Source organism: Oreochromis aureus, linkage group 13 (genome assembly GCF_013358895.1).
Source record: "Oreochromis aureus strain Israel breed Guangdong linkage group 13, ZZ_aureus, whole genome shotgun sequence".
NCBI classification, from domain to species: Eukaryota; Metazoa; Chordata; class Actinopteri; order Cichliformes; family Cichlidae; genus Oreochromis; species Oreochromis aureus.
In genome coordinates, this window is record NC_052954.1 from 9,348,595 (window position 1) to 9,420,683 (window position 72,089).

Consider the following 72,089-nt stretch of genomic DNA (forward strand, 5'->3'; position numbering starts at 1 on the left):
AGAAATTAGCTCAGAAAGGATTGTCTGGAGGCCTGTAATAATGGCTCGCGCCTCAGAAACTCTAGTATGTGTCAAAAGGAGGCAGAGAGGGAGCTGATGTGGGGGCTGCACAAATGCCAGGGATACCTCAGCCTTTATTGTATTCAGAGCCAGTGAGCGTGTGCAGAAGGTTTGAGACACCGAGCGTGTGCAGTCAAACTGAGCGTGTGCCAACAGCCATGACACAGAGGCCAGAAAAGAGCTGGAAGGGCATTTGATCATTTGGATACAGGAACGTGTGTGGTATCAACTGAGACCATCAAAGAGGACTCTGATTGGAAGGTGCGCTGATAATTAACTCACAATTGCATCTTTCCAGTTAACAAATTAGTAGTTTCTGACCCATTTGACTGATCTAATTATGATCTAATGTTGCCTGTAAGCATCCAATATTCTCGATTAAAGGTTTAGTTAATGAATGTCCTAGAATGATCTGAGTGCTCAGAGCCAGAAGAATACCTAAACATAAAGTCAGTTCTTGTAGTAATGAAATAAAGGACCTTATGTTGCTGTAATTTAGCAATGATCACAGCAGAACAGCACATTTCAGTGAAAAGCTGCTAATAATAACTGAATTGTTTGATTTTTTTGAAGGGTTGATGTAACTGAACTAATCAAGATTAAACTTTAGTATCCAAAAAAACCAAACTGTGTACTTTGGCAAATGTGCTAAAGATCTGCCTGTTAGCACTGAAACATTAGCATTTAGCTTCTACATCTGAGTACAACAGCAGTTTGTGCTGGTAGCATCTGTTTTCAAAACAAATCAGATGAGGTTAGAGGTTGACAGTTCTCAGTAAACTTGCCATCAGAGCAGATTTCTTTTCCCTCTTTAAACCACATGACTCTCAGCTGAAAATAGTTTACCTTTTGGAATAATGTCAGAGGAGAAAAGTTGGAAAAGATAAGGGTTTTTGCAACATAGTAACAAGCACTGGATAAAAACACTCATTGGGCCTTAAAATGCAACAAACCTGATGGAACCAACTAGCAGAGACATGGCAGTGACATTCAGTGACTTCAAGTGACAGTGGGTGAATTAGTGGTGATATAAAGTTGGTGAGTCCCCAGTTTTTCTCAACTTTGAAGTAAGTGATTGAAACAACTGCCAATGAGAGTGAAGGATAGGAGATGGGTAGCCCCCAGCCACACAGACTGGTTGGTAACCACCTGACAACTACCAGTATTTAGGTAAAAATGAGTATTACCTGACTGCTTGTAAGTTGTTGCTTGAGGTTACTGGTCGTGTGAAATCTATTGCTAAAGCTCTAGTTTTACAGGCCTAGAGACCAGTCAGCATCCTGCTAGTAATCACTGGTCACTAGAGAAAAATGTATATTCCCCAACTGGTTGGCGAGTCGTTGCTGGCTATTGGTAAGTGAAACTAGTTGCGATTGCTTTGGTCACTGGTAGATTTCTGGAGTTGCCTATAGTTTGTCGCCAGCTACTACAGCTGTAGTGAAACTGAAAAGAGTATAACATAAACTGAAAATAGAGACCATTTGCCTTCAAAATAAAAGTTGCAAATTTTTGGATTCATGGTAAGGGACAATTTTTACATTGATGTCAAATTCCTTGGAATTTTTCAGCTTTCAGTACTGCTTAGCAGTCAGTTAGCAAGTGTTTGCAAGACAAGTCGGTGTTCTGACCAGTTTCACCCAGCAACAGCTTGTAACCTCCTGTAGTCGGTTAACCGGCCAGAGAATACACATTTGTCCCTGGCAATCCGAGGTTCCCAGTGTTGCTGTAGGATCGAAGCCTTATAAAGGCAACTGCTGTCTGGACTGTCCACCAATGAGCTGCCATCAGCTACAAATCAATGCGTGATGAGCAGCTTGTTTTACAACAGTTATGCATATATCCTCATTCAACGGGAACTATGACGTGCCTTTGATGTATAATCCTGACCTTAGTCATGTAAAGCACTTACTGACTCATTTACTTACTTCTAAGTTTGTCTTTGGCGATAAATTGCACGTATTTTTCCTCTTTGGTACTTTTCCCACCTTTGAGCAACTCACACATTAAAACGACTCATAATCACTTCAAACTGTAATAGTAGTTTACAGGATGTTTGGCATGAACACCTTAAAGACTAATTAGGCTGAAAGCTACTGGGGAAGTAAAGACTTCTGTTCTGTTATAGAGCTTTTGAGATAGACATGATAGATGAGTGAGGCTTATCTGTAAGGCTTATGCAATATACTGTACTACAGCATGTGCCTTATTCAATGTTGCTTTGATTTAGAAGGCAATAAATTATAGTGATATTAGAGATAGCTGTATACAGTACAGTCTGGGATTTCTTTTATCAAATCAGAATCCAGTCTTCTGTCTCTGGACAGACAGTGACTTTGTATCTATTACAGTTTATTGCAAAATAATGGATGATGATGAAGTAACCTTTTATTCAGCCAGGGCAGAGAGGAACATTTTTTTCACATGGATCTGTTACCATTGCTCAGCCACTCTTTATGTTCTTCTGCTATGATTAGCAGGGATTTTTCATCCTGCTTTGTTCCACTGCAGCACCTTCCTAACCTTATAAGTCATATCCGTCATGGAAAACCAAACTCTAAAAGGATGAGAGTCAGGCTCAAGTCCAAGCCAACAGCTTTCTTCTGCCCATGGTAGCTGGGTCATACAAAGGCCGAAGACAGAGAAACACCCCATCCCCATCTGGAAATCAAATCCCCCCACAGGGCTGATCAAACGGATATCTACACTTCTCCCATGTGGTATGTATTTGACATGGGATTTTTGGGGGGGGGGGGCAAGGTCAGTGTTGGTCCCCGCCATCCCAATATCAGGGCTGAATCATGTGGGAAGAAATATCTGACCTCCCCCATCTGTGCCTGGTTATCACCAAGTTTCTGGAGCCAGGGCTTGTCATCAAATCCAAACCTACGGCCACTGATATACAGAAGTGTCTGAACTGACCATGTGTTTCTCTCAGTGAAAATCAATTTTGGCGGCTCTGTATGTCACTAAAAATGGAAATCTTTTTGTGACTACAAGTCAGTCAAAATGTTTGGCCCATTTAAACAAAAATTGTCCAAAAACAATCCAAAAAAGTGTTGCTATTTTCTAAATGCTATTTAGAAAATAAAATATTGATTTAAACATAGTTTTGGAGAGCATGTTGGAAAAATTCAAAAGCTCAAACAAATAAATGTTGCCTTGTATGTTGCTCACATCCAACATCTTTCTGAAAATATCATTCTTTTAGAATCAATTCATTTTTATTTATATAGCGCCAAATCATAAAAAGAGTTGCCTTAAGCATTTTATATTGTCAGATAAAGACCTTACAATAATACAAAGAAAACAGAGAGCCCCAACATTCATATAACCCCCTAAAGCAAGTGCTTTGGTGACAGTGGGAAGGAAAAACTACCTTTTAACAGGAAGAAACCTCCTCAGGGAGGGGCAGTCACAACAAAGACATGCTGTGGAAGAGAGCCAGAGGTTAAACATCATTAATAAATAATTGCAAAGTGGTGATTAAATACATAATAAATGCTTGCTCTCAGTTAAATCTGAATCTATCAAACAGCTCGATGACTTTATTTTGTGTCATCCTCAGTTTTTAAGGCAACTCAAGGCTTTTCCAATGTTTGTTGAAGATTCTCTTTTACATTGGTTGTAAGGCCCTAACTACCATAAAAGATCTCCCAGCTGGTCTCTGGTCAGCATGTTCAGCTTCCCTCTAAACAAGAAGAATCTCACAGTCCTTTGGTCTTTTTTTTCTTTGGCAGCCTCTTCTCCCCACATTAAAGAGGCAATGAGGCGATTATGGATGAGTTCTTGGCAAAAGCACTATAAGGGATAAAACTATGTTCTGCGATTGCTTGGGTTCAACTCAGTGTCGTATGTTTCTCTTTTTGTTCTGCTACCTGTGAAAAGTCTCTGCTGTTGCTGCAAGCTGATGACTTTCTGGGATGACAGTTTTCATTTGTACAGCAGCACAGAGAGCCGGCAGCTAATCCTAGAAGTCTCTGTGATATTGGTTTCCCAAAAACTCCTCCTTTGACTCTTCCCAGAGCTTTGCAACAAGACTACATTTTTTGCATGGCAGTCAGTTTAGACTCTGTTCAGTGCCCACCCCAGTTTTCTAGAGAACAGAGAATATTTTATTGCACATGTTTTTGTTATTACTATTTCACTGTATTACATGATCAGCCAGTATTTCAGTCTTGGCCTCACTTGGCCTTCAAAGGATCCTACTCCAAGGACATTCTTACGTGCACAAGTATGTGAGTTAACAGTTGGTTGTTTTTTTGTCTTTGTGTGCTTTTTGCAGAAAAAAAAAGGAAAAGAAAAGCATTCTCAAAGTTGCACATTTATACATGAAAATATAAAATGAGTGTCTGTGTGAGATGTGAGGGCATGGCATTGGTGCCTGACATTCAGTTGTTCTCTGACAGGATTTCTTTTCATTTCTTTGTTGAAATGTGTTGGGTTTGACAGCAGGGACAATTCAGGTTACTAACCCACAATGAGTGGGCCTCTACGGTCTGTCTGTCATGCCTGTAATGCACTCTTTCAGAAATACGGTGGGCCCGGCTGGCGTGCATCCAGACCAGTAAAATACAGTAAGCCTGTGTATACATTTGTGAATAGAGAGGATGACAGAGGGAGTGAGAGTGTTTGAGTGGGAGATATAGCAGCAATTAAAGTTCTGTGGAGGTTTTCAGTCGACACGTTCTTCTGTGTCGAGTATGTGTGTGTATTTCTGCTTCACCAGGTGTCTGGAATGCATCTGAACAAACAGGCAATATTTCACTCGTATGGTCTTTTGTGTCGCTGAACGGTGCACATTTAGGTCTGCAAAGAAAGCCGGAGAGTAACAAATGTTAACTTAAGGCCTCCCTGAAACAATGCCTCTCTCTGTACGCATGAAATTCCCCAGCAGCCTGCCATTACATTGTTTAGAATTTATATTTCCCAGAGGCTCACTTTGCCGACACATTCGGATACCAAACAAAAAGGAATGGTTTGCATTTCTCTATTGCTGCCCTGAGGTAGCTAAACATTCATTAGTCACTGAATTAGACTTAATCAGCTCCACATCACTGCGTGATCAGCTGCAGTAACGCCCCAGGAATGTCGGTGTTATCGTTAACTCTGATGACTGACGCTGTGATTAACGGCACTACGGGGTGTGTTTATCCTTTTTCCCCGTAGCACTTACTGTTTTTTTAACATCCAGAAATAGCATTGTGCATTTAACTCGGTGACTATATTTTTCTTCCATTTAAATTTAAGTGTTTCCCTCTACTGAGCATTTTACAACAGGAGGAGGAAAAAATAGATAAATATTCCTGTGTCACTGGTGTTATATTACAGCACAGCTGCCAAAAATAAGATGTGGCTGGTTGAAAACAGAGAGTATGTGGAATAAATGAGCCAAATAACTTTGGCAGAAAGTTATTTAGCTCATAATAAATTATAAAATAGGAACAGGAAAATATATATTTATTTCTGTTCAGGCTGACACAAAATCAAGTGGAAATTAGGGTAGAGGGCAAAGTCAATCTAGTTATTTTCCTCCGACTCTATTTTCCTCCTACCTTTCATCCCCGTGCATGCTTCCAGTGCATTTTTACATATTTTAAAAGCCTTAAAGGAAGAAACGGAAGAAAAGAAAGAGGAGGTAAGTCTGTGAAAAAAGAGTAAGAGAGGAGGACAGAAATAGTTGAGGGTGTGTAGGCCCGGCTCTGACCACTGGCATGCATGAGGAAGCAGCCTCCATTCCACAGGCCAGCGGATGGTTTAGAGACACTACAGAGCACACAGCTCAGCAGCCCACATGCAAGTCCACTGGCCTTCCCCACCCTCGGCTATTCTGGGCCTCTTTGCCACTGTGGTGGCTTTCACTCAGCAACCACACAAATAAAGCCTGAGCAAGAAAAACATGAGAAACTGGAGGTAGAGGAGAGGAGGGGGAGGAGATGCATTGTTTACTGTTTATCTTGTTTTTTCTTTTAATTCCCACTTGCCAACATATGGTTAGGGAGCTGATTTATGGGACTGCGGCATCGCTAAAACAAAGTCATCTGGATGGAGTTTACAATAAGCTGGCACGAGCATCTCCCAAAGGTTTAAAGGATAAATCTGACACAACTTGATGTTGTTCTCAGTAGGTGAGAAGGTAAGTACGGGAGGTCAAAGTTAAACTCAAGGTTAGATGATAATCAGTGATTGACAATCATGAGCTTGGGCCCTTGCTTTCTTTTTAGATACTGTTGCCTAACCGGATGGTTATTTTTTGAACCCATGCAATCGTGTTTCATGTCACTCGTGCTTCTTGCTCACAGTATCACCACATTCCCAGTGTCAGCTATCAACTTGGCGAGTACGGTGTCATTAAAGCTTTTACGAAGGATGGAAGATAAGACTCGGAATGATCCTTTAAAAAGGAAGCACCGCCCAAGTTACAGTTAAATTATGCGAGTCTTATTTTCATTACTCTGCTGTTAAAATACTGATAACATAGCTAAAATTCTAGGATGTGGTGTGGTCACTTGTCTGCCCACAGGAAATGAGCAAATCAGATGCTATCACAAGTCAATAGTAGTGGGTGAGCAGTAAAAACTGACTACTTTACTATAAGTAGATTCACTGAGCATAGAGTTTATTTTTTTAAGATTCTTTTATAAACTTTATTACTAATTCCTACTAAACTTAAAGGACTGAATTTGATAAAAGAGTATAAAAAGTCACATCAGAATATTTGTCATGCAATAAAAATACACTCATCATTTCACAATAGTCTCTTAAGTCATCGTACTGTGATATAAGAACCTGTGGCCAATGAATCAGTGTCACCAAGAGCACGAACTGTTCGAACTCCCAGTGAGAGGCGGTGCCAGAGATTCTTCTCATTCGTGTTTAATGATTTATCCGTGGGGATGTGGAATTAGTAGTAAATACATGAGTAAATCTGGATGCGGATGTGTGGGATTCGAAAATGACGCACAACACAAGCATTTGTTTTAACGTTTACCCAAGGAGGAAGTGAAGTCCTTGGGATTAAAACTGTCTCGGGCCAAGATATGGTCATGTCTAATGTTTCAAAAGTAAAATAAACAAACATAAAAAGTAATATTTCACAGAAGTGAGCTGCGAGTGGCAGAATATACAGCTAAGCCCGGAGTTATTCATACCCTGCTTGTTTGTTTTTTGTGAAGCAGTGTCTATCATTTACCTAATTAATCTGCCAAAGGGCTCAAATACATAATGGTAGAATAGTACGATTTAATGCTTTTTAACTTTTAACATGGACAGTTAAGAATAATGCAAAATGTCAGCTTATAATTACACATACCCGTCATAGCAATCAATAGAATATTCTTTTTGCTTAATCGCATCTTCTACTTTGTTATTGTAGTTCATAACCATGATCCTGCATTTAACTTCTTGTATCCTAAATCACTCCTTCTTGCCGTAGACCTCCGGCTGAGTTGGGTTGAAGGCCTTGGATTTCAGCTCCTTCAGCAAATTTTCATTGGCGCTGAGGTCGGGACTTTGAAATGCCCACTTCTAAACCTTCACACCATTATTGGTGAACTTACTGCTGTGAAGTTACGGCATAAACCCAGATTAGAGGTTGAATATCTTGCACTTTCTTCAAGGGTCATGATCATGATCCATTCGACCTTGACCACAGTTCCCACCATCATGCTTCCTTGCTTTTGTCCTCCATATAAAGGCTGTGCCCATGTGTCCAGAAAGCTCAAGTTTTGTTTCTCAGACCAGGGCCGTGCAGAGACGTTTATAGGGGCGGGTGCTCAAAGCTAAAAAGGGGCACATTGAACCAGGCTGAATAACAACAACACACACAATATGGGATCGCATCATACTATATCACTGTTGTGAGGCAAAGCAAACGTAGCCTATGTTTTACCTGATGGGTACAATGTTGCTGTTGAGGGGTTGCTGCTGCTCCTGCTGCTGATAGTGCTGGAGGGCAGGGCTGTGTTGATCTGAGACTGTAGACATTAAAAAGTCCATAGGAGAGATGGTAGCTGATTAAACAAGTGTCATGAGATAATAACAAAATGCAAAGATTGGTGACAGCGCTTGGAACCATAAGGCAACAAAAAACTGAGAAATAAACAAGGCTCTGCCTGTGAATCACTCTTTGCCTCTCTTCCTCCTTCATCCCCTCATTTCATCTATCACTCTCCACTTGCTGTCCATCTGAGAACAAGGCACAACTTGCTATTGCAATAAACTATTATTTAATTATCCACACTTAACAACTCTTACACTTAATCTATAATAAAATGATGACAGAAAAATGTTATAGAAGCAAAACATTTCAGTTGTGCTTATTATTATTTTTATACTGGAATACCTCTCCAACAACTGGTACATGTGTTAATGTTACCTGTGCTCTTTGTAATCCAGCTGCTGAGAGATTCACTGCCTTTAGTAGCCTCACACAGCTGCTACTGTTTCCTCCTCATCTCCTTACCAGCCATGTCTGGACAATGTTATATTATGAGTAATAATTCAAAAATCCATACACATAAAACAAACACATGCACACGCAGTGACATTTTAGACCTTCTTCAGAATACTGTATATACTGTGGGCACAAGTTTCCATCATGGTGCTGATCCAGAATCCTTCCCTTATTATTTATTGCTAGAGCTACAATAATAAAGCAATGAGGGGAAAAAAGTAATAAATTTATAATAATGTATTTATGATGATTCCATTTGTTTCACTATCCACTCTGTGCAGGCAGAAAGCTTATTACATTTTTAAACTGTAGAGATACAATAATTTTGCTGCTGTAAAATCTGCATTTTGTCTTATTTAAAATATAAATCTAATATAATCTGTTTCTTAATGTATGTTCTTTAAAATACAGTGTGTTTTTTTAAAAAAATATTATAATTATAATAATCCATTATTATGTGGACATGCATATTAGATCGTTTTAAGTGAAATATAAGCCCTCCAGAAAGGCAGGAAAAGCCCTGTAACTTACTTTAAAACTAAATATGTTCCCTAAAACGGTGACAGAGCTACAGACCCATGACAGCCTTACCCAGTGAGCCAGCAGCTATGACCAGCACTACTTGTGCAGTTAATAAAAGGACAGGTAAAGTTTGTCGCGCTGTTGCACACACAGCACGCTCATTTGTTTCAGTTCGTCAGTTGCCACAAGACAGCTTAAAAACGTGTACGTAATAAGCTAATACTGCTGTGTGCTTTAGACTACAGTGTGCGCTGTACACCTACTTACTGTTTTTGTCGCATCAGTCTGTGTCTCTGAGTTAATTTGTGTTTCTCCTACAGCTCCGGACCGCAAAAAATGCGCGTGCACTTTGTGAGCTCGTTCCCGGCTCGTAACCAGCGCGTTCTGCCGTCAAGGGCGATCATTGGTTAATGGTGATCATGTGACTGATGCAAGCCAGATCCTTTTATTTAGCAAAAATGTGATTAATAGTTAAATATTATTGTTGAGGGGCACAGACAGGACTCCACACGCACACACACATTTAAAAAAAAATAATTAAAATTTTTTAAAAAAATTGCCTCAACAAAAGGGCACTTTGGGCACCCATCAGGAAAGGGGCAGGTGCTCAAGCCCCTTCCGCCCCCCCCTCTGCACGTGCCTGTCTCAGACCACAAAATAAATAAACAGAAAGCTTCTCCCTTCTCCAAGTGCTGTTTTGTAAATGCCAAATATGCTTTCAGAAGCATGGGCTTGAGCACAAACATAATGAAGTTTCACTGAAGTGTAACCCTTGAAACTTGTATCCAGGAGTTTGACAGATTCTTCTGGATGGCCTTGAAAGTGGTTATTGGATTGCTAATGACTTCCATGCCAAGACTGGGGGCACTTTGAGCTTCCGATGTGGAACTTTCAAAGTGTCTGAGTGTTCTTGAGCGTCCTATGATGGATTGTACAGTAGCCTTGTGAACTTCGTTTTGCAGCCGTGTTGGAGCTTTGAACCTCTTTATGGGCAGCCACAAGGTTCAGGTTACTTACTTTAGTCCACAGGAATATTTGGTCTGCAGTAAATAAGTCATCCATCCTCACACATTTTCAAAACAAACACAGACAACCAAAAACAGACCAACATAACACAACACATAAATAAATAATTATAAAAGAGAATCCACGTAGCATCATGGGGGGTAGCAAAATCATGATAACTTGACCTCAAGTCAACACTGAGCTCCTCAGTCTTTATCACAGTAACATTTGATATATTGGCAACATGTGATTTTAGAATCATGGTGCAGAAAATTTAGATTTTTAATCAAAACTAAAATGTTTTGAAATTGTGACGTTTATAAGAATTTTTGTATTTCACCTTAAAATTAGAGGATAACTATCTACAGTGGCTTGCAAAAGTATTTGGCCCCCTTGAACTTTTCCACATTTTGTCACATTACAGCCACAAACATGAATCAATTTTATTGGAATTCCACGTGAAAGACCAATACAAAGTGGTGTACACGTGAGAAGTGGAACGAAAATCATACATGATTCCAAACATTTTTTACAAATAAATAACTGAAGAGTGGTGCGTGCGTAATTATTCAGCCCCCTGAGTCAATACTTTGTAGAACCACCTTTTGCTGCAATTACAGCTGCCAGTCTTTTAGGGTATGTCTCTACCAGCTTTGCACATCTAGAGACTGAAACTCTTGCCCATTCTTCTTTGCAAAACAGCTCCACAGCTGCTCTGTGACGGCCTCAGAGGTTGTCTAAGAGAATGTTGGGAGCAACAACACCATGAAGTCCAAAGAACACACCAGACAGGTCAGGGATAAAGTTATTGAGAAATTTAAAGCAGGCTTAGGCTACAAATAGATTTCCCAAGCCTTGAACATCCCACGGAGCACTGTTCAAGCCATCATTCAGAAATGGAAGGAATATGGCACAACTGTAAACCTACCAAGACAAGGCCGTCCACCTAAACTCACAGGCCGAACAAGGAGAGCGCTGATCAGAAATGCAGCCAAGAGGCCCATGGTGACTCTGGACGAGCTGCAGAGATCTACAGCTCAGGTGGGGGAATCTGTCCATAGGACAACTATTAGTCGTGCACTGCACAAAGTTGGCCTTTATGGAAGAGTGACAAGAAGAAAGCCATTGTTAACAGAAAACCATAAGAAGTCCTGTTTGCAGTTTGCCACAAGCCATGTGGGGGACACAGCAAACATGTGGAAGAAGGTGCTCTGGTCAGATGAGACCAAAATTGAACTTTCTGGCCAAAATGCAAAACGCTATGTGTGGCGGAAAACTAACACTGCACATCACTCTGAACACACCATCCTCACTGTCAAATATGGTGGTGGCAGCATCATGCTCTGGGGGTGCTTCTCTTCAGCAGGGACAGGGAAGCTGGTCAGAGTTGATGGGAAGATGGATGGAGCCAAATACAGGGAATTTTGGAAGAAAACCTCTTGGAGTCTGCAAAAGATTTGAGACTGGGGCGGAGGTTCACCTTCCAGCAGGACAACGACCCTAAACATAAAGCCAGGGCAACAATGGAATGGTTTAAAACAAAACATATCCATGTGTTAGAATGGCCCAGTCAAAGTCCAGATCTAAATCCAATCGAGAATCTGTGGCAAGATCTGAAAACTGCTGTTCACAAACGCTGTCCATCTAATCTGACTGAGCTGGAGCTGTTTTGCAAAGAAGAATGGGCAGGAATTTCAGTCTGTAGATGTGCAAAGCTGGTAGAGACATACCCTAAAAGACTGGCAGCTGTAATTGCAGCAAAAGGTGGTTCTACAAAGTATTGACTCAGGGGGCTGAATAATTACGCACACCCCACTTTGCAGTTATTTATTTGTAAAAAATGTTTGGAATCATGTATGATTTTCGTTCCACTTCTCACGTGTACACCACTTTGTATTGGTCTTTCACGTGGAATTCCAATAAAATTGATTCATGTTTGTGGCTGTAATGTGACAAAATGTGGAAAAGTTCAAGGGGGCCAAATACTTTTGCAAGCCACTGTATGTCAATAAAGGTTTTTTTTAAAAAGTGTTTATACTTATTGTATCACCATTACTTATATATATTTGCAGATAAACATAAAGGATGGACATAGTTTCACAATACATACAAACAGGGAGGGCGTATGAATAATTGCCGGATAACCCTCAGCTTAGTATATGTGACAAAGAGCAGGCAGAAGCACAGCTAGCATTTCAATAAACAAGCAACACTGTGACTGAGTATTCCAGCGAGGGTCCAGCTTATCCTGACTCCGACTGAAGTGTCTTTGCTTGTTGTGGAATTTTTGTTGGGGGGGACCTTCCTCTGGCTGCTGGCTAACACTGTCAACACTGACTACAAGTACAGATAACCTCTGCTTCTCTTTCTGTCTATAGCCACTTTCTTATTTTCTCTAAGTCCTCTTGATAAGGTTAATTGAATTATTTGTATTTTTAAGTCTTTGTTCAAATCTCTAGTAAAATCTTCATAGTGCTATTTTAACTCTTGGTTGGACTACTGCCTCATAGGTGGACACCTGGGTGCCACTTTTCATGTATTTGATATCCTCTGGTTAAAAGTATGTCACTATGACCGGACATGAGCTCACAAGACAGAAGAATCAAAGTTTTTACTGATATGTCAAAATGTTGCATTGTCATGACGATCAATGTTGGAGAAAGTCTGACATGAATTTGGTCACTGCGAACTAGAATGTAACCCCTATGTCCTCTGATAGTAGCACTTTAGGAAAAAGAAGAAAACACAATGATTTAAAGATTTCAGACAAAGTGTCGGATGGTGCAGCAGTTCAATGTGAGATGAATAAAACATTTGCAGCTACATGAAGCAAGCTCTTTGTAGTTCCTTTCGTTCTTCTTACCTTTTATACTGTGTCTACATTTCCATCAGCATAAAAAGCACGATTTACACCGACTGAGGACGGACAACATTAATAGCTGCGAACTCTGTGACATTGTGTACGGCTCACCTCTTTCTCGGCGTGATCTCTCTCCTTGAAAGTGAATTCAGTAGATTGACCATTCCATTTTTTATGAAATCATTAAAGATTGATTAAAAGAAAACAAGGAAGCACTACAACTTCTGTTGCTCTTTGAAGCAACAGTCTCCTGAGACTACTGCACATGCTGAATTATTAGCTTCTCGCTGTATTTGGCTTCATTTCATTGTTCACACTCTATAGTACAGCCTGCAACTGAGGGCATAATTCCCATGTAATTAAATGTTATTTAAGTCAGGCTATAATATTAAATGTTACAGTTTCTTTTTTATTTTATTTTACTAGTTTTACCTGTTTTTTTTTTTCTTTTATTAAATTATGGGGGTAATTTTAGGGGCAAGATTTAAGAAGTTCAGCCCTGATATTGTAATAGAGACAAAACACTTTATGAGGCCAGCTGACTCATGGTAACATAGACATCACAGTCTCAATATGCTCTGGAAAATGTTGCCTGGTCTGAAGAGTCTTGATTTCAGCTGTGATATTCGGATCTTAGTTTAAGGATCTGATGTAAACAACCTAAAAGCTTGGATGCTTCGATTCATCCTGCCTCGCATCAGTGGTTAAAAAAAGATTGGGATTTATTATGAATCCCAAGTCAATGGATATTCCTATTCCTCCCCCCCCCAGCTGCGAATGCAATGTTATGTTCTCCGTTGGCATATAGTTAAAGTGTTTCACAAAAATGGTCACCAAAATTTAGATGATGGAATTATGTTTAAGTCACCACTAAATATGGAATTTGGAACTTCTTTTAAACGAAGTTGAAAACCTGGGTGGGTTTTTGCTAGTAATACAAACAAGGTTAGCAACTGGTAGCAGGCTAGTATTGACATTAGCTTAGCATAGCATACAGATATGCCTCCCAGAGATGCTAGTGTAACGTTTACTAGCAGCTAAGATGGTTATATAGCTACTTTCTACTCAACTGAATAAATGTGAGTCTTATTTACCCAAAGACTCACACATTCATACAGTGTTTTTACCTCTACCTAAGCACTTTTAACTAACATTCCCACTCTGTCACACAGAAGCACAGAGGCTAAAGTCTGGGCACGTTTGGGCAAGGTGCTAAACTCTAGGTTTAGCACCTTGCCCAAGGAGTTTTTGACACATGGACTGTAGGAACCGGGGCTCAATCTACTGACCTTCTGATTAGTCCCACTCTGATTGGCTCCACCTGATCCACAGCCGACACAAATGTTCAAGTTCTACACATCTTTTCAATTTTTTTTTTTATCATGTGGAGTTTGAAAATCCAGTTGATTTTATTAGACACTGAATTATTTTGGACTATTTGGTCGTCTGGGAGAGTGCTATTCTGTCATCTGTTCCTATATTGTCTACTATATTGGTAATGATAGGCGTAAAAGCTCAAAAAAGATATTTTAAAACACATAACAGATGTGCATTGCATTATGGCTTTGGTGTTTTGTACAGACAGTAAGTGGAGCTTGATTTGCACTTGATAATATCTAATTATCTTATTTTGGTCTACCTGAGCAGAGCAGACATAATGTAACCAGTTAGATATGACTCACACTGTCCTCACCTTGACATGCACAAATGCTGACTGGATAATGTGTCTGGAGCTGTCGACATCAAGTGTAGGCTGTGTTTAAGAGCAGATTATCTTGATCTTGGACTTATTCTCTTCTCAGCAACACAGGGCTGTTGTGTCTCAGTCAGCAGACTAGTGATGAAACTTAGTTTGTTCTATTAAAATAAAGACTTGCTGAGGATGCTGAGGATGAGCAATGTGTCCTCATTGCATTGCATCAAATATCCAGTCCTGACAGTGCTCCTCATCCACAGCTCGTCCATCTGGTGCATCTCAACACTAATTCTTTAGGCGCCACCTTCTGGCCACATCTTGCCTACATATAAAAAAGAAAAAAAAAGCACTTTCACTTTCATTTTACCACTGAATTTTAGCTTACTACATACATGCAGAGTAATTTCAATGAGATAAATAATTAACATCATATTTTTCCCCTTTACAGCACAGGATGACCTTTATACATAAATTTAAAATACTGACAGCTGAAATGTTGTTGATAGAGTGCATTAATCTCTCAGAAGATAAGTGTCATGACCTTGTGTGTTTACATAGTAAATGGAGAGGACAGGGAGGTTTGATCAAAGTTCAAGGACAGCTATGTGCTGGTGTTGTATTTGGCTGCGCTGTTAGGCAATCATGTAGTCTTACCAAGTACTCCATGTTTTGAGTAGATAAACATTTTTATTGTTGTGGACAAAAATCTCAAGAGAAATCTGGCCCACAAATTTGCGAGTGATGTGTATCTCCTTCTGGAGGAATGCTCAGTGTCCGATTGCATGACTGATTGTCACTTCAGGGGAGGATACAAGGAAGGAAGAAATCATTAAACTACGCAATCAAAAGTCACAGAGAGGTCTCTTGATGCAATCGGCCTGTCTTAGGTTTTCCTAGAATTCATAACTTGTTAACCCCCAAATCCCTCTTAAAGCTGCAGTTGGTTGAATTTTAAAACAATCAGATTAGAGGCCATTGGACCAAATAAATGGCCAGGATGGAAATCCGTGCAACGCAAGCTAATTCACTTCATAACCAATATGAAACGCTGCAAAACGTACATGAATTAGAAAATTAGTGTAGTTAATAAAACAACTGTAACACGTTTACCTTTTGGTCTCATATTGATGATTTATATAGTCTTTAAGCAACAATCTGACACATTATGGAGTGGTGAGTGCTATCGAAAGTGACTTCGCTTAATATAAGACATGCACAGCACAGACAAGTCAGGTAAGTAAAGACAGTGCCCTAACCTCTTAACGCCTAGTGTGTCATATTTGATACATACAGGTTTGTTTCAGTTGTTGAGACGTCTACATCAGCAGTGTGATTTTTTTCCCCCCTGAAAAAGCTGAATAAAGTGCATTTTAAGCAATTAAAACACAAGCCGCCAGATGTAGCAAATAAATTACAAATTAAAAGTCATGTATGTAAATTAAAAATTTAAACAATTTTGTCAGATGGCTCAATAAATTTTTAATTTTCAAAAAAACTAGAATTTTCTGGCAATTATTTCATATTTCAAGCTTTAACAGGCTAATCCTCTAACAGGGTCACCATTAACAAACTTGACCTGGGTGGATCTCACTTCTGAACCTGGAAGAGGATGCAAATATATTCTGGCTTCAGTAGAATATCTTTACAGTTTTAGGTTTGGTAATTATAATCGTTTTTGTTTCAGAACATAGAGTGTATTTATTTCTGTTTGCCACATCATGGTGCAGTGACCGTCAGAGAAGGGAACAGGATTTTGATTAGACAAGGAAGATGATGATGTTTCCTGTTGAACCTATGTTTCTACCAAGAAATATTTTTAGGAAAGAAAACAACAGGAAACAGCTGAAATACTCATTTTGTCTGAAGATAATTGAATATACAATGAATTAACATTTTTAAAACATTGTGTTTCTGTTGACTCTTGAGACTAAACACTGCTGCAGTCCTTTAATCTCCTCCAAGACTTTAAGTTAAAAAGAGCAGGTCAATTATCACTAACACAAAAAATTACTTTTAGTTACTTATTTTTGCTATCTTTTTGTTATTATTATCATTTTTATTTTCTTTTTACATTTGTTTTATTATAAGGTTTTGTGCTTGTCATGTCTTGTGTGGCAGTTTTACATATTTTATCAGCTTATGAGGGATCCAATCAAACAATAAAAGAAAAAACAGACTGGGGATTTTATGTTAATGTGCATACCACATCAACATAAAACTGCTGGGGTTATGGTTAACCTGCCATACAGAAAAAAAGAGAGCATAAAAAAATTAATGCAAGAAGAGATGATTAATTTGAAAATGATGAGGAGACAGAAGTTCAAGGCCACTTAATGTTCACTTAATCTCTATTACAGTCTATACTTTGACTGCATTCAGTTAGAAAAAATAGTTATTACTTGCGCATACTTTTACAGCTCAAGCCAAAATGATGTAGGAAACGGACACTGATTCATTTGGCAATGGGAAAAGGGAAGACAGCTCGCCATGCAAACATGCAGGAATGCTATTCATGCTGCTGATTAATGCCGCAGTTGGAAGCCACTATTGCAGACTGAATACTTTTAAACTGGGATCACTTCTTGGAAAAATATTCATAAGCATTAGGTCATAGTATGTTTCATCCACAGATGAAGTCTGAAAAACTAATTTGGGTTAACCCAGTTAACCTGCCGGACACCGTAGCATAAGCCCCCGCACAAGCAGGACCGTGACTTACAGACTTGTCTCTCAGCAGGATGAATTTCAGTTTAACTGCGATGCAACTATAGATCACTTAGAGGCAAACAGAGTTATCTCATCAGAGAAGATTTTTCAGTAAAAACTGCTGTGAGGGGACCTCTCATAGGTTTGTGTTGATTTTTGTTGGTCTTCTAACCTTGGGGGATGCACACATTAATTCAGTACAGCTGAGACTCTTGGCAGACCTGAGGATAAGAACACTGAGTGCTTGCAGCTGAGATAGTCATCAGGTAGTGCGAGTGCAGACCTATGAGTTAGACTTCCCCAGCTCCTCACGAACGCGATGTTGTGCATTCTGTTACACAACAGTAGCCACATCTTCATGGCTGAATGAGTCTTTAAACTATCTGTTAACACGGCACGCAACTGATACAGAAGTTTTTCCTCCCACTGAGGTAGGCATGTCATGCACATGAACACTCCTACTACAAGACCGACAGGGAACAATGAGGCTTCACACTCTGGTTTGTGTGTGCAGTTCTGATAGCGATGCCTTATTTCAGCAGGATTCTTCTCCCACATATTGTTTGACAGCTGTAATGGGCTTCTGTCTGTGCACAAAAGCAATTCTGGGGCTGTGCGATATGAACGTTTTGGCAGATGCGTGCTGAGTGGATAAAACAAAATTGTTGACAATATCTGCTCATCTCCAAGCTTTGACCCGACGGGAGCAAGGCCATAGCTGGGTGCGCCTCTCTTATCGCCATATCTTCATCTGTGGGGCCAACCCAGAGCTGCAGGCCAAGCTTTGTTTTTTTTTCTTCTCCTTTTTGCACCACCATGCCTCTGGGTTTCAGGTGGGCTTTTTGTTCCCTGTGGTAACTGAATGCAGGCTGTGGGCTAAGGAACAATACAGCGTTCAGAGAGCAAGGAAGAAACTGCACGTAGCGATTCCCACGGCATATTATGCAAGGGAACTCCTCATTACCCCTGTTTTCGAGAAAGTGTGCTTACCTCCCTCTCTATAGGGTAAAGGAAACATCCATTTAGAGATCTCATGTTCATCTTCCAAATCAAATAAACACAGTCATCTTAGAAAGAAGTCATTTATGTAACTCAGCCACTCGTAAGGTCATCAAGGACATTGTGGTTGTTGGTTGTTTTTTTTCCCCTCCCCTGAATGAAATGTTTTTCAAACCATTAATCATGAACTTGTCTTTATGTGCAGATTTAAAAAAGCATGAAGGAAGAAGAAGATCATCTAACAGTAATGTAAATAAACAGAAAAGGATGATTAAAAAAAATAGAAAACTCAATGATTTTTGGCCTTTGCCATTTTTAAAGTCACCTTTTTGGGGATTTATATTGGACATGATATATGTTGATAACTAGATAACTAGGGAAACTCTATCAGATAAAGCTTGATATGCTTGAAGATCATTTTTTTAATGCTTTAGTGCTTCTCTGTTTAATCAGACCCTGTAAGGACAGTTCCATGATTGCAGAGTGCAGGTCCAAGGTTTATGCTGTGATAATACGTGTGCTTAGCAGCTTTTTAAATCCTGGAGGACATTCTGCTCAGGCTCACTGCAGAGAGACACTTGTGTGAGTGAAGCATACACAGCGGTGAGTCATTGTTTGCGCTTATTATTTCAGAATAATTGCTACTAGTTTTACATAAAAGGATTTTTAAAAACTAGTTAGATGACAAAGTTTGCTTTGCACTTTCGTTAGAGACATAAGAAGAAAGATATGTACGGTAAAACATGGAAATGAGACTGGAAACAGTCGACCTGAGATGCAAATTGTAAAGAACATAACATTTTGAAGCAGCTATTATCTGTGTTTTCTAAATGCAGTTCTGGTACATTTGCTATTGTAGTGGACCTTGATCACTCGGTGCCTGATTATTAACTCGCATGTTGACGCCAAGTTGAGAAAAAATTTAAGCAAGGAATGTTTAAAAACTGAAAAATAAATTGACAGATGCAACAAGTAAAATTAAAAAAAGGTGATTGCAGTGCAAACATTGGAGTGCAACAAGAAGAAAAAAAATCTGAATGGCATATAAGGATGTTGTTTGTGCGTTATCCATTTCATATCAAAGCTCACTTTATCAACATGAAGGACATGTTTCACAGAGATAGTTGGAAGATAGGAAAAGCCATGTTCTTTGATTTGTTTTGTTCTGTTAGAGTGCAGGCCTGTACTGCCACATAGGGCATATGTGAGCACATATTCAGCTGAATATACAGCAATGTGCAAAAATCTTTAGTCAACCCTATTTTCTTTATACTTTATTGGGAAATTGTATGTAAGTCAGCACAGCCTGAACTCTGTTATGCAATCTTTCTGTTCATTTTGTTATTCTTCAGAAATAGTTTTCCAGGATTCTTGAAAGATGTCAAAGCTCTTCTTTACGTGTTTGCTGCCTTTTGTTCTGTACTCAGCCAATCCATGGTTGATAGTGTTCCATTATGTGAAAACTTTGAAAGCCCTTTAGAAAATCTGGAGAGCCTTCAAAACAATATAGTCTGTCTCTTGGGAAGAAAAATAAAAATAAGACAGGGCTAGATCAATGCTTTTGCACACTAGACAGTAAGCAGTATTAGAACTGTTAAAATTTGAGCTGGAGCCTGAGAAGTCTCTTCCATCAAAGTCACAGTGTGCTCTATGCATGTAAGCACAGTGTAGCACAGATAAGCATATTTGACAGCCAACAGGGTTTTAGTTGCATCAGTGGAGTAACTGAAATAGTCCACCCATATTCTGCCTGGTGAAATAGAAGCAGTGGCTCTTACACCCTTGCTTCTCCCAAATGAACATACTCAAAAGAAATCAGTAACTAACAAAATAAAGTTTCTTGTGCACTGAGGGTAGAGGGTAGAGAGGATTGTTTTTATGAATGGCTTAAATACAGACAGGCAAGCAGATCTAATGTAAATTTGATCTGTAAATTTGGAGTTTTCTTTCTACTAGACATGTCATTAGTGGCCCTGTGATGGATTAGTGACCTGTGCAGGGTGTATCTTGCTTATCACCCTATGACAGCTAGGCCATGAGAGCCTTCTGTCCCCTCAGAATAAGAGGTTAAGAAAATGGATGGATCAATAAATAAATAAATGAATTAATATCTCATTGAAATTTAAAATGGGATTTTCAAGAGAAATCTTGTGGCAGCAGAAATATCTTAACAACTATACATTAAATATCTGAAGTGGCCAAAAAGGACTGGATACATTATAATATAGAACACAGATAAGGCAGAATAGCGCAGAGTGACAAAGATCATTGCAAAACGGGCTTTCTTTATTATTATTATTATTTTCATATATATATATATATATATATATATATATATATATATATATATATATATATATATATATATATATATATATATATATATATATATATATAAAAACCCATTCGTAAACCCGTCGACAGCATTCCATTTACCAGTATAACCAAATATATTAGACATAAGTACACAGAACCATCAGCAATCACTTTTTTTGGGCACATAACCGGAACTCTTCCTTTCGGCGCCTGAGCCGGCACGGAATGTTTTTGCTGTCGCACCAGACAGCTGTCAAGCCGACAAGTGCCTCCTTCCTTACCTTACAGTAAGGTGTATATTAATGTCACCTTTCATTACTTTTACATACATTTTCTTTATGTAAGACCTCGAGATGATTCTCTGTTACTGAAAGCGATCAGTTTATGTTTTTGTATCTGTGTGACGTTAGCGTGTTGCTCTGTTTTTAACGTTGGAACATCGTTTGGTAACTGGCGACTAGCAGCATAACTTCATTAAATTGTAAGCTAATTAACACTGATAGCTTCTTAGTGAAGCTGTGGTATCTCATAGGGTACTGCTAAGGAAAACCGTGATAGCTTTTACATTTCTCAATGTGCTCAGGCTGTAGTAGCTGCTGTTTGACTGCTGGCTGACACGCTCCCTTGAAGATTATGTGTTGATCCAATTATCTGAGGCTAGCCACTACTAGCATATGTCTTTGTAAACACTAGCTGACTAATGTCAGAAATTTTCAGTGCTGGCACAGTCTCGTTTTATGTGTTTTATATCGAGTGTTTCGTTAATCAAAAAGAATTCAAAAGCTGAAGTTGGTCGGAGGTGAAATGTGAATTTAAATGCCATGATCATTTGTCTTAAAGAAGCAAAGTCTAGCCTATTATCCAAACAGGAGAGTGGCTGTTTGGCTAAACTCTCGCTGTTGTGTCCTTGGTTCACTTTAAGTACACCCTGTGCAGGCAAATCTTTCTGCAAGAAGTAAGTACATATTGAAATCAGTGTTGACAATGCTCCTTTCAGACACTGATCATTCATGCAAGTCATGGGACACATGTGAGTGAAAGGGCTTTTTTTTTCTCTGTTAGCATGGTGGAAAAAAATAATATCATGGAAAATTTTCAATATTTTCCATCATTTTTATAAGGATGTGAAAATCAAATATATTTTAAACCCATTACATTGAAGCTATAGTATTTCAAGCACTTTAAAAGCTCAAAAAATGTAGCAAATTTATCACAACATATTAAACTCATTTTGAGTTTGAGGATATGCCTGTTCAAACAGTATAAATACAATATATCTCTGAGTTTAGTTCCGTTCACAAAACCACAGTCATGTGGAAAAATGCTGGCATGAGAGCTGCGCTTATGACAATTATAGACACCCTTCATGGGGAGGGTGAGCCACAGAAGGTCAATGCTGAAATGGTTGCTTGTTGGCAATAGTGTTGTATCAAAATGTACTAATGCAAAGCTGACTAGAATGGAGAAGTGTGGTAAGAAAAGGTGTGAAAGCAAAAGGGATAACTGCAGCCTCAAAAGAATTAGCAATTCATTAACTACAACCTTCCTTTCACAGCAAAGTTTCTGCAGTCAGTGACCCTCAGGTTGTTTTTTTTCTTTTCATATCTTCAGGTTTGCAGGATGGCCCAGACAGACAGCAAGGTACTGGTTTTGGGAGCGTTAGCTGGAGTGGCTGGTGTCAGCTTGGCTGTGGTGTGTTACCAAAGTTTTAGGTCTCGGCGAAGAGGCTCGTGCCCGGGGTTCCAACTTCACCGCACTAATGAGCAAGGGTATGGTCTCACGCTGGTGGATGGTCCTGGTCTGCCCAGCGGTCAGGCCGAAGTGCTGAATCGCCTTGAAGCCTTGATTCAGTGTGTGTCGGAGCTGAAGGATGAAATGAAGGCGTTGAAGAACGCTCTGCCATCGCTGCAAGACCAGGTCAGAGAGGAGTTCAGGGGACGTGAAGAGGCGCGGCGAACTGGCTCACTGCACAGGACTACGCCAACACGAAGGAAAAGAACTGCAGCCACTGTCGCTGAGGCCAGAGCTACAGGCCGGAGCTCAGAGGAAGCAGAGAGTGAAGGAGGGTGAGTACTTTAAAAGCTGAGAAATTCAGTTTTCCCTTTTTATTATCTGGTTAGAGATTTCTTAAAAATAGCTGAGCAAATGTACGACCACATCAGAATCTTTTCCATTAACAGATTCTATGACAATAATATGCTGTCCTGAATTGTCTGTTTCCGAGCAAGTCATAGAAGTCATTTGACTTCCTCTAATGCGCTCTTTTGCTCACATACACATAGATACATATAGATTTAAACTGAAAATATCAGATTAACAGGATTCACACACAAAATTATGCCCAACCTAAACAAATGCTACTTTTTACTTACAATTCCTTCCCATTAGACCAGCCTCACTAGCTGCAGCAGTTCTGAATTTGCTTGTGATTTTATGTGATGAAGAAGCCGCTAGATCGAATAAATCGATACATCTTTTCAGTTCTTTTATGTGCACCTCATGTGCTGTTAAGGAACACAAACACTGCATGTGGCCAATCTGCCAATATCACGGTACTAATGCCGGTAGACTGATGCAGGAAGTGCAATGGCTCAATAATAATGACATATTTGTAAAGCAAGACTGTAGTGTCGTTCACTGTTCTTCCTTTGTGAATTATGAAATAGGGATTAAGTGAGTAACACTTCTCCAAAACTACGGTTTTGGGCCTTAGTTAGTCTCCATAAGTCAGTTACAGACTTCTCTATTGCAGTTTCTGGCTTGGTTTCATAATTGTTACACCCTTAATAAATCTTAACATTATCGCAGAAGTCAATCTGTGGTGTAAGAAAAGCATGTGCTGTAATTAAAGTTAAACAAAAGTTAATGCATACTTGTGGTCTGTTTTAAGATGTGGGAACGAAAAGGCACTTAAGAAGAATTCTAATCTCACTTTTATTTCATATTCTGTGAAGGGAAAAGTATATGGTTTTCTGTGGTTTCCTGGGAGCCAAACAGCTAGTTAGATTAAAGTGACATGAAGTGAGTCACTGAGCAAAAAGGGAACCTGTGATCTGGCTAAAGCAAAAGCCCAAAATGAAACAGAAAGCACATGCAAAAAAATCAAGAGTTCCAATTTAATACAACAAAACAGACACTTTGATAAAGATGAAGAGGAAGATGGGACTGATTAGGGTTTAGGACCAGATGTGGAAATGGTGACTTGCTTGCAGTGATTTGCACTGTTTGCATGTAACACAACCATTGTGGTGACTAAAATGAGCTCTTAACACATAGATGAGACAGAGGAAGGGCAAATGGGAAAACACCTGGGGCATTAGAATTATGTTAAATAATAAAACGACTTTAAATGAGGAGCCAAAAAATTAGAAAAACTCGACAAAAACATAAGAATTCAAAACTCAACATCACTAAAATAACAGGAATTAAGATGGCAATAAAAACTCCATAAATTCAGAAGAACCAAAATTGAATAAGATCTCCAAAACCTCAGAACAGTGATGTTAAGGTTATGTCTGTTAGGCCAAGAAGAGGAAAGTACAGCTTCTTTCAGTTCTAATGTTTTACATATCGGGACATAAAAAAATCATCTGGTCTTTAGCAGACCTTAAAATTAGTTCAGAAGAACAACAACATGGCATATAATAGCTTGTCATTAATTTGTCATTTAACAAAAACTAAGGCAAACTATACCATATAGTTATCCAGAGGAGTTATCTACTGCTAATCAAATGCACTTGATTATCTGAGCATCAGCAAGTGTGAACATGCTGAACGCTGACGTTTTGTCAGTTTGCAGGTCTGGAGGCTTCAGGTGTGTTAGTAGAAAGCTGGGGAGGACAGATATCAGCTGTTTTTATTTAGGGAAGCAGTAGTTGCTGCTCATCAGTCTGGGAAGGGTTATATAGTTGTTTCCAAACAATTTCAAGTTCGTCATTCATACAATGAGAAGGATTATTCACAAGTGCAAAACCTTCAAAACGAATATCATTCTTCCCAGGAGTGGACATCCCAGAAAACTGACCACAAGGTCAGGCTCTGCTCAAAGAACCTGCAAAAAACATAAAAGCTACATCTCAGACTTGACTTCTCGGTTAGAATGTTAAATATTAGCCATGCTACCGGACAATGATCCCAAGCAAAGTAGCAAATCTGCAACAGAGTGACTGAAAAAATCGGTCCTGTCAAAGTCCAGATTTCAATCTGACTAAAATGCTGTGCATAAGTGAATGCCCACAAACCTCCCTGACCTGAAGCAAGAGTGGGCCAAAAGTCCTCCACACTGATAGTCGTACAGAAAACGATTAAGCCAGTTTATTGCTGCTAAAGGTGGTGCTACAAATGACTGAATCCTGGGGTGTCATTTGTTTCTCCATACACTGCTCCTGCATTTTCTTAGTTTTTATGAAAGAATGACAAAGTGCAAAAATATTTATCATGATATACATTTGAAAATTTGTGATAACGATATAACTGACGATATAATTGACACTAGACAAAATACTTTACAACTCCTCAACTTTATTAGTGCAAAAAAAAAAAAACATCAATGTATTTTCACTTAAACAAGCAGTTTTTTTTAAGTGCATTAAAGTTATATAAAAAATTAACAGCGCAAATGCAAATCCTTGCTGACAGTTTAACCAAAAGGCATTTCCAGTGGAAATTGGCCGACATATCCTCAGCATAACCATGTATAATATCCACAAAACTTAAAAAGAGGTTATACACACACAATACGGTAATATTATGTTGAAGCACAGTACGTATCACTCCGCGAGGCGCCTGCCTACGATAGCCGTAATACTCCGACAATCCATCAAGCGGTGCGGGTTCGTAGCTTAGCAAAGTCATACTAAAACATTTGACAGATTTTCGAGCGCCGTGTACCACATAAAATCGTTTCGAGGTCAGTAAACACAACCAGAATTCATACATAAGGCACACGGGATTATAAGGGACACTGTCGATTTTCAGAAAAATCAAAGGATTGATTTTAAGTGTGCCGTATTTTCCAAAAAACACGGTAATAACGACAGCCTGCTAGCATGCGCTACCAAAAATAGTGCTTTGTTATGTATCTGACGGATGAAAGCTAAACCAGTTCCACACCACTGAAGTCGCAGCATTTTTACAAACCAATTCTGGTTCATCCGTTTCATTTAACGATCCACTTTCGCTCTTCTCATTCTACGTCGCCGCCATGTGCGTATGTAAACAAAGGCACTGCGCACGCGCGTTTTACCCATATTCTATCGCGATATTTCATTTTCTTATCGTTGCCCAACATTATACCGGTATTACCGTGAACGGTATGATATAGCCCAGCCCTAATGTGCTGTTGATATGAGGTTGTATTTTATTTTGACTCATGAGAAATGCAGCTTTTTTATCTTCATAAAGTATAGAGTATGAATATGTTTTTAGATGGACACAAAGAATCGGTGACATTGTTACACCATTTGTCCAGCACACTTCACTCAGTTACACTCAATGAGCCTGTAGAATGTAACAGTTGAGTAAAAGGTTTGAAAATATCTGCCTCACTTTCTGGTTGAAGAGCATTAAATGTAATTATATTATAATCAGTTTTATGCTAATTATCTATATCCATACAATCATCAGGCTGTAGTCATTTCTTACTGAAAGCAATTCTAATCAGAAAGAAGCAAACAGAAAAATAAACTGCAGATAAATATCTTAACAGGTGGTGAGTGGTAAATTAGTTTCGGGTTAGTTTACACGTTAACAGCCGTATTTGTTGATCATTATCTGCTTTTAGAAGACTTTTGGCCCACCTACTTTACCAGTTAAACCCGCTTGCTGGTTTTTTGCACTAAATTATACATGTGACAGTATGTAGAAATGCCTCAGGTGCTGCAGATAACAGCAGACCAATCAAACACCGCATGCCCAGTCATCCACCTCCACCCCCTGCCAAGATGCCTTGAATCCATGCCAGCCATAGATAACATAAACAACAGATGTGTCTATTGTGAATGGACTACCAGCTAAAATCTCATCTTATCAAAACATTATCAACAGTTAAATAGGGACGATTAATCCGGGGCCTTAATATTTTCACTAGTTAGGTGCACTTAAGTTTTTGTTGGACCCAACTGGAGACAATCTGAACATGCAAACTCTGAAACTTGTATAAACTGTGAGCACCAAACCAGAAAGAGGATATTTTAGCGCACTGACATCTCTGCTTGGGTGTGGATAGACATTTCATCTGTTATCCAGCCACTTAACCTGGATTGACCCCCTGCTTCATTTATGGAGGAAGTGGAGCATGTCAAGTGCCAAATAGACATCACAACACTGGGTGCAGCTGTATTCACATCCTAACCGCGCTCTTTTTAAGTGTGCAGTGAGCCTTGGATCAGAGGTGTATGACTCCTCCCCATCTCTGTTACCATCCTCCCAGTGATTAATGTACTGCCTTGGAGCAGTTTTTTTTTTTTTTTTAACAACATAAAGTAGGCCAACTGAACATCCAGCGCGCTCGGAGTGTTTAATTAGTGGTGTGCTTGTTGCTTGTGCCAGTAGCGCATGAATTACTTTAGTTGGATCTTATTTAGAAGACACCACCTCTTAGGAGCCCTCTTTCATGATGTATAAACTTTTCAGGTCGCTGCCACTGCCCTCCTGATTGGCTAAAGAAACAGTTGGGAGGTGTCAGACTGCCCTCTAGCAAATGTGGTTCACAGGTTTTGAGTGACAGCCATCGGCCGCATCAAATGCTCCTAATTACAGTTGGGGTTATTATGCTTTAAAAGACATCACATCACGCACACACCTCCTATAATTAAAGAGCCTTTCCTGCCGCTCTGTTATTTGTAAGAGCAGAGGGTGTGGGGGTTAGCTGGGAACAGTGGAGTGAAGAAATTCCAGCCCCTTAGGGAGTGAGCGGCGTCCCCCTCCTAGTTAAGATTTCTAATCCTCACATCAATTTCAAAAGCCTCTTCGTGTCTTTTCAGCCATCTCGAAGCACAATATCTTCACAAATTATCCCCGTAAAACCCACACTCTGAGCATTAGGTGGAAGATATTATGAGTTTGCTGAAATCCAAATCCTTAAGATTAGCAAGATTAGTGCATTTTTTTTCACATAAACATTTCAGGTTAACATTTTACTGCCCCTCCAGAAAAAGCGGGTTTCAGTTTTATCAGCTGTTAGTCATAATCAGCTACTCTTTTGATGAATAAAAAAAGAAAAAAATATCTTAAACTTTATCATTTACTTCTATAAACAGCACAGAGGAGAAAGAAGCAGGTATCCAATAGGGGGCATCGTGCAAGTGTAAACAGGATCTTCAACAAATCCGAAAGCAAGCTGCAAAACGTGATATGTACGACCAGGCAAAGGCACTTTTTTCTACTTTTCTGGAGGTCATTCCTTCAAGTGTAATGCTTTTCTGTTTGCATAATTGCAAAGATTATTTTTATGAATCAACTTTGTCCTCTGTTTACAGAGAGACTTCAGGTGTGACCAGTGTTGGCAGTACAGCCTGCCTCCAACCTGAGTGCAATAATGTGTTTTACTCAAACAAGAGAACAATTAGTGTGACATAACGGCAGAGTTACAGAGAGGCATAGTGTCGATCAAAAGTGGGTACAGGGTCAAAAGTTCCAGCTGTTTACTCCATTCACTGCTCATGTGTCACGGCGACTTCCTCAAAGCTACCTTTCTGCAGGTAAGCAGACCCATCAATCACACTGTCTTTGTGCCAAGCTGTCAGAGACCTCATTTAAAGGTGTCTTGTAGGAACTTGTAAATCCTTGAACAGTTCCCACTGAGTTTATTCACATCACGTCGCTGTAGCTCAAGGACATTACCACTTCTTTTTTTCCTTTTCCAAAAAAACAAGCATTTATGACATCGGATAGTTGTTGATTTAAGCAGATTTAAGCAGGAGTTTTGTTTAGCGGCGGGCAAGCCTGATCAACACACAGAAATGTTTAGAAAAAGAAAAAGAAGTTCATTGTCTGCTTTGTGATTAAAAGATTTAGTCTAACTTCCCTGTGACGTCATGCAGGTGTTGCTTCGCAGCTGTCCGTATCCACTACATTCACGTCTCTATCCTCAGATTCATTCTTCAATGAAAGGCTATTAGCCAAACAAACACATCTGTTAACTCGAGGAAAATGGTTTATACTATGCATCCATTTCAGCTGTCTGATGAGTTCCTCGTCAAGTTTGCTGGTCTCTGACCTATATCTGTTAAGTTTGACCACCCACAACTCCCTTTTAGGTTGCTTCTTTACAGACCTGATCTTATAAACGTCGTGCAAAAAAGGCATTTTATCATTAGCATTTTAATCCGTTAGCCAGCTTCAGTCAAACATTGTCCAATCAAGTTTTCGCAGTACAGTATGTAATCCGTATTTATATTCAGATGATGTGGTATAAAGAGTAAATGTTGATGCTCACTTTTCTTAATGAGACCGGTTATTCTGCAGGTGGCCATTAGCAACAACACTTTTGACCAACAATTGCTCCTCCAAATGTATATCAGAACTCTTGCTAATTGGCCCATTCATCTTTCAGGACTTTCTAGAATATAATGAATTTTACTGTCATCATGAAAAAATGTATAAAGTTAAGAAAAAAAATCGAAATAATTAATAAATTCCATTTTGGTTCTGTTACTAATATAACGAGGTCTTTATAATCATCCCTAAACAGATGGCCTGTTCTGCTTTTAGTGTAATGTCACTTTTTGCGTTGCTGTTACTGTTTCCACAGCAGAACTAAGACAAACTTCATTTCAGCTTTGTCTTCTAAACTTTGCAGCGCAGCTGTTAGTAGCTGCTAGCTAGCATTACCTCTCTTGCATTTGGTGGTGTCTTTTTTTTTTTTTTTTTTGGTCTTATAAATAGTCAATTTATCAGTAGGTTGATTATATTGGCTTTTATTAGCTACTTGATAACCTATTGGTGTCAGAATTTACAACGGATGAAAAATGACAGAAACACCCTTCAACTATGTAAAGAGTGTTAACGTTGCATAGTTTGCCCAACAGAGGGCAGTACCGTTATCAGCATTAAAAATCCTGTATTAATCAGGCTCTAGTGACAAATGATTTATGTTGCTTTGTTTTCTCTTTTAGAGTGAAGTGTTTGCTATTAATAAGTGTTGTGTCATATAATTAGAACCTCCGAGTTCGCTCCATGCTATCGCTCCATGACGCTCCTGGTAGTCGGTAATTTGGTATGTTGAAACCTTTGAAAAGCCACAGTGGGTGTTTTGTCTATTTTCCTGTTCATCGGTATAGTAGTATTTATAAAATTCATGTCAAGCTTGAAAAACTGGAATACCGATACTGTTCCAGTTTGGTTCCCAGTACTAATTTTAGTCTGCTTCAGTATTAATAATGCAGACAGAGGTCGATTAGGACAATGATTTAGCTATTACAACTAATCAGACCAAGGTGCACAGAGTCTGTGGGTCAGTCATCATTTCAAGTCACCAATTATGTATATAATCATAGTGTGAATATATCTAAAAATGCCAAATCTAGTCGTTTACTGACCTCCAGTTCGCTCTGTGGGCTTTATGGGCCTACATGTCTTTCATTGGAAAGCTCTTTGAGCTGTGTTCTTTACTCTTTGCTGTTCTTATTTGTTATGCTACAAGAACAAAGCAACATTTGGTATTTTCAAGAAATGTGCTGCTGCCACCCTGCTGTCAAATCCTTTGTCACTAGAGTTATGATGCTTCCTAGCTGATTAAAAACCGTTCCAGGTGATGGAAGCAATCCATCACAACACGTCAAACTCAGGAAGTTGTGTAATAAAACACATAAAAAGAGTAACCTGTTGGATAAATTGCTTATTCTATACTCGGTTTCTTCCTTACTGCCTATTGCCAAACACTGCTGTAATATACCAACTTTTGTTATAAATTAAGTACTGTAGCTTTTATCTTAAATATCTTTGTGACCTTCTAACAGGTTTATTGGTCACGTTGATGACTCTCTTACACGTGTTTCGTTCCTGTTTACTTTTGGCGACATTGCAGCTAAATGTCAAATGTGCAGCTGCGTACATCCCCACTTTATTCGTCTGCTATTTCAGGAACATTTTATCACATCCTAATAGAAGTGCTATTTATGGATACACAGTAGAGATAAAAATAACGTAGCTGGAATGAATGGCTCTATTCTTTATTAATGTGCAGTGTCATCGTGTGACTGTGAGAAATGAATGATGCGTTGTTTATCGCCTACATTTTTTTCCAGCACAACGCAGGGGGTCATGTTGACAAAGTCTGTGACGCTGTCAGCGGGCTTGTAGATCGGTAGGGAAAGTGAAAGTTGACATCAGCGTTTTTAGGGGGCGGGATGGAGAATAAATAACTGGATTCGCTCCAGTCAGTCGGGCATTGTTTCACAGCAGGCTTTCATTGGACCTGTCACCAGACTCTGAATAAGCTGAGCTGCATGTTCTCAGGCCCGGTGATGTTGGGATGGTAACTGGGGTTTTGTTTTGAAGGCGGTAACCGTGGAAAGTGCCATTACTAAGCTCTATTGAGAGGTTCCTTCTTTGCCCCCTTAGGCTCTGCACACTGCATGATCTCCCCCAGCGAGCGCACAGCCTGTTTGAAAACGAAAGTAAAGCTTCGGGAACCATTAATGTTGCAGTGGGGAGTTACAGTGTTGTTCACAGCTTTGTGCAGGTGCTGATTACAAAGCAAGAAGTTCTCTTTTTACTGGATCCAGTACTGACTGGATAAAATTAATTATGAGCCCATTTTTAAGGGGTTTCTTTCAATTAGCACCGTTTGAACCCCCATGCTGTGTTACCAAAGCTCTACTCCTTTTAAAAAAACAAAAAGGGGAGGAGGAGGGGTTGCTGAGCCACTCTGTTTAGGGTAAAATCATGTAGCAAGTTTATTCTTGGAGCAATTCAGCAGGCAAAACAGACCAAGAATAAACTTGTTGAATGATTTTTGGCAATTATATTTAGCAATTCCTTTTTAATGTAATTTTTTTATATTGAGCTTGTGTTCACACTACTATTGAACACCTGTTGGATAAATCTCTAGAGCCATGCAGCACTTGCTTTTTCCCTTTTGCTGTATATTGTTATTATTTTCTTTAGGTGTTTCCATATAACAGTAATCTCCATGAATTTAAGCTTGTAAAGCTATTTGTTATAAATTTCTCTTTGTAACACTTCAGTTGGACTTGGGCTGGACTCTTAATCAGAGCTAAATGATGTCATCATAAAGTGAACACATGATTCACATTCCTCAGTGTCACGCTATATGGGGGTGGCTGTAGCTCAGGTGTAGAGCATCTACTACTTGGAACGTTGGTGGTTTGATCCCTGGCTGCTCCAGTCTGCATGCTAAATATTCAAGATACTTACCCCAAGTTAGTTTCGGGTGTATCCATCAGAGTATGAATGTGTGTGAGTTTTAATTAGAAAGCACTCAAGCATAGAAAAAAATGCATGTATGAATGGTTGTGAATGGGTGCTCAGGTGGATTAGAAAAGCACTATAGAAGAACCAGTGCATTTACCATTTATCATTCTGTGTGATGCTGTGCAAAATCTAATACATAATTATCCATGTTTGCTACATTATCTGTTAATTATCTGTTAAATGCTTTGACCAAATGGTCAATTTTCAGAGTCATCCAGAGGTGTCAAAGATTATGATCCAAGTCAGCCATTCTTTTTCACTAATCTGCACCATGAATATAGTCACAGAAGGTCTCTCTCCCTTTCTCTCTCTCTCTCGTAATACTGTTGTCTTTGTTTGTGTGGTCTTTTCCACACACACCCTAACCCGAATTCAATTTGTATGCAAGTCATAGGAGGTCTTCTGTATATTATGTACGTGGTCGATGTTGAAGTAGTAAGGGCAATATTTAGACTTGTTCTTTCAGAGCTGTGCGCTGCTAGTAACACCGCCAACATAATAATGGTTCCTGTACAAACATATGTACATTACATAAACACACAGTAATACAAATAGATCCTTAGCTTCTTTTTCTTTCAACTCAAGTGATTCATGAGCCGTGGAATGGCGTGACAGGAATGCGTTGATCACTCAGTACACCACTGCCTCTCTCCAGCACCACTGAGTGAGTAACTGCAGTGAGGGAGGGAAAAAGGCCTGTTGAATGAATTAAAAAGACAAAAGGATGAATGAATGAGAGAATGAATGACTAGTGCAGTGAGGCTAAAGATAAATGCAAGGCTTTTTTGGTGCAAGTTAGTGCGGCGGGCTGTGTTGCAGCTAGACCAAAAAAAAAAAGTAAGAGCACAAAAGCACCCACATTCAGATTTTTTTAAGCTGAAATGTTTTGGCCAATAAATGATTTGAGCTTCGCCTGCAGGTATTAGGGTTTACTTTGGGGTTAGTGTGCAGAGGGAGATTGTAGCAAGGCTTTGGCAGACTATCTCAAAATGATGGTATAAAAACAAACAGAGATTAAAATATATATGAGGCAAAGTCTGGTTTCTTTTGCAGTTACAGTGATTCTCTGTTTCCTGCTAAGCTGCTGAATGTGACAAGCCAATGAATCAGTTATTCAAACTCCTGACTAATGCTAAAAAAATAAAAATCAATCCTGTAGTTAAAAATTTTGACTTTGAGCAATAAGATTTACCCTTGCTGAAAACACTCATGCGACCATACACTTGTTTTAAACTGTGCTAACTAATGTTTCTGCCTCTACGGGCACATAATAATGACCCAAGTTTTAATACATATATCTGATTTTGTTTTTATATTATTTATTTATGTAGATATTTGGATATTTGTTATGTACAACACATGACAAGCCAGATTTACTAAATGGGGAAAAATATGCGCTTTTCTAAAAACAATCAGTCAGTTTATTTCAATATCATGTCTTATTTCAAAAAATAAGACCATGCTTTTTTTTTCTCAGGAATAAATATCAGCACAATTAGCAATAAACTAGATAGAGAGCAATTCACATTTAACAGAAATTCACATTCAGTTATTAATTTTGTACTTGGGAACGTTCTTCTTTTATAGGACTATAACCATATGCATCCAGCTGGCAGCCAGTTGAGTTGACTCCCTTCAGGTTGTGTTCATTTAGACTGACAACATGTTGGCAATCTGTCTGCATTTATAAATTATACAGCAATTATTTGTAAACCTTCAACAATCTCTCTGAGATTTATTTCAGTCAGTTCAAGTCAGGCTGTGACTATTTGACTGAATGACTGTTATTTAAATGTATTTAATAAAATATTAACATTTAATGTCCCTGTATAAATATTGCTGTATAGTTTTGTTTTTTCATTTTCTCCTCCACCCGTAGACTGTTCTGATATAGAGGTCTTTCACTGTTGCAAGAACTCACGTTACGAGTGCATGCATTTCGCTCACAAAAGTTAAAAAGTAAGGCAGAGGGGGCCTCTGAAGTTAAAGACAGCTCGAAGGAAAGAAACCCTGCTCATAGATTCCAGACTTTATGGCAAATGATTAATCTTTATGCAGTCCAATTCTCAAATTTATAACAGTGGTAAAAGTGATAGTCCATCCGTTTTCGTTCACTTATCTGGGCCCAGACCTCCCTCTCTGCGGCCACTTCCTCCAGCTTGTCCGGGGTAACACCAAGGTGTTCCCAGAGGCCTGCTGGGAGATATAATTTCTCCAACATATACTGGGTCTGCCCTGTGGCTTCCTCCTGGTGGGACCCCAAGATACTTAAACTCTACTGTATGTATTATTGTAGGGTCTACCTTACAATATAAAGCCTCTTGAGGCGACTGTTGTTGTGATTTGGCGCTATATAAATAAAATTGAATTGAATTGGAAAAACTCTTCCACTTGGGGCAGTAACTTGTCCCTGACCTGGAGTAGGCACTCCACCCTTTTCCAGCTGAGGACCATGGCCTCCGACTTGGAGGTGCTGATTCTCATTCCTGCCGACCAAGATAGCCCAACAACATCCAGAGTTTTCAAGAACTCAGGGTAAACTTCATCCCCTGGGGTGGATGCCTCCAAGGAGTTGTTTAACTGGCTCAGTGCCCACCATCTGGTTCAAAGGGTACCACCAAGACAGACATCAACCACCTTGTGGCTGCAGCTCAGTGGAACAACTTGAGCAATGAAGGTATTAAACATGGTCTATTCGGACTCAATGTCCCCATTCTCCCTCGGAATGCTGTCGATGGTGGTAAGAGTTGAAGGTAACCCTCACTATACATTTAGGCACCTGTCTTCACCCAAGTGTCTTGAACATACGGCCGCAGATCTGATCATACGATTACAAAATCAGTCATCCCGCCTGGCGTGTCCCCAGACACTCGCCCTTGGGTGTCTCGAGGGCAGGGCCCCAGTAACCCTATCCCGGGCAGGGTGAAATGTTCTCTAGATCTTTCACTCATTGGGGTTTTTGAATCACTCTTTGTCTGGTCCCTCACCCAGGAGCAATTTGCCATGGGAGAGCCTACCACGGGGAAAAAGCCCCCCGACAACATAGCCTCTGGGATCCCTGGGACACATAAACCCCTCCACGTCATGTAATATTTCTCGGTAGCTGGTCACCTTTCCTACAGTGTATACTATCATGCAATTAACTGTTTATATAAAAATATTGATAATAGGGGTTAAAAAGCATTTTCATTGAAGTAAAATTGATTGAAAAGTGGGAAAAACTCCCATAATTTCAGTGTATAAGTCGATTTGTGCACTTGACTTTTACTGTAGTGGCACTTTATTGTCAACAGTTGCTTTCTTGGCTAAGGAAAATCTCTGCAGTTCAAATGCCCTCATATTACTCCTGTAATCACTGCACTCAGGGCTGTAGGTGTGTGTGTGTGTGTTATGGGGTGGAGCTGGCAAGCAGCCCTGCAGCACAAGGCACCTGTTGGGTCCACAGGGTTTATGTCTGAGGCCCGCTCCGACACATCCCTTCAGAACCATGGCTCACAGCCCAAAACATTCTCTTAACCACCAATGACGCACATGCAGCCACTGCCAACACTTAATAGAAGCCTTTCATATTTTTTACCTTTGTCTGTCTTTCATTTTCACCTGCCTTTTTAATATGGGTATTTTTTTTTTCTGCCATTGCTACTTAAGTGTTAACTTAGGGAGTCGGTGTGCGTGTTCAGCCATTGAAAGGGCACCATAAAACTTCTAACACAGGCATTGCGTGCCTCACAGTGCTAAACAAGTCTCCTTGTGTTTGTGAAAAAGCCTTCAGGTGACTAAAGTTAGACTTTAGGAATTCCTTAAGAGCTAGTATTTTTAAACAATTAACAGACCAACTTATATAAACAAACCTGATGGCTTTTTTTTTTTTGTTGCATAAACAGGCAGTGAATAGGGCTTCTTTATAATCAGCATCTGGCACAGAGTGGCTTGTAAAAATTCTCATGATGACAGGATTTTGATTGATCTGAAAAGCTCCTCAGCTGGGGTGAGTTCACCTCACATGTAGGGCGGTTTATTAATTCTTCTTGAGGTCAGCGTATGCACCTTGCTGATAGCAGGATGGAGACAGTGTGGTCCGCATGTACGCGTTCAGCACAGCTTTCTAATCCACATCAGTAACGTTTAATTGCACATGCTGACAGCAAAATGAAGCTGCACCTCATTCTTTTGCCGTTTGTTTGCACTTACAGGTACATGACTGCGCTGACAGACTCAGAGGAGGATGAGCTAAGTGATGCAGAAGAGAGGGATCAAGAGCATCCCGTGGACAAGTTGTCTCTCCTCATTGAGCAGATTGACCGTTTGCATCAGGGCTGTGACTCTGACAAACGGGAAAGTCTTAATATCCTTTTGGAACAAAGAGAAGAGGTGTGTATACATTTCATTAATTCGTGTTTGTCTCCATAATAAATACAAAACAGTGTGATGGAGTTGTGTACTTTCATGTACTTCTCTAGTTTGGACAAAACTCAACATTTCTTTGGCGGCTAACCCGAGCTTACTGTGACGTCCATGACATCAGCTTGACTCTGGAGGAGAAGAAGACCTACGCAGAGACTGGTAATTTACTAAAACTTGTTTCATGCCTCGTTTAACTAGCATTCTACGCTGGATATGAGATGTTATTTTATAATAAATCTGACTGTTACACTGGCCTACCCCCAAAAGTCAGTGTCTCATCTGGAAAACCCAAATCCAAATGTGGTTTTAAGCAATGTCAGGGAATTGGCAGGAGCGCTTGGCAAGCTTGGACCAAACATAGCCCTTTTCATTTTAAGAGGGCTGGATTGGTATTTATCTGTCATACTAGCTTGGATGCAACACGTTCATGTATCTTTACTATAATAACATATTGCTTAAGTTAATTACGCAGCACTTCTAGAAAAATTCAGTTCTTTAAACAGCACTGAGTCACAACAATATTCTTCTCGAGGCACTCTATATTGTCATGTAAAATTGATGTAATCTATTGATCCAGCCATCCCCTACAAATAGCAACAATCAGACAGAAAACTTACTTTTCACAGTTTTGGGAACCTCTGCCATGACCAGTGCAAAGATCCTTGTATAGTGTTATATTCTAGTCATTTACTCTAATTTCTATTCAAGGTAAACCCCCAAACATTGGTGTCTAGTACCTCATCTTTTTAATTACAATAAGTCTAGGTTCTAATTCTAATAAACTCAATGGCTGCTTTTAGGTACATCTGTCCAGATGCCCATTAACATGGATATCTAATCAGGTAATCAGTAACTCAGTGCATTTAGTAATGTAGACATGATCAAGATAACCTGCTGAAGTTTAAACTCAGCATCAGAATGAGTACTGAAGGTGATTTTGAATGTGGTATAGTTGTTGTTGTAGGACATGCTGGTCGGAGTATTTCAGAAACTACTGATCTACTGGGATTGTTCCACACAGCCATCTTTAGGCCTGAAAACAGAGAATGGTCAGGCTACAGTTGACAGAGGCTCCCCAGAACTGCACAGTAGAAGATTGACAAAATGATTGGCTGTGTCAGAATTTGGTGTCAGCAACATTAAAAACTTGGATCCATCCTGCTTTGTATCAGACGTTCAGGTAGTTGGCAGTGGTGTGATGCAACAACCTATCTGAGTATTGTTGTTGGCCGTGTCCATCCCTTCATGACCAAAGTGCATCTTCTGATGGCTGCTTTCAGCAGGATAATGTGTCATCTCAGTGATTTCAGTGGTTTCTCTAAAGTGGCAGAGTTCACTGTACTAAAATACCCTCCACTGTAACCAGAGCTCAGTCCATTAGAGTAGCTTTGGGATTTCCTGGAACAGGAGATTCACATCGTCATGTATGATAGTGCTGTGTCACTGTGGACTAAAATTTCAGGAATGTTTCCAGCACCTTATTGAATCTGTGCCACAAAGCAGCAATAATAGCAAGGTGTAATCCATGAGGTGACAGGTGAGTGTAGGCTCAGTGGAGCTAATGGCACTGTACACTTAAATGAAACAAAGACAGTTTTTCAATTGACGATTGGGCTGTTCCAGATGAAAACTGACATTTGTGTATTTTTATCTATAAATTTAAAAAAATGTAACAACAAAATGTCTCCTATGAATCTCCTACATAAAGTGTTAAAAAGATTAGGTGACCCTAGCAGCATTTACAATACTTGTATCAGAAAGTTGTCCTTTTATGTTTATCTTTGTCCTGTGTACATAGGTGATACGCTCAAAAAAGAGGATACTTTCATATTAACTTAATGATAACAAACACTTTTTTCTTTGACCTAATTTGCTTTATTCTTAATCGTTTACATTTGACCACAGTGGGTTTTATTTTTCTAAACAGAGGCTGTTTTGTGATTTTTTTTAATTTTTTTTTAATTTTTTTTTTATTTGTTTTCCTTTTCAGACTGGATTGACCTGTTTCTCTGTAATCCTTTCTCATCATTGTACCTCTAATCAGAGCAAGCCAGGTGCTTCCTGCTAAGGCACCTGTCTCAAAGCATTTGACAGTGTGAAAGGCTCGAATTTTTGAAGTAGCAAAGCATCATGTTTAACATTCATTTAGATATTAATAGAGCGGACAAAATGAAACACATTCCACCAAGTGATGAAGGATTAAAAACTGAGCTGTCTTCCTGGATTGCATTTGATGTAACTTCTGTTTTATTGCTTTAATCCAGTGCTCATCGACATTTCTTGATTTATGTGTATCCTGTTGTGCTTTCTCAGTCAACACACCCCTTGATTGTACTAATCTGGTCTCTGTTCTTTTGTCCCGTAGAACAAGAATGTCCAGGTTGCAGAGTGTTTGTCAGATTTATGTTTCAGCAGAGGATCATTATCCGTTTATCTGTCTTTTTCTCTTTCCTCTCAGGGAAGAAAGTTGGCGAGGAAGCAGTGAGCTTTAATCCTACATGTGCTGAAAGTCATCAGTGGTAGGTCTGAGCCGTTTCCTTCTGCTTGTTATCATTTAAATGCAACTTTCTTCTGTTCAATAAAGTCTTTCTGATTTTTCCAAAGCTAATCAATGACGGATGTCTGAGATGAGGCTTAGCCTCAATGTGAGCTAAGTCCCATTATGTGAGAATCACTGTTATGCAGATTTCTAATCCAGCTGATTTTAAGTTAAATGCTATAAGACCAAATGAAGCACAAATGCAGGTACTTTCCCCAGATAAGATGTGTCGGTAGGGTTGAGTGACGTGTTACCCTAGAGCGCCTGTTCCTTTGTGTTTGAATAGATGAACGTCTGACTCAGGCATTTCCTTTGGGTAGCCTACTAAGTGCAGCTTGAACAAGAAAAGAGAAAACTCACACGGGTAAATGACAAAAGCAATTTAAATATGCATTTGTTGGTTTATGCTTTACACCCAACCAGAAAGCCCTGCAATATGTAAAATACGTGTGAAATTGTGTCCTTCAGCAGAGCACTGCCGCATGCAGTGAAAGCATGCATGCTTGTCAGATAGTAGTAGCTTACATCTCAAACATCTCCTTCGTTCGGATCAGCCCCTCATCCACCTGATAGCATCACATCCAATTTAGGAATGTAAACACAAGCTTGGCTCAGTTCGACTGACGGTTATAGTGGAGTAACTCGTGTCTGCAGAAGTTGCAACAGTTAACTTTTTCTGCAGGTTGGTAGTTGCTTCACAGCAGTGCAAGCTGTACATGCGTTGTTTATAGCTGTACGTATTCAGCACTTAGGGATGTGCTGCTGAACAGGTCGCTCCAAGGCATTTATTTTCATTTTACATGTTCTTGTCACAAAACATCAGCATAATTTAATGATACCTTTATTGAATCTGATGCTAACAGACCTTTCAAAATGACTATTATTTGTCCTTTGTGGTCCTTAGTGTAAGTGGCAGTCACAGATTATTCCCGGACAAATTAAAGGAAAGGATATCAGGAAAACCTCCTCTCTACTTGTACACCACCCCAGTCAGTCTGTGACTCAGGCAAAAATCCCCTTGCTTTTAATTAGCTCTGCATAGTGGGCCTGATGGCGTGCATCCCATTTGTATTTTTGTAGGCCCCAATGCATTCCTCATCTGAAACACTGCTCATGTCAAAACTTGACTGATGGAATCTGTGGCTGAAATGGAGAGATAAAAATTGCACTAGATACAGTTATGATTCCGTCGGAACACACACGCGCACAGCTACAATAAAATGCGAGCACATTTATCCAGCTTTTTTTTTTTTAAAACTCGTCCTTAATGCAGGCTAATTTAAAGTTTTTGCAGTTACTTGCATTTCATAAATGAGTGTCCAGTGTATTTGAGATTATGTGGTTACTTTATGTATACGCACACGAAGTTCTCTCACATAAAACTGCCCGCTTGCACCAGAATTCCTATTTGTTCTGTTCGTTAGGGAATAATTAGCATTAGCTCATGCACATACCGCAGCACTCGAGACAGCAGGTGAAAAAGAAGGCTGTGTTTGTTTAGCTAATTAAGAGGAACAGCTTTGAAAAAAAGAAAAAACCTTAATTCTTAATCCTGTATCCACTGATGGAATTTGTAAGATTCTTAAACCAAGCATAAACGGCATCTAAGTTGAACGGACAGAGCAAAGTAGGTAAAGCTGCACTTTGAGAAGGGAGGAGGCAGGGAGTGGGGACGGTGCCAGGCAGTGTTGCAAGGAAGTTTATGTCTGAGGTAACTGTTTACTTAGTGTACCGATGCCGTGAGAAAACTTGTCACCTGTTTTCCTGAATGTTGTTTAGCATGTCACAGTTTCACAGATGTTGATTAAACAGGCTGCCAGTCAGTTTCTGCTCAGCCACTGAAACTACTTATAGACTTTACATACCAGTGAAAGAATGTCCTGTTGGACCTTTTTCTGCCATGTGACCTCATTTAAGGTGTTTAAATTGATTGATTGCGACTTACCTGGAAGTCAAAGATGTAAAAGCGATAAACGGTGTAGGCACAACTGACAATTGAAAGCCCAAATCGTTATTGAAATTGCAGTGGATTTATAAATGGCAGCCAGTAAACTCCTGTCACCTTTGCAGAGTGACGGTCGAGCAGGTTGGGTGAGGGGGACTGTCTAAACAAACCTGCTCTGTTGTATCTGCAGTTTGCATGGCATATCACATAAAGTATGTCTCTAAATACTCCGCGTCTCTGTCAAAGGTGCAACTGCCCTGGCTTTTCTAGGCCACATATGCTTCACAGTGGGGTGTCTATTGCAGCCAACAGTATCCCAGATAGTGTAATAGGGCATCATGATTAGAAAGAGACAAATTGGTTGGTCTACTATAAGTGGTAAAATGATTCAAAAGTCTAACCAAAACATCAAGCCAGTGGCTCACTGAAATGAACTAGTCAACTGTCTAGTTGGCAGGCTTTTACTTCGAAGGACTTTGCCTTTCCCCTTGACAGCAGTTCTAAATTACATGATTTCTCCATCAGGAAATTAAGTTTGGATCATGGAAGAAAATGTTTTGAATCCCTAGTATTCTTTACTACATAACATTTATTGTAGGGAACTTGAAGATAATTTAAAAACGGACAACATAAACAATGAAAGGGACTCATTTTGTTACTTTTACTGTACTCTTTTACTGCTCATGATATTGGACATTATTTTGAGAAACGTGATCAAGGTTTAATGGACACCAAAGTAGCCTTTCTCACTTGCATCAAAGCCTTAGAAAATACCCACTGTCACTTGGAGGAACACAATTTCTTATGACAAGATTTGACATTCTTACCTTTCAGATAAAGTACGCACGGCAACAACGTGGCCCATATTATTAGTTAACTAAGACTGCCGTGAGGAGAATTTTCCAACGTAAATGCAAAGCAAATGTTGCTGCAAATTTCTATTGGATTCTTGTGTGAATTTAGGAAAATGTCAAGATGCTCAAATTAAATATTTGTATATTCAAATTTAAACTATTTAAAAACATAACTGAATATTTTTTGCCAAAAAAACCCCTTCCAAGCCTTTTACTTTTCAGCACTTGTCGCCATCATGACCAAGACTTGGACACATACTGAATCCATTGCACAGCTAACACGTGGACAATAAGCCGTATCTTCTGGTTGTCTCATCTTCAACAGATGGGTGTTGTCTTTTTTGGTCAAGCTTTTGAAATGTTTGGCCTGCCATAGTCAGAACTACACCTTATAGGACCCCACCCGTTATGTTACTTCATTCATTACACCCAGCCAATACTGTATACTCTGAATGATACCAGATCAAAATAGATCTAACGCAAAACAAATTACAATTTGCTGTGTTATGTTTAAAGTTTCACTTAATGAGGTCAGCAAATCCTTACTGTTGTCAGTGACACCCACTTTAAATGATGTCACACCTGCTGGCGTGCTTCAGTATTTCTTCTTATTCTTGGGAAACTCCCGATTTTTGTTACCTGGTACAAACGGCATGACAAGTGAATCCAACCTGGAAGCTTGGTCTGCCTTTTAATGATGGACTGACTGATTGTGCCAAGAGTTAAAAGAGATGACATATTCTGCAGAAATACTAGAAAAACGTTACTGAACTCTTAGTTTTCTGTTTCAGCTTGGTTCATAGTTTCAGTGAAGCACTGTTTTGTGTTTCTGTTTTGTTTTCATTTTTTTAAAGCAGTGAAACTGACAGTAATGAAATGACAAATGATCAATGTATCAACAATGTCTGCTGAAGGAAGGGGAAGTGAGCCATGACAGTTTGTTTCAAGCTGTGGATGATTTAAGGAGCAGCACTATGGCCAAGAATGAAAAAATACAGAACCGGAATTGAGCACAATTAATTAATTTCATTTTGTTAGGGCTACAAAATACAGTATATTGCTAGCAAATATTGATATATAAGCAATTGTAGTCAGGAATATGTCAGTAACATGTTATAGATCAAAGGGTCTTCATTATGTGTATGTTTACATGTGGTTATGTAGAATAAAGTTATGACCTTACTATAGTAGCTATACTCTAAAAGCACCTTGAGGCAACTATATAAATAAGGCACAATATAAATAAAATTGGAATGAATTTAATAATATTGTTAAAAAATTAAGAAACAACATTCTGTTTTAAAAAAGAAATCAAGAACGTTTGATGATGTCATCATTACACCTACTCATCAAAAACAAGGATTATACTAAAAACAAAAAAATGACTTCCTAATTTAAAACTATTATTAAAAAATAATAAATAGTTTGGAGACAGTAGGACCTCATACAAGAACAAAACACATCCTGTTTGGGGTTTTATGGTTGTTTAAGGCTTTAAGTGATGAAGTAACAGTGGTCACTCTTAGGAGAGATTACACATACTTTCCCACTATGTCATGCACCGAGTCTCTTTGAGTAGAAGGTGAATAAGAACTCTATTGAAGTTGGATGTGTATAGAGGCACTTAACTTATTCAAAGAGCACCTCTACCCCCTGCATGCCACCAGTGTACTCCACACTGTGAGCTGCTAAAATTAATTTTATGTCTGTCAGTCAACTCTTAATACTTCAGTTTCTCCTCTTCCAGGTTTCAGTTTTCAAATCACTCGCTCTATCTCTGGTCATTGTGTCTATTTACGAAAAACAGGGCTAATGTATTGACCACGTGTATGACATTAGATGAATGCATACGCATACGTGTGGGGCTTTGGTGACATTGAGCGTGAAGCCTGTTGGTGTAATCTCTGCAGGCTGACTGACGGGAGGCGTGATGGCATTCTTGTATCTCTGGCTTTGTATATAGGTGCATTTTCATTGATCCAAAGTAAATCCCCGACTTTAGAGCCTCACTGATGATACAAAGACCCATGGATTAAGCAGGGAGACAGAGGAGGACAGGACGATGGAGTAACTTTGAACTTTGCAATGACAACCCTAATTTTAAACACGTGCCTCGTAATTAGTGGCAGCGCTGTGCTGCGTTCCCAGCAGCCTTGGAAAGCCTGTGTCTGCTTAAACTTCACACCTCTTTGTACACCGTTGGAACACTTATCGTGCCATAAATTCCATCTCCCACGCATAGAAAAACAAAATCAACTAATTTTGTCTTGAGCAAACTCGCATACTCTCACACAGGTTAGCATAAATTCCTCAAGTTTCTCCTCCTGTTTCTGTACAGCTTTTAGTCTGAACAGGTGCCTGATGGTGTAAAGTTCAAGGAGCTCTGTATGTTTGGATGTAAAGGTCAAAGTCAATCTGCTGCTTCTTCCGTGCAGCTGAGACTTGGGGCTTTTTGCCAAGTATAGTCTGTGATGTCATTGAGTCTGTTAACAACGTGGGCTGACCTTGCACAATTAAGAGCTCTGTGCTCCTGTTATTGTACTCTTTCCCGATTCCTTTTTCTTTTCTTGCCTTAGAGACTCAAATATGAGATAGAATTTCAACTATCAGTAAAAATGAAAGGATAAACAACAGCAGGTAGGCCCTGAGGGCAAACGCACCTTTGTACACCTTCGCATCTAATTTCCTTATACACTCCCTCCACTTACCCTCTGCCCACACTCCACTGAGGATCTGGTGCATTTCAATCCTGCTTTCACAGAGTGACAATAAACCCCCAAAATGCCACACTTGATCTCCTGTATGGTGTTTGCAGATTCTAACACAGACAGACATCTGCTTACTTCCCACAGTCCAGCTGCTGGTCCGATAATGGTCCAATAATTAGCTACTCTACCAATTCTATTCTTGGGGAATGTGTGTGTTAGTAAACACTGTTTGAATTGCTCCACGCTGAATGTTGGTGTTAATCATTGAGTGGGAGGCTAAAATATGCCTTTGTGGTAATCTGAATGTTGAGCAATCTTTCCCACAGCTGTCACCTGGGAAATAATTGATCTTAGTTGCTCTTCTTTGGTTTTCTGTTGTAGTTGGTCTCCTCGTGTCGTTACTGTCTAGATTTATTGCATTTAATCACATCAGCATATTGCAACACGTGCATAATGCATGCACGTCATTAGAGCTGATTGGACTTAATGTCGAAAAGTATTTCAAAAATTGCTGCCACAATGTCAAAACATTCCTTTATAGTTTAATCATAGCAAAATTTGATTTAGAGATTGGATAACAAAAAAGAAAGCAGCTAATCCTCATGTTAAGATGCTGAAGCAATGATATTTTATTTCTAATTTTTTTACAAAGTGCTTACCCCTACAGCCTCATCCTGTGAGGGTCTTAAATGCTTTAGGCCATCCACTCAAAACTGCAAAATTTAAAAGTATAATTGTAGAAAAGCAGATTTTCTTATAGCTGGATGGTGTATTTTGATTAAAAACCCAGATAGAACAGCTGTAAGTGATCTACACACATAGCACACACACACCCCTTTATTTTTTAGTACTTGTCTTGTCATTGTCAGGAATAGTTCTCCATACTTCTTGCAGGACATTCAAAGCTCTTTGTTGTTGGTGTACTTTTTGTTCTGTTTTGGATCATTGTCATGCTGAAAAATTAAGCAATCAAATGCTTTCTAGATGGTATTGCATTGTGGATGAAAATTTGTCAGTAATTTAGTCTATGCCAGAGCCTCCACTATGTTTTCGAGCTGTAAATACCCACTGTTGTACCTCTCCACTGACCATCTCCATCCATTCTGATTACAATTTGAACCAAAAACTTCAAATTTGGATTCATCACTCCATAACACATGTTGCAACTGATTTTAATACAAGTTCTTGTTTGGTTAACCATCGTTCAACCTTTGCTCCGTGTTTCCTTTCCTTAAGAACCACTCTTTGATTGCTCCTTCTCCTCTGAGACCTTTATTGATACAGCTTCAGTCAACAGCAGATGGATAAAATGAAGGGTCACATGGCTCTCTCAGGCCCTGTGTCAGGATTTTCTCCCAGTTCTTAAGGACATGATTTTGAGTTACTTTTTAGTTTTCAGGTAATTCCTCTTTGGGAATCATCTTAATGGTGTAAAATAAATATTCTAAGCCTGTTAAACTCTTTGGCATTTTTTTTTTATAGATGATCAGCTAAAGGAATTGGAACAAATGAAGTGTTTTTGCAACAGGATGATAGAAAAAAAGTGCCTAATGATGCTATTTAAAATTGTTCTTTGCTAAGTTATCTGTATACTCAACACTGGTGTATCCCTTATTTGTGCCTGAAACATTCCTCTGAAAATGGTCAGTTATAAGGAGCGGACTGAAAGTGACTATAAAAGCAGCCAATGTCCAAAGAAAAACGTTTGCCGTGACTTTTCACTTTGCTGTAATTGCTAATACTGAACCATTAAATACTGTGAGCAGCTTGTAACTACCAATTTACATTTTTTTTTTTAAATGAAACGGTCATGTGCAAACCAACTGTGTCGTGGCTTGGTTTCCTATCTGCAGATATTTAGTTGCCAGTCAAAGATTTGCTCAAAGCATTTACATCCAGCTGTGTGTTTTCATTGGAAGCCAGGCAGCACAACTGCAGACAGATAGCATCTCTGCTCCTCTGATGTTGCAGAGCGCTCCACTCATCAAGCGCCAACCAGTGGCCGCATGGGCACACCCTGCTCCACTTAAGAAAAATAAACACATCCTTTTTTGTTTAAAGTTACATCTGCCCGTGTTTGGCCAATTTAAAGCATTTAAAAGTGATGTGATTAACACGTGTCTCATCTCTGACAATTTTCCAGTAAGTGTGAGCTGTTCGTGTGAAGATTCATGTTTTTATGATGTTTCATCCAACCTTAACCACAATGATTGTGAATTTATTTTCATCAGATACTGATCAGATAATAGTTTGAACATTCTCAGCAGAATGAAATCTCCTCGTTTGCTCATAAGATTAATCTTTCTGCTGTCATGATCTTAATTTAGTAATTACCTGCTAATCGTGTAGTAGACTCTGCAGTTTTCTTCATAGCCCCCATCATTTCAATATACTGTGATAAAAAAATCTACTCACACATACCAGACACCGTAGTACACACGTACAGTTGTAGATTCCATCTCCCATCACCGCCACCGTGTCAGGCGATGCTGTCAGATGACCTTTGTACACACTGATCCTTCATATAACAAGGTGTTTATGTTGCTCGGTGGTGTTTGACAGAGTACCAGCAGGATTAAAGCAGCCGTGCAGTGAAAAGGCTTTGATCAGCTCACTCCTCTCCTCTCCGAACCCTCGGCGTCATGCTGACTTACAGATCCCAAAGCTGAAATCGCCCTTTGTTTCGCTTCCACCTGCCCACTGGTCCAAGGCCAGCGTATTAATTAGAGAGCGGGGGAATAAGGTGGAGCAGATTATCTTTGCTGGTGCTGTCTAATGACGAGTCTTTCCACAGACCACTGAGTATGGTGGGGTTTTTTTGGAGGCCCTTCGGTTGTTAGTGACCCAAAGAAAAGGTGGTGTGACTGTGAGGTGCTGCTGACCATCTCTGTGCTTCTCACCGTCTCCCGCAAAATATCATTGTTTAACTTGTGTTTTGTCAGAACCGGGGAACCGAGACTGCCTGATGCTGCCATTGTTTTGCTTAAAATCCAAATTGTGTGAAAAGCTAAAGATGTTAGAGGTTAGGTTTTCCTTTTAAGGCTAGTTTCCTTTCAATCTAGTAAGAAATATAGATAAAAACTGAGTTTTGCTACAAATAAACCACACAACCTTTACAACAATAACTACATTTTACACCTGAATTTAGCCATGGCCCCTCGGTTGTTCAAAACTTGTACTATGCCTGAAGAAGCACCAAAATATCATATATACTATCATATGTATTATATCTGGACACTTTTGCACTGTGCAAGCTTCACACAGAGATCCAAGGCTCAAGTTACAGTGTTATAGCACAGTGGTGTGTCCCAATAGCAATGACAAATGTCCCAGTTGCATGGATGGTTTATGCAGTAAAAACAAATACGGAATATAATTACTAAAAATAAAAATTCGTAAAACTTATTTCAGCACCACCTCAAGTTTTTGGGTCTGAGTGTTGGATGATCTGGAAGCACTTCATGAACTTTCATGTTTCCAGAAATTAAAGGTTTTTATTGCACACAACAAATTTGGTGCCATATAGGCTTGAAAACATTAAATATTAATTTGCTGTTTGGTACGATTTGTTTGTTTAAGGTTCAGGTTATTTGGGGGGTTTTTCTCTTCACGTAGCTTGTTTAAGAGTAGGATGGCCTGAACCTCTAATAGCCGTGTCTCCCCACAGGTATGCCATCATGTGTGGAATTATGGCCGAATATGACACCATCCAAAACAAGATAAAGAACGGATACGTCTTTAAGGTAAGGCATGCGAACGGAGAGCTAGTTTTGACCTTGCAAATTCTTGCAATGGTCAAATAATAATATAATGCAAACATTGCATTATACATCTATGTTTGCATATTAGGCATTGCATTCTCCATGTGCTTAGGCTGAAGAGGAATGGTCATTTGCACAATTTAAGCCAATAAGACCCTCCTACAGTCATTAAGTTGCATCAGCTGGAGTGTGGAACAGCAGCACGTAGCATTTTATCTTCTGTCAGCAGCCTCCAGCAAACAGTGTTTGTCCTCAAAACTCTTTGACAGGTGAAAGCGAGAGATAGAGCCCTGGAGAGGGAAGATATTAAAAAAAAAAAAAAAAACAACAGAAGAAGAATGGAAAGAACGAGGGAGGGTGCGTGACAGCCAGGAGTGTGCGGTAGCTCGACTAGATCGCGTGTGTGAGAGGTGTTTGTGAAATACTTGTGGGTTGGTGAAGCAGGACAGATCAGGTCAGAACAGAAGGCGGTGCAGCTGTGCTATGAATCAACAGTGAAAATCTTCTCTCTGTCTGTCTGCTTCTCTTCTCAGGATCATCTGGATAAAGCCATTGAGCTGAAGCCGCAGGATCCGCTGTCCTACTACCTTCTGGGTCGCTGGTGCTACGCTGTATGTGACCAATGCAACACATCTCTATCTCTGCTCAACACACTGTACATTTATGAAGGCTAGCATGTCTGCGTGGCCTCCCACCTCCCTATGCTAACCCACCCACAGTTTCCCCTCATTCATTTCCACTGTTTAGGTTTCCTCGAGGTTTGTTTTTCCCTCTGCGATATTCACACAGAGCGCTATGGGAGGTTAACACCATCCATTGTTAGCTTTAAATCATATTGTACCAGGGAGATAATTTCATCCTGTTTCTGTTTGGCTCGTGTTCGCTCAGTAGCTGCAGTCATTTAGGATGCAGCACGTGATTGTTTCTGTAACTGTCTAGTCTTTTCAGAAATGCACGTAACATGATGAATTGCTGTTGTTTAGATGGAAATTTCCAGACGTTCTGCTTTTGACGGTTCCTGTTGTTTTATGAGCTGCTCATAACACCTGATATGTTCAGGGGTTGTATTTTACGGGCTGTCTACGGGGCATTCATGTTAAACAATGACCTACTGTTCACATTCAGCCAGCATCTCTGTTTGAAATGTCCTGATGATGCCAGAGCATTTCTACACCTGGAGTTAGATACGGCTCTGATAACTCTGTGAGGCAAAAATATTACATGTTTGGCCCGAGCTTCTGCTGGCTAGTGCCATTCTTCTTCAAAAGGTGTCAGTAGCAAAGCAGAAGTGGACAGGGGTGCCCGTTGTCATGGAAATACTGTTAAAATAACAGGAAATTGGCTGTAAGAGTTCTGAAAAATGATATGTAACCAGTCATGCAGGGAAATGTGTGCAGATTATTTTAATGTCTGTTTTAACTGTTACATTTCTTCATATTTGTTCAGAGATGTCATTTCTATTACATTTTGTATATATCAGAGTCAAATGAGACCATTTGTTTTGGTCTGAGATGCTGCTGTTTTATACATTATCTAGGGTGTTTTGGGTGTCACATGCTGAACATCAACATTGCCTAAACAGCTCAAGAGATGGCAGCAATACAGCTGTGGTCATACGTTTATATGCAATCATCACGGGCATGAATGTCAGGGTCATTTTGGGCTTTTAATGATTTCTTAGAACTGTTCTTTCTCTAGATTGTACAACATTCGATTTCAATCACTCTAAAAATTAAGAATTGTGTGCGCAAGTTTGAGTTTATTCTGGATTTCTATGATCCACATAGGGTCGAAGTTATACATATTGGCTCAAATGTACACATATATACTTATGTTACTAAGTGTTCTTTAGCAGTTTGCACCTAGACCTAATTCTTTGGGGGGTTGTGCTTATTTGTTTGTTTTTTATGTCAAAAATCAGAGGATGTGTTCAGGGGCTTTGTTTCAGGGAAAGAAATGTGAAAGTTTAATTGTCTTTGTTATTCACAACAGTTCTTTAATTTTCATTCACTGTCAGAAAATAGGCTTATAAATATTAGCTACAAGGGGCAGTGATGCACTGCTTTTTATGGCTCAGTCACACAAGTCAAAACTGGATGGAAATTTTTTGCATTTCTTGCGAAGATTTTCACATTAAATTTTTAGAATCAGACAAAGATTGATGAGCTGAAACATTTAAGTGTGAAAATGTGGGAAAAAAAATAAGAAATCACAAAGGGGAAAATACTTTTTCCATCTCAGTTTAGTCTGAACCTGATAGGTGTGAAACAGAACTTCAGAAATTCCTCCGCAAATAGTGACGCAGTTGCTGCAAAATGAGAGCGGCCCACAGAAACCCTGCTTTTACTTAGAAATATAACTAGAATACAACATGCTAGCAACAAGAGTTCAGTCCCCTATTGCAAAGAGACATTATGCAGATGAGTAGTTAGAATAGTGGCAAAGATTTGCCAGTTTATCACATTTAATCGTCGTATCGTAAACGGATTCCATGCCAAGATTACTTCTGAAATTAGACTGACTCCAACTTGTTACCATTTCATCACTGACTTGATGCCTTTGAAGATGGCAACTGACTCTGAAGCAGCGATGACACTTCAAAATCACTTCACAGTCACAGTAAATCCGATCGTGCCGTCATCTCTATCCCACTGTTTTGCCTGGTGTGACTGTAGCATTACCCCTCTCATCCATTAATGTTAAACTAAGGTGGCCAATTTTCTTCTGATTGGTGATGTTTGTTTTCAGGTGTCTCAGTTATCGTGGATTGAGAGGAAAGTTGCTTCAACTCTGTTTGGAGAACCGCCAAGCGCGACAGTTGAAGACGCACTGAAGAATTTCCTTAAGGTACTGGCGTTTTGTTTCTTAAGCTATTCTGCGATGTAATGCTTTATTTACATATATATCTTATTTTTAACCAATGGATTATACTTGAAGCAATGTGCTGTCCACATCTGAATAAAGTGTTTGAGGCAAAGTCAGAGAGTGGGGTGAAACACGATGAGCTGTACAAATAAGAGCAATCATTTCTGAGCACAAATGATGGGCGTAGCTATCTGAGGTTTAAAGTTTAACAGGAAAGTTAAGCACATTGGACTAAAGTGCATAAAGCAGGCATGATTTGATTATATGTAATATTCAGTCTATTTCCTCAAACCAAGAAGTGAGACTCATTTCTTATTCAGTGGTTTATGTTTTTGTACTTTTTAACTGAATGCTTGTTCTGACCTCAGTTATGAAACACGTAAATCACACCCCTGTTTATCTTGTGCTACATTGCAATTTGCCTGCAGGTTGCATCTGTTCCCTGTTTTTAAAGCCCAAACCCTCTGTATTTAGAAAGGCTTAATCTCTGTTCCTACATTGGAAATGTTTATGTAGTGGGAGAAATTACTTTTGCTTTTGGCCAATATTCCTATGCATGCCTCATCTTCATGTCTTCGAGACCATAAGCTTGATTCAGGTGGTCACTGTTACAACATGTCACCAGTGACCTGGAGAAGCTTTAACTAAGACATTATACACCTCCCCAGCCTTGCTAGAGCTTAGTCTAGAGATGCGGCTCCATTCTTGACATATTTAATGCTGCAGACAAAACTTGTTACTCCTTCTGTGTGAAGATCAGATTCTCAGAATGAAAGCAAGCTCTGTGAAATCGAAATATTCATGTGTAGTCCAAAAGCACACGCTTCAGTTAGTAACAGCAACTGTTATTACAGACGTGAATGCCAGTCGTGACAGCATGGCTTTTATCGTTTTTAGACAGTGATTCTGTCTGTGTGAATAGCTTCACACTCACTTCAGAGGAATTTGTTGATATGTCTGCTTTTGTCTAAGTATTGAGTTGGAGCGCCTCAACTCAACTGAACAAACTTGCATTGTGTTGCATTGCATACATTTTAATGCAATGCAACATATTTTGAAGTAGCTTAACAGTATATCACTATATCTGTATCAGTGTCTGTATGTAGTCAACAGCTGGCTGTCTTGTGGGATTTTCTGTTTTTATATGCTGAATAAAGGATTTGATTGGCTGGATATCACACGTGTACATACGTTAGCTACCATAAGAAACAAAAAAAAGAAAAGGCTGCACAGATTAAAATAGAAGGTTAAATCTGGTCTGTCAAAATCTAGTAATAGTTCTGGTGTAGGTCCAGACTGTGATCTGAATGTTTTTGACCTAGTCTATAAACTGTATATAAAAGATGGACATTTATTTTGTGGACTCTAATTGTGGTGCCTCATTTATGACTCCAGCATGTGTTTATTTGTTGTTTGTTTCTTTCAAAGTAGACATGATGGTTTTCTGAGCCATCGTTTGTTCTTGGGACTTCTCATCAATTACTAGCTCTGGTTAGCTAATGGGGAAAAGACTGAAGAGGTCAAAACTGTTGTAACAGGTTTTAAAAGTATTTTATTTCTTCTCTGAAATTGGACATGGGCTCATGTGGTGTCTTTGGGGATTGAATTCCTTTTGGTGCTGCCTCTAACCTCTTTTCTATTTTTTATTTATTTGTTGGGGGGTTTTTTGCACCTGCACCTTAGCTTTTAGCCTTTAGCCTTAGCTACAAATGTTAGCGTCTTTTGCAGTTGTTGGAAAACTATGTCTAACTAAGTCTTGTGAAACTTTTCTTGTCTGTGTTTTTAACCAGGTTGAGGAGCTCCATCCAGCTTATTCTAAACTCAACTATGTGTTTCTGGCTAAGGTTAGTACTGGACATATAAGTTTGAGATTGGATTGTGAAATATAAACCGTTTTACAGGACGCTACAAAACAGTCGTTTCACAGTTCTGGGTCTTTTCTTTGGTAGTGCTACAAAGACTTGGGCCAGTGCGAAAAGGCTAAGAAGATGTGTCAAGCTGCTTGTTCAATGAGTGCTGAATCCAAAGAGGTACGCTTCAGGACCGTCTGTATTCAGATCTGTTCGTTTTTGCCTCATCTAATCCAGCTAGCAAAAACGCATCATAGCCTGCTGTAATATGCAAATTAAAATGTTACTTATTTGGTATCATGTGTTTTTCCTTCAGAATGAAGAGGCACAAAAGGAGCTGAGTTTCCTGTGCCCAGCACTTGGAGTGTGACAGCAGAGGAAAGGTTTTTGGGAATCAGTTTGCGAGTACTGCAGCTGCATGTGATAGACCATCGTGTTTTTTCACTCTGTGAGTGTAGATAGCGCCCGTGGGTGCAAAAGGCTACCGCATCCAGATCATCTGTTGTACCTTTCCAGTCATATTTGTATTATGATATTTTTAAAAGTAGAAACCAATCATCATAAAGGATTCCAGCTAAATGAGTGAGCTAAACTAGTTTTCTTCAGTTTATAGCAGTGCGTAGCAGACATTCTCTGAGGTCTGATTGCTCTGATAGGAAACTTAATTCCAGTGTGTCTCAGGTTGATAACACAGACCTGTAGCCTTTTGGGAAAGTGACAAACAGGATTTGTTGTTCCGTCCTATCAGATCAGACAATGACGCACGCAAACATTTTGCATTGCCGTGACCACTGAACGGCCACCACCACCCTCCCGATACAAACCAGCAATAATAGTCTCTTTTAACATTCACATGCAGACTTTACGAGATGATTTTCTCACAGATATATTCTCTGATCATGACTCGAACTCGTTTACCTCCTGCTCCTCAGTTTCTGTGACAGCAGAACCACCAAATGAAGTGTAGTATTGGACAGTAGTACGTTCTGTGTGTACACCACACACCTGAAGTCCTATATTTAATGTGCCCTTTTGCATGTTTGCCAGATCATGGAAAAAATGACACCATAAATGATGTCAGTGACTTCCTCTTAATAGATTCAAAGAGCACCTGTACAGGAACACAACAGGTTCTTTTTGAACAGAAGCGCCTTTTACTCCAGAGTTCCTATTCCTGGAAGGTTTCCTCCTCTTATAGGTCACCAAGAACATTTGATTTTCCACGCTTTCATTTTTTTAACCTTTTAAATTGAGCTCTGATGCACTCACACGTGATTGGTTTGAAACATATTAGGAATTTTTCTGAGACAGAATTTTTTTTGGGGGGGGGAGCTATGTAACATGTACCACATGAATCAGGAAACCGAGGTAAAAAGGTGTTTGATGTATATAGAGAGATGTCATTATACTGCATATATAGTACACCTTATTGTACTGGTTACAGTGAAATGAATATGTTTCAGTTAATATGGAAAACCAAATCTGACTATTGGGATTCGAGGATTGAACAAAACTTAAAAAAACAAATGAATCTGGTGTTCATGTAAAAAGAGTCACTGACAGGAAATCTGAGGGCATGTTTTGTGTTTTGTGTTTTTTTTTGGTTTTTTTGCCATCAAAAACACAAAATCAACAACAACAAAAACAACAGGACTGTCTGTTAAAACCGATCAATAACGCCAGGTTGCAGACTTGTTGCTTTATCGTCACACAGCGGTGAATTCCTGGTTGCGTAATGCCACTAAAATGTGACCCAATCAGATTGAAACGAAGTTTGAATGTTTTCTTTTATTACTCTTTTACATATTCTCAGCTGTTTTTTTTTTTTTTATTATTATCTCCGCTCAGTGAAGAAAAACATGCATATTGATTGAAAACGTCGGTGCTGTTGATACTGGAAATTAGTTTAGGGCTTTTATTTTTTATTTCATTGTATTTTTTAAGTCTACGTTCAAAATGAATTATTTTGATTTGTCGCTTTATGGATTTTTCTACCAACACTACGAATGTTTTTCTTTTTTTTCTAATGCCATAACGAGTTCCTCAAGGTTGTATCGCATCGGATGGAGATTATGCATTATACTTGTGCTGTATTTTAGACAGTGTGTGTTTAATGATTGATGGTACTGGAATCTACAATTAAATCTGTGCAATCCTGATCAAATTTGCCAGCTTGTCTGTCTTGTTTATGTTTTTTGAGGTTTTATTGCTGAGGAGTAAAGTTATGTAAGCTGTAACTTATAATTAAGTTATACAGTGATTTATTTGTTTTGTTTTTTTCTTTTTTCTTATACTCTAAATTGATCTTAATCCAGAATCAACAGAGTGTAACAAGCTCCTGCTGGAGCCTACATGATTGCCGAGCATTCTCCCAGACTGTACATTTTGTGCCAGGGCAATTCGGAGTTTGTTACTGGATCACATTCAGGCTAACTTCCCACCCGCCTAGTCATGTTTCAACTTCTCTCTTTTTTTTTATCCGCAGTAGAGCCATTTTAAAAGGGTGCCTCCCAAGTGAGTACAGGTGTTTGTTTATACAGGAATGAAAACTTCACCTTTCCTGGCTGATTTTATGAGCCTCCTGTGCTCTTTAATCAAAAGTCTGAGTTGAGACAGCTGCAGAAATCACTTACACGTTGGTCTGGATGTGTGCGCACACACTAGCTGTCCATTGTTGCATAACAGATTTATCACCTGTTTGTTATCCAGGAAACTGACGGGCTGTCATTTATGTTTTTGATCGTAAAACCGATGTGCAGTTTAACAAACTAGTTAAATATTTTTTTTAATCGTTTTGCAGACAGGGTGTTGCATTTAGAAGGTTTGAGGAGTCAGAGAGTCAAATAGGATAAAGTTTTCTTCAGAGTTTATTGCTGGTTTATTTTCCTTTAGAGAAACTGATGTTTTTTTCTATGACTGAAATGTAAATAAGTGCAAAAGAGGCACAAGCCACAGCTAATTCTAGACTTTTACAGGGTACATGCTTTTTTGGAGGGGGTTAAAACAGTCTTTTTTTTTTTTCTTTACAGGAAAAAAGTTGTACAAGTGAGTTTGAACACGTGACCAAGCTTAGCTAGGCTAGCTGTTTTCTGCTGATCCTCTGTCGTCCCACAAGATTCAAGTTTGTCCAAACAAATTTTTATGGACAGAAATTATTTATCTGGTGCTCAACTTATTGTTCAAAGGATAATTTACTATCTATTTGTTCAGTCATGAAAAATAAAACCTTGACAGAACTGTTTGCAGTCCTACGGCAAAACAAGGTACATCCTGTTGTTGCTTCCATGGGAATTAAAAGGGAAATTGGCAGCCAGTCGCTGATAATCCAGTGCACTTAAATAACTGATCATCATCAAGAGAGAGCACCTCTATAAAAACAACAGTTGTGTTAATATTTTTGCTGATCTGGGACGTTTGGTGTGTTAACACAATTTCACAATCTTTCCAGGAGTGCACGTCTCAGCAAATTCACTGCAGGTTCAAACCTTAGATGTGCATCTCAGAGTCTAGCAGGGGTGTCGAACTCCAGGCCTCGAGGGCCGGTGTCCTGCAGGTTTTAGATAACACCCTGGGTCAACACACCTGAATCAAATAATTAGTTCATTACCAGGCTTCTGCAGAACTTCAAGACATGTTGAGGAGGTCATTTAGCCATTTAAATCAGCTGTGTTGGATCAAGGACACATCTAAAACCTGCAGGACACCGGCCCTCGAGGCCTGGAGTTCGACACCTGTGGTCTACAGACTTGTTTGGGAAGCCTGCCAGAAGCAGCATGGTTTAGGTTTAAAAATTGTGTCCTAACAAACTACCAGATTTCTGGAGCAATGCCCTTTGGGCAGATGAAAACAAAGTGGAGATATTTGGCCATAATGCACAGCACCACATTTGGCAAAAACTAAACACAGCACATTCAGACAAACACCTCATACCAACTGTCAAGCACGGTGGTGGTTGGCTGGAGATTCAGGCTTGTTTTGCAGCCACAGGAGTCAATCATGAACTCCTGTGTATACCAACGTATGCTAGAATGAAATGTGAGGCCATCTGTTGACAACTGAAGCTTGGACGAAAGAGTTTACGAGAGCTGCGTATAAACGAATATGCCCGCGAGCCTCGATGAACTGAAACAACACTGTGAAGAAGAGTGGGCCAAAATTCCACCACAACTATGTGAGAAACTGATAGAGAGGGACTGAAAACAATTAGTTAAGTCTTTGCTGCTAAAGGTGGTTCTGCAAGCTATTGAATCCTGGATGTATTTATAAAGAGCTAAAAAGATTTTAGCTACAAATGTCATACAGTTCATGTGGTGCTTCTATGTTTCCTCTGTCGGTTATGAGCTACATGGTCCGTTTAATCATTCAGTCCCAGAGTGATTGTATGACATTTCCAACTCTTCATTATCTTCATTAAATGGTACCTATGCCATTTTGAAGTTGATTAGAGAGTCAAACTAACTTAGAGTAAGTTAGATAATCACACTGTTTGCAGAAGGCAAGACACAGGTCTGTTGCTGGCAACCTTATATTTCATGGACAGATTTAAGAGCAAAAAAAGCTATTCTTTTAACCCTGTTATAGGCCCAGGTACTTCAGAGCTCATTTATGTAACACTGCAGGTATCACCTTCTTCAAAATTGTCAAAATTGTTTTCATACTTCCTATTGATCTCTGTTCGTGTCTTTATATCTTGACCAATCTGATCTTGTCTTGATCTCAACTTAACCCTTTTATGAAGGTTTTGACCCCTGCTGCTCACAGCCTGGTGATAACTTGCTCGGTTAAGATCATTTTCACTTAACCATGCAGTGTCATTACAGTTATATCACACCATTCCTAGCAGCAGGCTTGAACAGTTTGCCTGCCTTCTGTCTGAATACCACATCTGTTTTAATCTCACTCACATTCATTCAGATCTCCGTATATCCCTCCATTCACAATCTAAGCTCAGCTATGTCTAAGTTACACAACTTGCAGTCAACAGCAGATGGATCTTCTGTGAATGGGCCGCATGTGTACGTGCTTTATCTTCAGCCAATGAAGGATACAAGCTTTCATGCTAATCTTGTTAATGCAGCCTTGACAGGTCTAAGCTGTAATGACATAGGATGCGTCTTAGCGCCACTTCTTGCAATATTTTGAATTTCTTAGCAGGATAAAACCACCACAGCCCTTCTTATTATGGTTTGTGCACACCAAGCTTGTATAGAGCACGTGCCCATCTGTGCAAGGCATGACATTTCTCGTCACCTTCATTCAGTCAGCATGCACTTTGTCTGTATGTTTCACTCTGTTACTGTACAGAAGAATATTTGCTTCCTTCTGCAGCTTCCTGAAATGCAAGGCGACAGACGATATCAGCCTTCAGGGGGTTACTGCTTTTGTCCCGTCCCTGCAGTTATACCTGAAGTTGCTGTGCAGCTGCACTTGGTGCATCAACCACAATATTGTCAGCTTCTTTGCTCTTTTTTAACTCATTTATATTTGATCATCTGTCAGCTGAAGAAAGCCCAATGTTTTCCTTCCCATTCATAAAGATTATGCTTGGAGCATTGCCACACATGACTTCACTGGCACTATTTAGTCTTCAGATTTCACTTTGTATTATTAGGAATGGACAAAGGGTTGCGTGGAGAACGCCGTATCAGTAATCAACTACTGTCTGAACTGGCCATGCACTGGCTAGTTTTCTATAATCATCCAGCTGATCAAGAACAGGATGTTCTGACAGAGTGAGATAAAATGCTGAGAAGGGAAAGGCACCTCGCCAACACTTCTCCTTTGTTCCCACCTGACATGATACCCGGCGAAGGGTCCTTCACATTCAGAGTGATTTATTAATCAGATCGGATTTATGAGCGTTAAATACAGATTTTTAAATGTAACCATTTCTCCCTTTAAGCTGATTACAACAAAGCCAACTACAAATGTGAAAAACAAAAAGAAATCTTTTTATTATACTACTGTACAATCTCATTACAGACTAAAGAAACACTCAAGATAACATCACAGCTGCAGCATTGTGTACTCAGAAGCATAAAGCACTGTATTGTTACATTAAGCAGAGTTAATGTCTTGTTTGTGTCAAAAATGTACACAAATGTATATATTTCTATAAAAGACGCATTTGAGGTAAAGGTAATGTGAATTGTTGGATTTGAGGTATTTCTTGACTTTCGTCATGCTTTCGGCTTTAATCTTCAAAACCACTTTTGAAACCTACTTTTCTAAACTCATCAAGTGAATTACAGCATCAGTGGAACAAGTCCACAGACATCGTGCTTTTCCGCCTGCTGTAAATGTGTTAACACCTAAAATCGGTTGGTTTTTTAGCCAGAATTTCATTCAAATGTATCAGCAGCAAGCCAACAAATGCTCAAATCCAAGACCTTACAGTCAGTCTATTAGTCTCCAACGCTCACACAGCAATTAGATGAGTCTATAAACAACATTAACAAAGTGTTTTTATTGTTTCAAAGCCAATTTCAACAGCATTTCTGTAACAGAAAATAGGATTTTTTTTAAAAAGTAAAAGGTAAAAGAAATTTGGTTACTGGCAACATGAGTGTGGAAATCAAAAGAGGACATAACTGGTTCGGCATTACTGAAATTTAAACAAAAGGAGAAGTAAATCCCTAATTCAACACTGATCTAATATTAGCTTTATCAACTTTCTCATACATGAGCTGGACAGCAAGAGGAGACAAGTGTTCCCTTCAGCATGTCTGCTCGGGGTACTCCTTGTTGCCTCGTCCTTTAAAACAGCATCTACGACAGGTTTCAGAATATAGATGTATCAGATTAGCATTTAAAAGATACTATTTGGCTTTTATCAGCCTTATTCCTGAGTATCTACACATATATACCTTATATTAAAAAAACAACAACTATGTGTTAGTCAAATATTTATTATTAGCAGATATGAAGCTTTAGGGTCCGCTATTAGCTTATTTATTGGCAAGATGTCTGACCTTGGCACTTTCTGTTTCATCACACAAAAACGGATTAGCTCCACTCTTTAGTGCTTACCTTCAAATGTCACATATTTTTGCTTTTACAAGTTCGATATTGCACTGGAAAGGGTTTGGAGCCCTAATTAGGAAAATAAACACAAACACAAAGAATACAGAGAGAAAGGGAATTTAAGAGCTTCCTGAAAATCTGATTTTGTTTTTTGTTGGGTTTTTTTTTTTTGGTTTTCTTTTAACTGACAGCAAAAAAGAACAGCAAAAAAACAATTAAAAAAATAACCGACAGCTTTAACTTTCTGCTTTTCAGTAAATTGGAACTCAGGTAATCGCAGTGTGGCTTGCTTTGAAAGTCCCGTTCACAGCTGGCGATGTGCTGCAGTCCTCTAATCTGATGAATCAAAGGAGCGTGCCTAATTGCTGGCTGGCATGTGAGACTGTTTTTGAAGTTAGATGTGAGATTGATCCAGGTGAGATGGCGTCTACAAGATGTACGTCTTCTTTGATTTGGATACCAAGGCTGTTTCTTTCTGGCCCTGATTAGAATAAGTCGGTAATCAAAGGCTGTTAAATCAGCCTCGACTCTGGAACATGAAATATTTTAAATGGTGTATATGGGATCAAAAAGCAAAAGCAGTGGCCTGAGATTTCCAGATATTAAATATGGTGCTCAGCCTCAAACAAAAGCTAAAGTTTCTACGTTTTCCTCTGCCTTCATGTCTTTTAGTGCCATATAGTTTGAATCTAATTTATTCTTTTGTTTGTGAGTCTGATGAGGGCTGACTGGTATCTGCTTCCAGCAACTTCATATCATCGCGCACAGACACGGCTACAGAGAAAGCGTGAGGCTTCAGAGTCAGACCATAGTTGTAGCCCAGTTTCACCGGCACTGCGGGGTCGGCTGTGATGTTGCACTGGTGCGCTATGAGAGCTGTAAGCAGGAACAGCTCCATCTTGGACAGCTCCTCGCCGATGCACCGCCGCTTGCCCAGGGAGAAGAGGAGCACGTTGCCGGTCAAGTCTTTATTCAGCATTCCGCTCTGGTCCAGGAAGCGCTCTGGGTCAAAGATATCTGGTTGGGACCAATTGCTTGGGTCATGATTGACAGACCACTGGTTGATGAAGATGACTGTGTTCTTTGGTACGGTGTAGCCCATGATGGATGTGTCTGTGGTGGTGGAGTGGGGGATGGTGAGAGGGAGGAAACTTGTGAAGCGCATCACCTCGTAGATGAAGGCCATGACGTAAGGCAGCTGCTGCTGGTCCTCGATAGCAGGGACACGGCTCCGGTCCACCACTTTGTCCACCTCCTGCTGGAGACGCACCTGTATCTCTGGATACCTGCAATCACAGGTGAACACACATTTAAGGTGACTACTGCCAGGATAGAAGTTAAACACTCTTGCTGGTGAAAAAAGTGGAATGAAGAATCTTTTTCGTTAGAAAATGGTTTCTGCCGTTAAGAAACCCCCCCCACCCCCCCACCCACCTCCAACTAAAATGAGGTTTCATTTAACTGCCTACACCTAGATGCATGACTGGTGACCTAGAGGATGTTAACAGCTTAAATGGATCATGTTAGATAGTCCATAGACACAAGTAGTCCTTGCCACAACTCAAGCAGAAAAAAAAATAGTGGCTCTGTAATCCAGGCATCCACTGATAAAGGTATCAGGCACAGGACGGATTAAATGGCACTAAAGATTTTAAGACGCTGACTGGACATTTTGTTCTCTTTCATTCACTGGTGTGAAGTTTCAGCTTATTACTGCCAGTACACGTACACACACACACACACACACACACACACACACACACACACACACACACACACACACACACACCTCCAGTGGGCTTTTACATAACTCAAATGCAGCTAAACTTCCTCAATTCTGCACAACCTTAGCAACAAGTTAGGGATAAACTGTCATTCATCATGCAGTTATTTATCCATATAAATAACTCCTTCTATGAAATCCTTCTTTAAAATGATAAAAAATGTTTCTTACTTGACGAGAATGAGGATGATCCACTGCAGGGCAGTCGACAGTGTGTCTTGACTTGCTCCAAATACATCCCCGACTGTGGAGGACACATAGTCTTTCTCAGGAAGTCCCATCTTATCTCGTATTTGGTCCAGCGCCACTATAAAGGCATCAGTCATATCTCTGATGGTGCTTGAATCGATTGTTTTTCTGTGCTCCACAACTTTATCTCGAACGAATGCACTAAACTCCAGGTTGAGCTTCTTAAAGTTTTCAAAGATGGTTTTGATGGGGTTGGGGAAGTACTGCAGCCAGGGCATAACGTCCACTATGCTCCCTGCCCCTACAGTCTTGGTGAACTGGTCGTTCCTGCCCACCACCTGCTGAAACTCCTCATCTTCATAGGAGTACCTCTTCCCAAAGCAAACCGCGCTCATTATATTGGCAGTGGACACCACGAGGTAGGTCAGGGGCTGAAAGTATTTGTCCTCCTTCGTTTTCCTCAGAAACAGCCGCAGCAGCTCTTTGCCCTCACTGAGCACGTGATGTTCAAACGTCTTCTTAGTTTGGGGGTTCCCTGTGGAAAACATCCGGACTGTGGACTGGGCCACTTTGCGGTGCACTTTCCACCAGTCCGTGGAGTTGCCAAACGCCATGCTCTCCCCATTGGAGATGTACTGGAAGGAGGTGAAGTCCGGTCTGCCGGAGAAGTCGGAGCCCTGCTTGACCAGTGCCTGTTTGATTGACCCCCCGTTCAGCACCACCACCGTCCGACTGCCGAGCTTGATCTGGAAGACGTTGCCGTATTTTTTCACCAAGCGCGTAAAATACAAGTGCGGTGCGTTACCAAGCTGCGGTGCGTTCCCGATGACCGGCCAGGCGAGGGGGCCGGGCGGGCAGGAATGGGACCGCTGCCGACACAGCCACCGAAACAGGTGCAGGGACACCAGCAGAGTCATGCATGTCACTAACAGAGCCCTCGGAGTCGCTGGGCTCATTCCCTCCACTGTCACATCCATGATAGACATGCTGCCGGCAAGAAATAAAATCACTGTTAAATGCATATGTTTGCAGATGAAAGGCTTGAAATATGATACCGTGCGTGAGGTGCAGGGTAATTAAATTAAATGGGTTAGAAAAAAGGCATAATTAAATACCTAGTATTTTCCCTCATGGCAGAATATTAAACTTTATAATTTTTCAAAAATATTGAATGCGCCTGATCCAAAAAATAAAAATTATATTTTTTTAAATAAAAAAAAAATTAATCAAACACGTTTCTCTGTGAGCCGAAGGACCACACTAGAACCTCGACAAATAAAATAATCATTCAAAAAAAAAAAGAGAGAGAGTCCGGTTAGCGCATATCTCTCACACACAGCCTGATTTAAAGTAACGGAGTGTGAGCAGCCTGCTGTGCATCCACAGACAGTGCAGCAGCTTGTGAGGGAGCTCCGTCCTCTCTGTCCGCAGCCTGCTCATGCTTTGAAGCCCCACAACACCAGGCGAAGTCATTTATCCGCACACAGCGCAACATCACGGCTTTGTTACAGTGGGCAGGTTTGTTGCAAAAGGGTGTCACCCCCACCACCAACACCTCTCTCTCTCTCTCTCACTGACTCTTTCTCTTTTGCTCTCTTTCTTATGATAACTCACGCCCAGGCAGCGGGACCTAAACACTACGTTAATTATATGACTGGATATTCTTCTAAGAATAAAAGCAGGACTGCCAGTTACAAGTCCTAAATACAGTTTGCCATCTTAATAATAATAATACGAGGAATAAGTAGAATAAGTAGTCTTTGTATGCGGTATTAAAGAATATGGCTTCAAGTCAAAGTGCTTGTAACGACGTGCGAGTCTGCCTGAGGGAATTATGTAACACCCGACACAGTCTCAGTCTCTTCAAATAATTTATATAGTCCGGACCCGTTAACTGTTAACTGCTACTTTACTTTTTTTATGAAAACATAGTTTTAAAAAAAAATATATATATATTATTTAAAATATATATATATATATATATATATATATATATATATATATATATATATATATATATATATATATATATATATAAATATATATATAAATATATTGATATCTAAATGTATAAAGACATACACACACACACATATATATATATTTATATATATATGCACGTTAAAGTAAAATCAAATAATATAATATATTTAGTTTTGCAAACTGGTCGCGTGTGAACAAACAGCCTGTATATTACAAATGTAGGAACGCAGTCGGGGTGATGGGGACGCTTTAAAATGCCAAGGGAATCTAGAATCCAGGATTGCTGCTCCTTTACTCGTTTTGGTGCTGAATTCTTGTTTCTACAAACTCCCAGCTCACATGTCCGTGGCGCACGGCTCGGTGTGTTGGCTGAGTATTTCTCTTGATGCTTGAGGGTGACGGTGTGAGGGTGCGCTTTTCGCTCGAGCCACCAGGAGGAGGCGAACCCCGTGTTGTGACTCATTAATTCCCCCCAATTAACAGCCATGCCGGGCATCAGAGCTGCTCCAGCAGCAGGTTATACACCTTCGCTTCTCTCTCAGATCTTCAAATGACAAACATGTGTGGAAGAAGGGGAACTTTAGATCTACTGTCCAGATATTTAGCTGGTTCTGGTCAAGTCTTAAATGACAGAAATATTCGTTCCCCTCTCAGATTTATTCTAAAAACTAGAATCCGGAGTTCGGGTCGATTTTATAGCTCTTCTATTAAATTCTGTGTAGTTTTAGTTTCAAGCTTTTTCAGTTTTCTTGAATCTGCAAGTATTGTTCAACTGTCAGAGCCCCGCTCGAGCCTTCCTGCTAAGATCTGGTCTGATTTTGAAATGATGTGATTCGGGAAACCCGCTTCAGCACCGCGGACAGCGGCTCAGACGAACGCTCGTGTCCCGTGACCCAAAACTTTCACAGAGAACCTGCAGGCGCAAATTTGAACTGTTTGTTATCTTTAAATTAAATTCAGAAATATCCAACTACATCAAATACGGCCAGTTTAACTCCATCTCTTTCCCCCTTTTTTCCTTTGACGAAATGTAATCCAAATTATTAAGGACTCTCCGAGTACCAGAAAAAACTGTAGGATTTTACAATATTGGTCGTATACACTTAGTATAGACATGCAAATATCTTATTACAGTATGTTATAGAAGTACACGCAAAAACACATTTAAACAAATTTCATTAGGATGGAAAATTACGGGTCAATAACATTTCAAATTTCCTTGAAAATTCTGCGTTAATTAAGCGTATACTTTGTCAGAGCCTGTGGCCTAACGTGACATCTAGAAAAGGGTCTGACGGCCTTTTAAAAAAAAACTATTCCTCGCATCACTTTAGTCCATATGGTGTGTTTTAATTAGAACACACAAATTTTCTCATTATCAAGTTGTTAAGCTGCAGCGTTATAAATAAAGTGTATAAAAGCAGGTTGTTAATGTAATGTTAATGTCTTGATGCATTTTCAGTCATTATGCAAATGTACTGTTTATAAGGTTTGGGGAAACCTGCAGTCAGCTGAGACTGAAGAAGTCATTTGGATGCGTGACGAAACGTTTCTCCCACAAAACGCTACGTCCAGATGAACAGATTCAACTTTTGGAGAGGTAATGTTAATGTATTCAGATGAAATGAATGTAAAGGACGTAGACACTTACTGAGACGAGACCCTCCACTGCTGCTGTTGCTGCTGCTTGAAAAACTTCTCATAAGGTGACAGTGTGTGATCTTCTTTTATTCCAATAGTGAACCGATACACGAGGGTGGGGACAAGTCAGTGAGGTGCCTGGCCCCCTCCTTGGCTGGCAGGACCCGGCTATTAGACCAAGCACGTCCATCCGCCTTTTATTCCAGAGTGTAAATAATCCTAAACGTGATCTCATCATAATCATTCTAAACACAATGTATCCTTTAAAACACACAGTTAACACAAAAAAACTGGAACTGCTGACTTTTCTTACTCAGCAGGTTATAGGTTTAACTCTGTACCACTGAATGGTGAGAGGTAGTGTGGACTCATTTATCTGCTCTTGCATATGCTTATTTCCTGTTACTGTTAAAATACAAAATGATAAAAATGTTACCGCTTCTTTCTGCCACGAAAAATTGAGGCAAACGGGATTAAATGCGGTATCATAGTTACGACTTCCTTCTTCTGAAGCCTATATTAGAGTCGAATCCCTTTTTGAAGAGGTTTCAGCTTCAAGTGAAGGGAATTTACCAACATTACTAAATCAAAGTCTATAGGAGGACCTATTACAGAGAGAGTAGGAACTTTAGGAGGCCAAATCAACAGTTTAAGCGTAAAGTTGCCGTCATGAATCTAAATACAGACAGTTTACTTGTTTACTTTGAGATTCAAACCAAACTAAAAAGCCAGGCTAAACATCTAAAAAAAAAAAAAAAAAAAAAAGCCCAGCTACTGAACAGGAAGTGTTTATTGGCAATGTGAAAATGTCCAGAATAATTCTGCAGTGTTTAGCGCTACATTTTTAGTCAAATGCTAAAAACTCTCGAGACTGCTTCACAATGCAACGACAATGAGTTCAAACATATTGGAAAAACAAGCCGAGTTCTTCTTAAGGAAAAGAAATCAAATATTCTTAAGTGTCCAAGTCAGTCACTCAACTCGAGTGAACATGCCTTTCAATTACAGTATATATCAAGAAACATCCTTTATAATCTTTATTTGTCTAAAACAAGTTATTCATCAATGATCTATCTCATTAACATATCATGTTGCCAGTATTTGAAGTCTATGTTTTCAGTAAGCAACCTTTAATCGTTATTAGTATCACTACATTTTCAAATATATTGTATAAACTCTGGGTTACAAAGTCCTTAAACCTGAAATTTACTAGTGCATGGCATTTAAAGTAATCCTTTCAAAGCTGCAAAAGGAAATATAGGCCTACACAACTCTGCAAGGGTTTCCTTGAAGCTTCTCCTTGCTAGCAGCTCTGATACCAGTTTCCCTTCCTGTTTGACTGACAGCTCAATTGCTCATCGCGTGTGAGTGAGCATGGAGCTCGGGGAGGAGCTCACGAAGGTGTGTGCAGGTGATGATTTGCTTAGACGGTAAAGGTACAGTTGCACTGTAAAGTTCCAGCCTAGCACAGCATAGAGCTGTTCTACTTCCAGCAACATTTTTCACATTCAGAGCATAGTTTCGTGCAAGGAAAATCAAGGTAAGACATACCAGGAAATTGCATAACCTGCAAACACAAATAATTAATAAACCAGGCCATTACACTGATTTATGTCTGTTATTAGTGGAGCAATGCACGACCTTGGAAGAAAAGAATGCCTTTTAGAGCTCTTGTGGGCCTTATCGTGTTCTGTGAATCAGTGCTGTGAATAGAGGGGACTGCCCAAGGCTATTCTAAAGGTGCCGTGCAGTCACGCACATGTGCTTCATCACAGGGGTGACAAGTGAAGGGAAAGCTGCTGACAGCTTCACTAAACAGAGGTCTCCCTCCATCTGCCTGTCATGGATAGGCACAGAAAAGAGCTGCTAAGCTGGTAAATATATAACTGAGGCTTGGTAAATATATAAAGATATTTTATTCCAATCTTGGCATGCCCATGAGAGTTTATAAGTCATGCTTGAATTAAAACATAATCAGATTTATGGTCTAAAGATAAAAGTTATCTTTGAGATATTCTCATAAAAATGAACAGAGGGATTAGTTATGCTGATTATTAAACCCTGAAAGTAATTCAAAAGGCAGTAACTCATTATGTCAGTGGCCAGTTTTCTGTGATTTGTAACACAATAGGGGCTTTGGCATCTACAAGGACTAGAACACAATGCAGTTCTTGGAAGTGGACTTGAAAATAACCCCACAGAAACTCTACCTGAGTCAGCACTTTGTTCTGAGTTTTCAGAGCAGCAAGAAAACAGCTTCAAAAGAACAAAACTGTTTGCTCAGAGCTGTATGCAAAGTTATTTAAAAGCTGCACAAGTCAATATTTTTATGTAGACAGTGGATCAAATGAATACTTTGTAAAGTCTTCATGTAAAGTGACGTACCTGCAGAGCTCAACTTAAGCTGCATAAAGCATTTTAGCATCATTGTTCTTGCAGTATAACTTCCTGTTACCATTTTGATTCAGTCTTAGCACTTTCAAACCTTTGAATAGCAAGCCGCTAATACAAGTGAAAAAGCTCTTAGAAACTGTATATATGCTAAGGCAAAGTAAGCAGCTATCTCATGAACATAATGAAACATTTTACTGCCAGAAAGCTAGCTGGTAAAGACCAGCCCAGAGGAAAAAGAAAAAGGAAAATGAATATATGTAAGGGATTGAAAAGATGTTCAAAATTAAAGGCACAATCACTTTATTTTAATTCTTCCAAATAGCCAAAAGTAAATATAAAGATTTTGATTTAAGTTATTACCAGGTTAATATGTCTAACAACAGTAACAATAAATTCTTAAAATAGTTATAATCTTCTTTTATACTAAGCATTTAGCATTTAGCTGACATTAGCCTCCATAGGACAAAACTGTGAACACTCCATTTCCACAAGTGAATTTCCACATTTATTTTCATATTTATTATTTACTTTTTATATTTTAGAAATCCTTACATAAAGAGCCAACCAGCTACAAGTTGCTATGACACAACAGGATTAGACTTAGATAAAAAAAAATAAAGGAAAATAAAGAAGAGTGTGTATTGTAACTAATAGCAGTACAGTCCAGTTAGCAATATAGTACAATGCTTTGTTTTTTCCTGAAGTTTCACACACTTTACAGCAGCCTCTGCAAATCAACGACATCATTGTTTCAAATCAGGATGGATAGGATTTTTTCCACGACTTCGCAAATACAATGCACTTTTTTTTTAAAAGTCTGATGTCATAAAGACTTGTGGTTTCTAATAGAGTACGAAACTCACAGTGTCGCACATTGTAAATCTACTTTAGATTTACTCGCAATTTCTATGGAGAATATGAATGGCATTTTTCAACATCACTGTTGAGCTCTATTGAGCTCTATTCTTTACTCTCTCTTTCGTTTTGTAGATGCAAGACTTTAGTAGAGAAAATAAAAGTAAGTTCAAGAAGTGCAGATACACACACTAACAGAAACAAAGAAAAACACGCATTAGGATTGTCTGTATGGCCCTGTCTTGTTAATTACTTTCCATCAGAGATGAATCGGCCCGCCGCCGTGTGATTGGTCTAACTACTCCTACACCAAACGAAACTGTCATCTGGCTTGGCGATGAGACAGGGAGAGTTGAGCGCCGGGGCAAACCCTTTACTTTGGTCCGCCCGCGAGCGCCTCATTACGACAGAGCGACCTCAGTGACTCCAAATGTCAAACTGTCCCACAACAACCTTCCCCCCCGACTCTCACCCCAATATTTCCCAGAAGTCCACAAATCCCATGTTTTTCTTCTCTTAACTGACGGTGAAAAAAAAAGCACCAGCTTTCCATGTAAGAGCATGAGAATGATGCTAATGAGTGCTTCAAGTATCCTAATGACCTTGCGGATTAACTGAGCGCTCATTGAGGTACTTCTATCTGTACGGTCTTTTCTTGTCCGGCCAAGTTCTAAGGAGGCCCTTGCCAAAGTGTAATCAGCAGCCCGTGAAGGCGTCTCTTCTCCATTCTCACACTGAAAGGGCATTTTCCCCCTGAATTCTGAATCGGCGTCCATGTCGGATTTTTTGTGTTACTGGTGGTGGAAACCTTTTCAAGGGTTTGCGGAGTCCGACTGAACTGTTGGTGTTTCTTTGGAAAGAATGGGAAGCTTATTACGTGTTCAGCCGCATGACTGCGCTTTTCAAATCCACGCCAACTAAAAACAGCCTTGCCTGCCTCCATCCTCGCAACTGTTGTCAGTCGTTGTTTTTATTGGCTTAATTGAAGAGACTGACAAGAAGCCCATGGAAAATAACCAGTGAATAGAACGTGAATAGTTTTTAATGAATGTGGAGGTGTTTTGTTTTTGCAGATTACTGTGTGAATGGAATGGGGTGAGGATTATGTGAAAATTCATTTTGACGACAAGTTTGATCAAGACCTCAGATATGAAAATTGGTGAAGACATGCTTTCGCTCTTTGTGGGTTTTGTCCCAAAGCGCATTTACCGAGTGCTGCTCCAAGTAGAGCTGTTGTTACAAGCGACTGCATCCTTCAGGAAGTGATGAACCACATGACCTCTGATGTTCGTGCACAGTGTGTATATCTAAATCCACCTCGTGCACAAAACACAAATCTGTGCAAATACATACAGACAAATGCAGAGGAAAACAGAACATGAGAGGCTCCCATTTCTTCCTACTTGCTTGATGAGGCCTAATCTTATCTAGTCTCTGCAGGATTACAGAGTTGCTATTCTAACCCAAACCGGCTCTGTCATTAAAAGTCACTGAAGCTTACTTGTCTCCCCCCTTGTGTTTATCTTTTCCTCCCTGTGCAAGGTGAAAGGTGAAGCAGCACTCAAAGGGAAGCTAACCCGCTTCTCTACGACCCCCTCCCGGGCCCTGTCTTTGGTGTTTTTACAAGAAATTAATGATGACGGACAGTCACGCACGATAGGCTGTTGCCTGCAGAGGAGGAAGTCACGCGAAGTGTGGCCTCTTGTCCCACACAGAGCTCCTATATACCGTAAGAACCAGAGCAGGGATATTTGAAGGTGGAGAAAATAGGCAGCTGTGGTTGGCTGTAAGTAGCCAAGCAGAAAACTCCCTGAGGAAAAACAATCACAGGACAAGATGGCCACACACATATATATGGCTCCAAAACCAAAAATTGACCCTACATTTCCAAAACATAAATCATCTGTTCATTTTAGCTTCCCTTCTCACTAATACCAGTTTCTTTCAAACCCAATCTCCCAGTAAAATGTATTTTAAGCATAGCTTTGAGATCATAATAATGTCATCATGAGGGTTGCTTTCAGAAATACAAAGAAAGTAATTATATAAAGTTTTGTCCTTGTGTTACTGTATGTAATAACTGATGCATGTCTGTAAAGTTAGCATTGAAGTTCAAATATAAGTAACACAAAAACTGGAGTTACATTTAGAATAGTGTTAGTTTATGAAAGTAGCAGGCGCTTTGTAATTATAGACGGTATCTAAAAGTTTGATGTAGCTACCATGACGTCACTTATTGTTGTGTGAAGTCAGTCACTTACCGCTCACATGGTAGAAATTATTATTATGTCATAAATAAAGTGAGAAGAAGGGAAATTTTCTAGACTTCTTCTTTGCCCATCTTTCATTCACAGTCTGTGTATAATAGCTGAAAAGGGAAAGCAAATTGATTTCCAGATCATTTAAAAGCCCATATTTATGTGGATAACATAAGGTGAACGTGTAAAATGTATTTCTTAATTTACCTATCTGAAAAAATAATTTCATGCCATGATTTTAGAAATGTTGGGACAGGGAATGCATTAAAAAAAAAAGCTTCTTAAATTAAAAATCATTATATACAGAACATAATGTGATTAAAAGATTCAGGTAATCTCTGCAGAGAAGGAACAAGCTGAAAACTAACAGTGAATAGCCTTGATCAGCAAACTAAGCAATAATGAAAATAGATCTTCAAAGGTTGATTCTGCTCATCTGGACGTAGCGTTTTCAGTGGGAGAAACATTTCATCAGTCATCCAAGTGACTTAGATGAAAATGGAAATAGATATGATTCTGTCATGGAAATGAAGGATGTGCCAGTCTAATATTTGGATTGTTTACTGTGACAATAATGAGCTGATTCATACCGTCATTTCATCTGTTCCTCTGCATTTACTTTATCACATCCAGCAGCCAGAGAGCTTCTGCAAACAAGCTGAAATCATCTATGAAGCAACAATGGCTTTTCAAAATTACTGAATTTGCCCTCTTTGTCTCTAATGCCTGCAGCGATGAAGAAGTTGTGTAACACAGTATGAACTTGTCCCTATCCCAACATTTTTCAAAAGTGTTGCTGACATCAAATTCAAGCTTTTTTTTAAAAAAAAATAAAATGCCATGCTTTCTGGTTTTTATTTCCATCCTATCAATTTAACAACATGGTTTTTGAAAGGACAAATACAGAATACTGAAGCCATGCAAACGCTCTCTTTCTTTGTCTCACATTACATTGTTGTCTTATGTTTGTGTCTTCATGGCTGGT

The 72,089-nt window shown here is 39.5% G+C and overlaps 2 protein-coding genes across 7 annotated transcripts; one reads left to right on the top strand and one right to left on the bottom strand.

Annotated features, from left to right (window-relative positions):
- Window positions 1-17,650: 17,650 nt before the first annotated feature.
- Window positions 17,651-55,146, top strand: LOC116318766 (regulator of microtubule dynamics protein 2). 5 transcript variants are annotated; one of them, XM_039621844.1, is made up of 11 exons: window positions 17,651-17,732; window positions 22,228-22,682; window positions 36,246-36,423; window positions 36,513-36,615; window positions 38,915-38,975; window positions 48,170-48,245; window positions 48,797-48,874; window positions 51,012-51,110; window positions 52,919-52,972; window positions 53,078-53,158; window positions 53,295-55,146. In XM_039621844.1, exons 2-11 carry the CDS (start codon window positions 22,237-22,239, stop codon window positions 53,346-53,348), a joined length of 1,230 nt encoding a protein of 409 aa, XP_039477778.1. In that variant the 5' UTR covers window positions 17,651-17,732; window positions 22,228-22,236; the 3' UTR covers window positions 53,349-55,146. The 5 variants fall into 5 exon arrangements, with proteins under 5 accessions (XP_039477778.1, XP_031593758.1, XP_039477777.1 ...); XM_031737898.2 differs by lacking the exon at window positions 17,651-17,732 and adding an exon at window positions 18,836-18,903; XM_039621843.1 differs by lacking the exon at window positions 17,651-17,732 and adding an exon at window positions 20,806-20,908.
- Window positions 55,147-58,908: 3,762 nt separating this feature from the next.
- LOC116318802 (cytochrome P450 1B1) lies at window positions 58,909-65,722 on the bottom strand. Of its 2 annotated transcripts, none has more exons than XM_039621376.1 (3): window positions 65,608-65,722; window positions 61,956-62,960; window positions 58,909-61,287 (listed from the first exon to the last, which is right to left on the bottom strand). In XM_039621376.1, exons 2-3 carry the CDS (start codon window positions 62,957-62,959, stop codon window positions 60,696-60,698), a joined length of 1,596 nt encoding a protein of 531 aa, XP_039477310.1. In that variant the 5' UTR covers window position 62,960; window positions 65,608-65,722; the 3' UTR covers window positions 58,909-60,695. The 2 variants fall into 2 exon arrangements, with proteins under 2 accessions (XP_039477310.1, XP_031593812.1); XM_031737952.2 differs by lacking the exon at window positions 65,608-65,722 and adding an exon at window positions 63,089-63,416.
- Window positions 65,723-72,089: the final 6,367 nt, after the last annotated feature.

Coding starts and splice junctions, on each gene's coding strand:
- LOC116318766 (XM_039621844.1), top strand. CDS start 22,237: ATGGCCCAGACAGACAGCAAGGTACTGGTTTTGGGAGCGTTAGCTGGA. Junction 36,424..36,512: donor TTTTGGAACAAAGAGAAGAG/GTGTGTATACAT, acceptor GTACTTCTCTAG/TTTGGACAAAACTCAACATT. Junction 48,246..48,796: donor AGAACGGATACGTCTTTAAG/GTAAGGCATGCG, acceptor TTCTCTTCTCAG/GATCATCTGGATAAAGCCAT.
- LOC116318802 (XM_031737952.2), bottom strand. Junction 61,288..61,955: donor ATCATCCTCATTCTCGTCAA/GTAAGAAACATT, acceptor CTGTGATTGCAG/GTATCCAGAGATACAGGTGC.